This window comes from Mustela putorius, unplaced genomic scaffold (assembly GCF_011764305.1).
Source record: "Mustela putorius furo isolate JIRA1106 unplaced genomic scaffold, ASM1176430v1.1 tig00000127_pilon_pilon_pilon, whole genome shotgun sequence".
In the NCBI taxonomy this organism is placed as follows: Eukaryota; Metazoa; Chordata; class Mammalia; order Carnivora; family Mustelidae; genus Mustela; species Mustela putorius.
In genome coordinates this window covers 1,343,323-1,402,565 of record NW_025421288.1, presented here as the reverse complement: position 1 = coordinate 1,402,565, position 59,243 = coordinate 1,343,323, and the positions used below count along the sequence as shown (strand labels likewise).

Genomic DNA, 59,243 nt, shown 5'->3' with positions numbered 1-59,243 from the left:
TTCAGAATTGTCACATCCCCTCATAGTGAAGGATCAGAAATGCTTACTCTCAGCTGTCGCTGGGGCCGGATGGGTAGCAAACACCCACAGGAGCCCTCAGTGTTAATAAGACCATTCTGTTGTTGCTTTTTCTTTTTTTATTGTTGTTGCTGTCAAAACTCTTGTTTTTAAAGCAGTGTTAGATTCACTGCAAGGCCTAAGAAGGTACAGAGTCCTTATATAGTCCCTGCCCCCACACAGATATCACCCCCTGCCATTATCAGCATCTCCCACCAAAATGGCACATTTGTCACAACTGATCATTTAACCATGACACATCACCACCACCCAGAGGCCAGCGTTTACCCCAGGGATCACTCTTGGTGTGGTACATTCTGTGGAATTGGAAAAATGTTAGTGACATACATCCATCATTATAATATCACACAGAGTATTTTCGCTGCCGTAAAAGCAGGGTCATCTCAGATTCCCAAAACACAGAAAATAATAATTATTTTCACACAATGTCTAGTATTTCTTAAATTCTAAATAAAATGTCTTACATTGTTTTGTGTAAGAAAAAAAAAAAGAACACACTGAGAAATCTATGCGAGTTTTCATTGTGAGCAACATTAGATCACAGACACCACAAAAGCAGGTTGGTATTTCATAAACGTGAGTATTATAAATGGCCAATTCTAGAATTCATGAAGTGGGTTTTCTAAGTTTCTAAACAGAAAGAAAAGACACAATGTTAGATATTCCCTTTTCTCCTCCTTCTCTCCTCTCTCTCTCTTTTTACCTCCTTCCTATAGCTTGAAAAGGAAAAGTAATCATTTATAAAATATGATGGATCAAAAATATGATAAAATAGCTTCTGTGATTTTCAATTGCAATGGCTAAAACATTCACCATGACTTCCGAGGCCCTCAAACACTGTGCCACCATCTTCCTTATCACTTTTCCTCCCAGTGCCTCTGGGCATGTATACTCCAGCCACACCTGAAACTTGTTGTCCCCTGTAAATATGCCCACACCATTTCATTCACCAAATTTTCAATATTTCTTAGTGCTTAAATGATCTCCCTCTGAAACAACCTCCACTCTCCTTCGTTACACTGCGCAGAGTACCAGCTTCTGATACAGTCTCTTCAAAAAGCTTTCCGTGTTTTCCCAAACCACTTTCTTACTAAGGACCTTCCACTGGTAAAATGTATGTGTGTGTGTGTATTTGTGTAATGAATCATGCAGCCCTTAATTATAGCCTTATTTCTTTTTGCTTTCATATAATTGTTCATTTGACTTTATATCTCGTAAGACAAGTTGACACTGCTCTATTTTGTGCAATTGAGGCTAAGCTGACAGGCAGTTTAGCAGAGAGCAGTAAAAAAAAAAACAAAAACAAAAAACAAAAAAACAAGTATCAGATCTGTAGCTTTTGTGCTCCATGGCAACTCCATGGCAACTTATCCCTCTTATACACTCCACCCTCCAATGCCCTGCAAATCATCAGACTAAAACCATAAGGGTGGAGTCAGTATAAAGCCAGAAACCATAAATAGGTAAGGAAGAAAACCATTGGAATGTCAAGTACATGTCTTGACTATCAAATGGATGGAAAATTCAGGATATGTCAAAAAAAGAGACCATAATTTATATTTATATTTATATTTAAATATAAAGCCCCAGTGCAAGGCTAGGCAAAGAATCTTGCTAAGGAGTGCTTCTTCTTAGGACTTTGCTAGAGAGTTTGCTTCTCATTTGTCCTCTCCATATATCATTCTTTACTCCAAAACCAGAAAGAGAATATAATTCGTAGGTGACAATGGGTTTGGGCAGTCAACAGTATCATTGATATCAGAACAACCAAGATCATTGTATCATAGACTCATGGTATCAACAGTATCTCTGCATGCCAAATGCATGTGGTCAGTATACCTTCAACATTGCAAATAAGAAATCCACCAACAGAGGAGACTATACCTCTGGCCCTTCAATGGACTCAATTCAGTAAGAATCACTCCAGAGACAGTGCTACATCAAGCAGAGGCCACTGGAAGCTGGGAACCCTGACACATCATAATCTTCTCATCACTGAGAGAAATGTATTTCTGGAACTTCATGCTTTTCAGGAGACAGGACAAAATAATGGCAATGGCCAGAAATACCCAGTCCCTAATGAAAGGCAAGAAAAAAGACATACTTTAGTTGGGCTTGAAAACTTACCTTATTTCTTATTTCTTATAAAGAAAGAGATGAGGTCCAATAGAGAGCTCATAGTTTTTGCTCTTGAAATTCTGATTTATTTTGAAGATGAATCATGTGCAGTGTGTTTACAACATGTAAACTGTACCTCAAGTACATCTACTCAGCTTTCCACTGCAGGATCTTTGGGGAGAGAAGATACTTCACAGTAGCCAGTCTTTCCTAGAAGGCTTGAGGTAGACTTCTCTGAAGGGTCTGTAATATCAGCAGAAAGTTTGCTACTGCTACTTTTAGAACTTTATAGCATAAAAAGGAAATATCCCCACTATTCTATGATAGAAACATCTCTAAAGCCAGCTATATTACCCCAGAACAATTTCCTGGCAGAACACATGGATGAAACATTTCTTCTTCCTCCATCAGATAGTTATAGAGACTTCAGAGAGGTTCACAAATACCCAGTCTCTGGAGGGATAAGGACTCTGTCCCTCCGACCCAACCCTAAAGGATTTGCTCTATAAACTACTTAGCTCAAGCAGTGCAGAATCACAGCGAACCGTGGTGCCAAGGAATCCTGGACAAACCTGTCAACAGGTAGATTATGTCCTCAGAGTCCTTTTCTCCTCTTAGTCTCCCAAAGGGACTCTGCTCATTTCAGTTACCAACTGTTCCACTCACGTCCATGCTCTGAGGGAAAAGAACACCTTTAAAATCACTCTGAAGTATAGACTATTAAAAGGCCCCAAAGACCATGCTCTTTATGTTCAGTCTTTTCTAAATAAACACAAAGCTCTTAGCCCTAGTATGTTTCAATGAAGGGGACAACATTCAATTCTAGTTTCATGATTTATGTCTCTGTGACTTTAGGCAAGTTTCTTAACTTCTCTCAGCTTCCTATTCTAGAAAACATTGCTGTAGATATAATAATTATTATCCATCTTAATAGTACTATAAATATAAATTATTACAGTGGAAACTATATTCTAAAATATTCTGAAGTCATTAAGTCAGTAGTAAGGAAAGAAGGTAAAGAAAGTGGAAATGAAAATTCTTTTACATTTTATTCTATTTTAAAATGAAGTTGTTATAGTTTAAGTACAATAAAATGCACCTTATTTTTTTATTGAACAACTGTATAGATTACTCAGTGCCTGCCATGACTGGTTTATTCTCAAACCTTTCACCTGTTTCACCCATTATCCACTTTGATGCCCTGCACCAAGTCTTATCTCTCTTCTGATCAATGCTCTCCAGAGGTATCCCACTGTTGTTTTCATCAAAAATGAAGTCATTAAATGTAACCTACAAGGATCTGCATGATCTGGACTCACCAACCCCTCTCTGACCTCATCTAATATTCTTTGTGTTCCCATCTCACTGGATTCAAACCCTTCAACACATTTCTGCCATATATATCCACATGGGTGACATACTCCCCTTTTTCAACTATCTATTCAAATGTTATGTCCTCCATGAAGACTACTCTGACCATGTCTATAAAGCTGCAGACTGGAGAAAGAGTTAAGATGGTGGAGGAGTAGGGGGCCCTAATTTCATCTAGTCCCTGGAAATAAACTAGATAGCTACCAAATCATTCTGAACACCTGCAAAATCACCCAGACACCCGATAAAAGAACTGTTACAATTCTACAAATGAAAAAGTGACAGCGTTTTGCAGGGTAGGAGCTGCAGAGACATAAATCCAAGGCAATCTATGGGAAGATAACCCTGGGAAGAGGGAGCCTCAGGAAGCTGGGTGCTAGAAAATGGTAAAAGCAACAGAGCACAAAATTAAAACCTTTAGAATTTTTTCCTGAAAGGTGCTCAGGGGATGAAGTGTGGCAGAATTCCAGGTGGGACACTGTGGTCTCAGGATCACCAGGGTCACAAAAAGAATGGGGAAGCTTTACTGTTGCAAAGTTCCCAGGTAGTGGCAAACAATGAATCCAGGCACCAGCTTTCTGTTCAATGTTTCCATAAACTGCAAACTGCAGCACATTCTGGTGACCAGTCTCCTGTCAGGGGCCCAGCAAGTGGGAGAACCATGGAGAGATTTCCCCTCCCCCCTCCCTGGTAGCAACAGTACTGGTGCCTCCTGCAAGAGTCCATAATCTTTGGACACTAGAAATGGTGCTGTGTGCCTGAGATAGAAATTCTTGGTCACAGACTAGGTGCACACAGAATGTGGACTGAAACCAGGAAGACCAGAATTATTGAGTCCTCTTCTCTGAGGGCTATCTAAAGGGTGAAGAGCATGAATTTTCCTCTCCAGGGCAGGAGATCAGGCTGTGCCATTTTCATTCTCATCTTCCATAGCAGTGGGGAAAGCCTTCATGGAACAAAACCCACATAGAGCAATCTGGTGTCACTTAAACTGAGCCCAACCCCCTGGCAAAGTCGGTGCAATTCCACCCTGGACAAAGACACCTGAGACTCAGCATAACATGACCTCCCCCCAGAAGACCAGCAGGAATATCCAGCTAACATCAAGTTGATTGTTCAACAAGAACTGCAAAAAGCCAGTGCTAGGGGAAAATATATATTACATTTGTGGACTTTTCTCATGATTCTTTATTCTTTTGATTTTTTTTTTCCTTTTCAACTAATTTCTTGTTTTATCAGCACTTTTTAAAGTATTTTCCAATGTTCCTTTCCTTAGGTACATTTTATCATTTCCTTGTATTTAATTTTATTTTTGTATATATGTAAATTTTTCTTTCTAGACAATTTGGGGATATAGTTTCTTCTAACAAACAAACCAAAATATACCCAGGATCTAGTGTATTGCTTTGTTCTGTTCAACTATTTCATTCTATTTTTTTCTCTCTTTTCCTCCTCTTTCTGTTTTTCTCTCTCTCTCTTTCATTTCCAATTTGTCTCTTCTAATTAGTTTAGTGTACATTTTTTTCTGAGGTTATGCTATGTTATAGCATAGGTTATGTTAGTAACCTATGGTTATTTAGTATTTTAGTATCTAGGTTATGTTAGTATTTTGTTCTTTGATTCATCCATTCTTCTCTGGACAGAATGACAAAATGGAAGAACTCACCCAAGAGAACAAGAGGGAATAATGACACAGTAACCAGATCAGTATGGACATAAGTAGGATGTTGGAATTAGGGTTCAGAATAATGATTACAAATATACTAGCTGGGGGATTCCTGGGTGGCTCAGTCATTAAGTGTCTGCTTTTGGCTCAAGTCATGATCCTAGGGCCCTGGAATTGAGCCCCACATTGGGCTCCCTTCTCAGCAGGAAGCCTGCTTCTCCCTTTCCTACTCCCTCTTCTTGTATTCCCTCTCTCATTGTCTCTGTCTCTGTCAAATAAAAATAAAATCTTAAAAAAAAAGATATTAGCTGAGCTTAAAAAAAAAAAAGGATAGAAGACACTAGATTATCCCTTTATGGAGAAAAAAAGAACTAAAGTCTAGTCAGGTGAAAATAAAAAAAAAGTCTATTAATGAGATGCAATAAAAAATGGCATCTCTAGCTGCCAGTATAAATGAAGCAGAAGAGAGAATCAGTGATATAAAAGACAAAATGATAATAAGAAACTGAGAAAAAGAGGGATAAACAACTACTGAATCATAAGGGAAAATTTCTAGAGAAAAGTGATGCCATAAAGCAAAACAATATTAGAATAGTTGGGATCCCAGAAGAAGAGGAAAGTAAAAGAGGGGCACTAGGTATTTAAGAGCAATGTAAGAATGTTCCTATTATGGGGAAGGAAACAAACATTCAAGTCCAGAAGAGAAAGAGAACCCCCTCAAAATCAATAAAAATAGGTCAACACCTCGATATATAGAAGTAAAGTTTGCAAATTTCAGAGACAAATCAAAAGTCCTGAAATCAGCTCAGGACAGGAGTTCTTTACATGGGTAGAAACTTAATAGACTGGCAGCAGACCTATCCCCCTCAAAATCAATAAAAATAGGTCAACACCGCGATATATAGAAGTAAAGTTTGCAAATTTCAGAGACAAATCGAAAGTCCTGAAATCAGCTCAGGACAGGAGTTCTTTACATGGGTAGAAATTTAATAGACTGGCAGCAGACCTATCCACAGATACCTGGCAGGCCAGAAAGGACTGGCATGATATATTCAGGGTGCTAAATGAAAAACTATGCAACAAATAATATTTTATCCAACAAGGCTGTCATAGAAGGAGAAGAAAATAGAAGGAGAGATAAAGAGCTTTCAAGACAAACAGAAACTAAAAGAATTTGTGACACTAAACCAGCCCTTCAAGAAATATTAAAGGGGATCCTTTGTGTGAAGAAAGAGCCCAGAAGTAACATAGACTGGAAAGGAATAGAGACAATATACAGAAACAACAAGGGGCATGGAGCCTACTTAAGATTTTTCTCTATCTCTCCCTTTGCCCAACCCCACTACCTCTCTGAAAGGAAAAAAGAAGAAAAAACTTAAAAAAAAAAAAAAGTCAAGAAAGAATACAAAGATCAGGCATGCTATTAAGAATTTGATATTAAATAAGCATAAGGAAGGCCTCAATGAGGAGTGATTAGAACAATGTCATAAGTAGATGACACTATTGGACACACACCCATATATTAAGTAGGGGAAGTCTGCCTGATGTCCAAGAAATTGCAAGAAATGAAGCCAGTATGTCTGCAGCTAAGGGAACAAGTATGAAGTGCCAGAAGAAGCCAAAGGGGCAATAGAAGTTCAAATCATTGTAAGAATTTGCTCCTTTTCTCTGAGCAAAATTGAATTACTCAAGGATTTTAAGCAGATAAGTGAGCTGTGCTGAAAATAGACTTAACGGAGCAAGAGTGGAGGGAAGAATAATTCTGAGTTTGTGACTATGATTTAAGTGAATTAAGTGAGAGATTATGGCAGATCATAACAAGATAGAAGGAGACTTGGTGGTAAAAGTGATCATATTCTGATATATTTTGAAGGTAAACAAATGTTTTTCTAACAGTTTAGGAGTGCACTGACATATTATCAATTTTTCTGGACTTCCATGTTTTTGGCCTGGGAAGCTAGAAGGATGGAATTTTCTGGGGAAGGCCACAGGTGTTTGATTGCAACAACAATCAGTCACTGCTGGTCTCCCGGGCTGGGATGAGGCCAGTGGGGGTGCTCAGCCTGGTGGTGGTTCCTGAGGAGGGGTCCTGGAGACACCGGGAGTTTAGGACCTGTAAGGGAAATAAGGGGCCATCCATGCACCTCTTCCCCTGCAACAGCATGCCTACTACATGTTTAGTACTATTCACAGATGACCTGGGCCTTATTTCCCTGTGGACTCCACTGTTGCTGGGATTCTGGCAGACATGATTTTTACCATTGTGATACCTCTAACAGACTGATTGTACAGAATATGCTGGAACCATCTCACAGCTCTTACATCCTCTGTGCTTCAAGCCCTGCTCAGGGAGGAGTCTACCTACCCCCTTTCTCTGCCCTTCCCCCTCTGCTTGTGCTCACTCTCCACCTCTCTCCCACATAAATAAATAAAACCTTAAAAAAAAAAAAAGAAGAAAGAAAGAAGAAAGAAGAAAGAAAGAAAGAAAGAAAGAAAGAAAGAAAGAAAGAAAGAAAGAAAGAAAAAAGAAAGAAAGAAAAGAAGTTGGGGCACATGGATAGCTTAGTTAGTTAAGCATTTGCCTTTCATTCTGGTCATGAGTCCTGGGATTGAGCCCTGATTCAATCTCCCTGATCAGCAGGGAGCCTGCTTCTCCTTATCCCACTCCCCCTTTTTATGTGCTCTCTCTCCCTCAAATAAATAAATAAAATCTTTAAAAAAAAAAAAAGAAAGAAAAGAAAAGAAAGGGAAGAAAAGAAAAGAAAGGAAAAAGAAAAGAAAAGAAGTGGACTGATGAAGGCATGCTACAGTCATATGCAGATGTTGCCTATGTTGCCTATGTTGGACACACATGGAGTGATGAGAGGAAACTGTTGTCTGCTGCTCTTCGAAATTTAAAGAATCAACAATACACCACCTCTGAGCTCAAACTGATGTTCCTATGAACACCTCCTCCCAGGGAAGCTTTCCCAACATGACTGTCTCGTGAAGGAATTTCAACAGATTTGATAGCAAAACCCAGCAGTAATGAAATGTGAATTTTCACCATGAATGTAAATATGTAATTCACACAACACTAAAGAAAGGTAATTGCCCAGAGTGCCTGGGTGGCTCAGTCATTAAGCACCTGATTTCAGCTCAGATCATGATCCCAAGGTCCAGAATCGAGCCCCACATCAGGCTCCCTGCTCCACGGGAAGCCCATTTCTCCCTCTTCCACTCCCTCTTCTTGTGTTCCCTCCCTTGCTGTGTCTCCCTCTGTCAAATAAATAAATAAAGTCTTGAAAGAAAGAAAGAAAGACAGAAAGAAAGAAAGATAGATAGATAATTGCCCTGACACCTCAAAGCAACAAATAGTTGAAGTGGCTGAGTGGATACCACTTCATGAGCCCAGCCAAGGGTCACAGCTTGCACTAAACCACATCAGCCTAGTTTTCCTCAATTTGACCCAAAACAACTCAGTACAGTAACTCTGGAATTCATCATCTTTGCTGTCTTCTGAGTACACACACTACAGTATCAATTATGCCTTATAAGAAACTAAATGAAAATAATTAACATTTAAAAATTATCACTATTCTAGCATAACCACACTTCTTTATGTAAATGTGAAACAGCCTAGGCTCAGATGTTTCAGGAATCTTGTGTTTCGGGATTTTTTAAATTTTTTTATTTTTTTACCAAGACTGCTTAATTATGCCCCAAAAGATCTTCCAGTTGAAGTCATGTACAGTTTAAGTGGACTGAATACTATGTCTTTATTTTTAAAAAATATTTATTTGAGAGAGATATAGTGAGAGAGATCATGAGAGGGGAGAAGGTCCAAGAGAGAAGTACACTCTCCATGGACTTGGGAGCCCGATGCTGAATTTAATTCCGGGACTCCAGGATCATGTCCGGAGCTGAAGGCAGTCACCCAACTAACTATTCAGGTACCTGAATACTATGTGTTTTCAAACTGTTTTACAAGCCTATTCTGAAAATAAATTATTTAGTAAAGTTGCCTAGAAAGAATCAAAAAGAACATTTAACATGTATCAAAAAGAAAACTGTAATCTGACAGAAATACTTTAGACTAATCATCTCTACTAGATTAAAAAAAAAATTAGATTTTAAACAGATCCACCTGGAGGGACTATATGTCTAGTTTATATAACTGTCCTTTCGAACAGTGCCTAATTATAAATTTAAAAAATATCTAATATTAAGTTGTGAATTTATACACACACAGGTTTCCAGTATATTAAACTTATTTTTTAATTTCTTTTCATTATTCCAGAGTTCATTCTTTATGCACAATAACTTATTATTTTTTAATTTTTATTTTTTTAATTTCTTTTCAGTGTTCCAGAATTCATTGTTGATGCACCACACCCAGTGCTCCATGCATTATGTGCCCTCCATAATATCCACCACCTTTTGAAAGGGAAAAAAATCATTTATTAAATATAAAGATATCTTTAGATATATAAAGGAAAGTATCAAGCAAGTACTTGAGTGTACAAATATGCCATTCAAGGAGGAGGTCTGTAGTGTAAATGCAAATTAGTGAATCATCAGCATAGAGATAGTATTTAAAGTCACAAAAACCCTGGATTTTATTTTACTTTTAATCTAACTTAGGAAATGAAATTTTTCCTCTGAGCTTTAGATTCCTAAATACATGCACTTTCAGAGAAATCTCAGCCAAACATAACTTATAGAAAAAGAAAAACAAAACAAAACAAAACAAAAAACAAAACAAAAAAACTTCCTGATCACGAATGATCTTCCACAAATACGCACCTAATGGAAGTTCCTAAAACTAAAAATTGAAAAGCCTTCACTCCTTCATAATCTCACTTTCAAACTATTTCTCTTTTCTCCTCTTCCCATCTGTTTCTATAGCAATATCAAAATATAGCAATTAAGGGAAATAAGGGAAAGCTACATTTGTGGCAAATGTGGTAAGGCAAGTAGCTTATTGATGCCTTATGTTACCAACCAAGAAATTCCTGCCTCATCATCTACAGGATTTGTACTTTTCTAAGATTTATTTATTTATTTGAGAGAAAGAGAGAGAGCGCGCGAGAGAGATCATGAGAGTAGGGGGAAGGGCAGAAGGAGAAAATCTTCAAGGAGACTCCCCACTGAGCATGGAGCCCTGCGAGGGGCTAGCTCTCACAACCCATGACCTGAGCAGAAACCAAGAGTCAGATGCTTAACTAACTCAGTTATCTGGGTACCCCTATAGGATTTATACTTGGAGAGATTTTCCAGTACAGGAGATGAACTGTAAATAAATCTTCCAAACCTTCATTGTCAGAGTTTGAAATCTGACCTTTATTTTCAGGGAGGCATACTCAACCAAAGCCTCTTAGAATGGATTTAGATGGGTTCATCTGCCACACTTCAAGCTCTAGTTACCAGATTTGTAGGAAAGTAGTCTTGATTATATTTATTCTGAGACAGAACCATTGCCCTGCCCACTCACACAGGGGATGACTATGGTTGTCCCTACTCATTCATTAGCAGTACTTGAACTAGAATGTAAGTCTAATGACATACATGAAAAATATGAATCAAAACACTAAAGTGCTTATTCTAGCCACTAGTCAGTAGTTTTTTTTTCTCCAGAGAGGAAAATCTCTATAGGAAGCCAAATTACCATGCAAAGTTTGCTTAGTAAAGGTAGAATTCAAGAAACCATAACCTGAAACATTTCTCTCATCCCAGAAATGTACACGCCATGGATAAGCAATCTTATCAACTAGTCATGAAACAATCCCTTGTATATTCCTTTTTTGGATGAAATATTGTAACATTAGTTCTATTTTCTCTGTCAGCCATTGCTTTTCTAATATGTATGATCTTATCAAGGAAGCATTGGTTTTTATAATATAACTCTCAGAATTGGATAAATTTGTCCCCAATTCATCAACCAACAATTAGAGAAATGCCCATGGGCTTTTATGACAAATTAATATGACACTAAGAATATGAATAAATAATAGTAAACATGATGAACAAAGAAGAAAGATATTAAAATACATAGAAACTTTGGATCAACACAATGAATTTATTTGATATAGCTAGAATTATACTATTTGAATAGGTCATGAGTTATATCCTTGGACATGCTCAAGAGACCAAAAAACAAAAAATTTTTTTACAGATGTTACAAAGGGAAGATAACCACCAAATAGAGGCTTAATTAGTTGATATTTATAGTCCTGTGGGATCATCAACTTCTTGTACTCACTTGGAGATATTCATCATTGAGCCAGAAAGGATAAGATCCAGATCTAGTAGTGTCAAAACTGATTTGCCAACAAAGTAGGTCAGTCAAAATTAGGGACCAGTCTTTCAACCCAGGTCAGAACAATGGAAAAAAGAAACACAAACTAAATAATGTACAAAGTAGGGAGCTAAAGCGATAGATGCAATGAAAGCTGACTTGCAATCTGCTGTGCAGACAGCAGAAGAGTGAAGGGGACTTATCTCTCACAAATACTACTGTGTTTGATAGTGTGTCACTCTATGGTGCTAACTCAAAATGAAGTGGATCTGTGCTCTGTGGTCATTCTGCCTATGTCTACAAACATCCTACTGGGAGAAGATTCAGATGTCCATATTGGGATGATTTTTTTTTTTCTTTTCCATCAGTCCAATTTTATTTAAGTTACTACAGAGTTAGAAATTGGAGTCCTCTGTTTCGTTTTGTTTTGTTCGTTTGTTTTTCGATTTCAAGTCAGAGTTTGTTGCACCATAACTTCCTCATGGCATTTTTCACTTCTGCATTTCTCAGAGTGTAAATCAGAGGGTTGAGCAAGGGTGTCCCAATAGTGTAAAACACAGCCACCATCTTGTCCACTGGAAATGTAGTTACAGGACGATTATAAGTGAATATACATGGGACAAAGAATAAGATGACAACGATAATGTGGGAGGTGCAGGTAGAGAGGGCTTTTTTTCTTCCTTCTGCACTCTGGTTACTCAGAGAATGTAAGATAAAAATATAAGAGGTAAGCAGGACTATGAAACTTACCATGCAGATAGCCCCACTATTAAAAACTACAAGTAAATTAATTAAATGAGTGTCCATGCATGCAAGTTTCAACAAAGGTGTCATATCACAGAAATAATTATCGATAACATTGGGTCCACAGAATGGTAGTTTCAAAGCCAAGAAAATCTGTGCAGAAGAATGGATACAAGATACCACCCAGGCCAGATTCACCATTGTACCACAGACATGGTGGCTCATGATAGTTGTGTACCGCAGGGGTTTACAAATGGCCACATAGCGATCTAGGGACATGAGGACTAGCACCAAGATCTCCATGCACCCAAAGAAGTGAACTGAAAAAATCTGGGTCATGCACTCATTGTAGGAGATGACTTTCTTCTCAGATACAGAGTCTACTATCAACCTAGGAGCAGTGGTTGTTGAGAAACAGGCATCAGAAAAGGATAAGTAGAAAAGGAAGAAGTACATGGGACTCCCAAGTGTCCGGCTGTATTTTATGGTCATCATAATCAGTAAATTTGCCATCAGAGTTGCAAGGTATAGAAACAAGAAGACCACAAACACGACTTTCTCCTTCAGAACATTCTGGGTTAGCCCAAACAGAATGAACTCATTCACACTGTTATTCAACTCCATGGTTACAATGAAGGCAGAAACTGTTCATCTGCAGAGAAAATTGGGGAAATAGTGACCTGGCAATAGTGATGAAATTGGACTCAGAACTGCACTTTTACATTTCTAATTCCATCAACACATAAACAAATGGCTTTCAGTTTTTCATATATTGAAATCACTTGGGAAACTTGTTTTTTTGTTTTTGTTTTTCTTTATGTTTTAAAGCTGATGTCCATGCTTCACCCATGATCATTAACTGAAGGTCTTCTTATGTGGTCCAAGAATTTCAGGGGTAACAAAGTTCTCACGTAATTGTTTGCTCTGCCAAGTTCTGAGAACTAGTGACTTTGCTGTATGATCTTGATCAGATTACTTTAGTGTCTTGCAGTTTTTTCTTCATTTGACAATTAGACACCCTAATAGATACTTTATTAAGTATATACTTATGTGTATGATGTACATATAATGTATATACACCTCAATTACTGAAAAAGAATAACCCTTATAGTTTTAAAATCTATACACTTGGAGACTCTCTCTTAAAAGACACATTTCTTGATTTGGGCACAAGTTTGCATCTATTATTCCTGACCTCTTGAGTATCTTGTTTGGATTATGCTTTAAGAAGAAATTATTTCTTAAGTCAGCTTCAGGGTGGCCATAATTTTACCTTCTATTACTTCAATTTAGGAAATTAGCACAATTTATTTTTATTCTGTCCAAAATATTTCTGTACATTTAATATTGATGTCAAATAATCTAGAATTTATTTTAGTATGAGTTTCGAGAAATGCTTTCTGATAAATCAATAATCCTTCAATTAATCAATAACAAATCAAATCAGTTACTAATATATACTATATGCATACTTATATCTTCAATCTATATAATGGGGCATATAAATATGTCCTCACCCTCTTTACAACCAAGTCAGAAGGATAACACACCTTTAGATAAGATCATTAATTACATAAGAATTACTATAAAACTATATGTGATAATAGCAAGTGAAGTTCAGTTCCAAAAGAATTAAAGTACCTTGATTATCAATTGGCTGGTCAGTGACGTTTCAAAAATGATAAAGAAGTGAAGTATTAGCCTTAAGTATGCAAACTGGAGTTCCCAACACAGTTCTCTGAAATTCAAGTAAGCCATAAGTTTATTCTCATTTTCCCAAAATAAAATACAAATTTTAAGATTACTGAATTAAATTGCCCATTAACCCTTAATAAAATTACATACCTAAATAAAACTTAAAATCAATCTGTCATCTAGCTGAAATAATACTAGTGCAGTATGATGAACTAGAGATGTTATAACTATAGGCTGTGATTGGCAGTTCCAATGGTCTCTGGCATCATTAGAAAAGAAAAAAAAAAGAGACACCTGAGTGGCTCAGTGGGTTAAAGCCTCTGCCTTGGGCTCAGGTCATGATCCTAGGGTCCTGGGATCGAGCCCCGCATCGGGCTCTCTGCTCAGCGGGGAGCCTGCTTCCTCCTCTCTCTCTGCCTGCCTCTCTGCCTACTTGTGATCTTGGTCTGTCAAATGAATAAATAAAATCTTTGAAAAGAAAAAAAAAATGATTACATTGTTTTGAAACCTTAGATTCTTGGGGCACCTGGGTGACTCAGTTAGATAAGTTCCTGACTCTTAGTTTTGGCTTAGGTCCTGACCTCACAGGTCTTGGGATCAAGCCCCACCTCTCAGGCTCCATGCTTAGCAGAAATCTGCTCATATATTCTCTCCCCCTACCCCATCCCCCATTCATTCTCTCTCTCACTCTCTGTCTCTCTCTCTCAGAAACAATAAATAAATAAATAATAAAATCTTAACAAAAAAAATTTTTTTTTATTCCTAAAAAGTGTTGGAACTGATGATAGGGAGGGCTTGGCTGTGAAGAGAGGAGGAATTAGGTGAGAGAATCAGTAAAATATCATAGAGGGAGAAACATGCATAGCTTCAGGTTAACATAGAGAAGATCTCCATAGAAACTACACTCTTGCTAAATTAAAAGGTTGTAATAGAGAAATTTAGGGGTAGATAATGGACAATCATAAAAGCCAAGTGAAATAGCTTTATCTTGTTTTATTTTAAATAAGCAAAAAGAAGTGATACCTGGATGCCTCAGTGGGTTAAAGCCTCTGCCTTCAGTTCAGGTCATCATCCAGGATTCTGGGATCCAGCCCTGCATCAGGATTTTTGCTTGTCTCCCCCCACTCTCTCTCTGCTTGCCTCTCTGCCTACTTGTGATCTCTATCAAATAAATAAATAAAATCTCTTAAAAAAAGAAAAAAAAGACGATTTGGGGCATTAAGACAAGAAAGTAGCATTTATAAGATATGCACATTTTATGAGATCAACACAACCACTCATAGTTCTATCACTGAATTCAATCATCAGTTTTTCATAGTTCCAGACTGCCTTATCTCTCAGATTTGGGGGGACTTCACAGTACTAGAGCATGGTTCTTCTTTTCCTTAATCTTAATTTTTACTTTTTACCTGTTGAAATTTTACATTTCAAATTGTATTGGTACCAATAGCAAACCTATGCTTTTCCAGGTTCATAGGCATCTGCCTCTATCTCTACTATTAATAAGTGCTTTATTAAATACATACATATATTTAATATACAGATTTAATAAATATATATTATACACACAATTGGAGAAGGCAATCCTAGATTATATATGGTTCTTGTTCTGTAATTTTCAAACATCATTGAAACAATATTCCTTTTTTATTAGTTATTTTGAACTACACATTTTCTTGCAAGATAGGTGTGGCCCCTTGCTTTATGTACAGTAAATTCTGTATGCAGAGTTTCACCTGTGATCCAGAAAGTGTCAGTGAGTATAGTACAGTCAGGCTAAAATAGGAATGTGATGCTACTAGATAGCTTTTTCTCTCTCTAGCATTCACCCTCCACAGCATATAAAACATCAGATCCCTATCATCGTGCAGATTGCATGCAAGAGGAGGCAAATCCTGAAAGATCAGAAAAGGATGCCATCTGCCTTAACTTCCAGTTCTGTAAAAATCTGGTTCTGTAAACTGCATGGTGAGGAAAATGGAAAACTAGATATCCAAATGAATAATGGTGAAGAGGAAGATAAGGCAAGGAGAGCATATAGTCAGAGCAGGAGAGAGGAGAATGAGAGTGAGGAGACACCAGGAAGAGAAGGGTTAGGGGAGAAGACAGAAAAGACATACAAAAGAGGGAAGTGAGCAAAAATATTGGAGAGTGTCATTTGACCCAAATTTTCATTGGAGAGTTTGGCTTCTTTCTTCCTGACCCACCGCACAATCCTTCACCCCAAAGCCAGACAGAAGTTGCAGTTGTGAGTCATAAGCAGAGGATTAACAAGATCTTAAAAACCCAAATGCATAGAATGTGCACTCTTATCTTATACCCCAGTCCAGAAGCATCACCACTGACCTAAAACTTTTCAAATCAGGGGACTCCCCAAGATAGAAACTTTTCCCAAGATGGCCTCAATGCCATGCTGAAATTTCTTGCTCCACCCACACCACATTAAACAAAGATGATTTGAAAGTAGGAAAGCCCTGCACTGAGGCCAGGATAGGTCTGGGAAGCCTTAACTGCCTCAGCCCCTCATGGGTGGAAATGGTGTCCAGGAACTAATTTGTTAGAAGACACTCTGAGTATAGATTCAATCAGATCAGTCTTGACAAAGCAATGTGAAGAAATGATCTCAGGCAAATTGAAAAACTTACCTCTTTGCTTATGAGGAAATAGATGACTTCCAATAGAGTAAATATTTTCGTATCTTCAACTTCAATTTACTTAGACGGTGAATCATATGAAGCTTGAGTAAAACATGCAAACTGTACTTCACTGATATTTGTCAATGTTTTTATGAGGTGATGGGATATAGAGAGTTTATACAGAAAAGGGACTCTACCTGTGACCCTACATCACATTGTTCCTCCCCCAAAACACTAATTTAGACAGAAACAAGAAGGTTTAGATTGGAGTATGGGAGATGTTCATGAAAAAGAGAAATTTCTTAATTCAGTTTCTCAAATCTTTGTGAAGGAACCTTATCCCTGCACTCTGAGAGATAAATTCCTCTGAAGCCACCTCTTTTCCCAGAGTTGCTCTTTTGGAAATCACATGAGGTAACTGATTCCTTCCACAGCACTGCATATTTATGGCAACTCTCACCCAAGTTTACAAATGCCTAAGGCAGGCGTCCAGTCTCAGGAACTCCAGGAAAACCATTACTTCCAACCCAGTCCCAAAGGATGGCCAATGTGTTACCTCGTTCACATGGTCCATGGGCAAACACATGCTTTGGGGCCAATTAGTTAGCTTCAACTCACTGTGAACTGCAGGAGAGGAAAGTCTGTTTACTTCTCCATAAGCTTTGCTTAAGCCCATGTCTTCTAGAAGTGTGAAAGTTGTTGAAGCAAGTTAAAGGCTTAGATACATGAACTATCTTGGGTAAACAGACATGAGCCCTAGCCTCACCATTATCTCATTATCTCCTATGTGATGTTAAACAAGTTTCTCACCTTCTTTAATTTCCAATTTTCTCTTAGGAAAAGTCAACTGGTAACAAAAATTTCCCTTTCTTTCTTTCTATCTTTTTTCAATATATATTATATATATTTTATATATATATGTGTATATATATATATATATATATATATACACACATATTAGAGAGAGAGAGAGAGCATAGGAGTTGTGGGAGGGAGGGCAAAGGGAGAGAAAGAATTTCAAGCAGGCTCCACAACAAGTGAAGAACCCTACATAGGGTTCAGTCTCATGACCATGAGATCATAACCTGACCTGAAATCAAGAATCAGACACTCAAATGACTGAGCCACCCATGAGCCCCAAATATATTTAAATTTTTTAAAATTTTTATTTTTTATAAACATGTAATATATTTTTATCCCCAGGGGTACAGGTCTGTGAATCGCCAGGTTTAAATACTTCACAGCACTCACCATAGCACATACCCTCCCCGATGTCCATAACCCCACCCCCCTTCTCCCAACCCCCCACCCCCAGCAACCCTCAGTTTGTTTTGTGAGATTAAGAGTTACTTATGGTTTATCTCCCTCCCAATCCCATTTGTTTCATTTATTCTTCTCCTCCCCTCTTAACCCCCCATGTTGCATCACCACTTCCTTATATCAGGGAGATCATATGATAGTTGTCTTTCTCCACTTGACTTATTTCGCTAAGCATGATACCCTCTAATTCCATCCACATTGTGGCAAATAGCAAGTTGGAATACTATGCAGCCATCAAAAGAAATGAAATCTTGCCATTTAAATTTTTAATATTAATGTTCAAGTCTCTCTTTCCTAATCTTATCTATGTTTCTAAGTCAATGTAGAGAAGAAGACAGGAAAGAAGGAAAGGGTAGAATTTTTTAATACATGTCTTCTGTATTTTCTTTTTCTATTTATATATGCATGCCATCTGTATAAGGTAATGGATGGCTCAATAAGTTAAGTCTCTGACTCTTGATTTGGGCTCAAGTCGTATATACATATAATTATATTTTATATAAAAGCATATAAAATATAATTATATATATATATTATATAAAATTTTATATGTAGAAAGAGATATCATTGCCAAGATCTAATATCAGCAATAACTACATTCCTTTGCCAAACTTTACTTTGGTGTGTTAATGTTACAGATATACTTAAAGGTGCATATGGGAAGATACCTCATTTATGCACTTATTCAACAGTTATTCACCAAACTCCTACATAAGGATGTCCTAGACTATTCTGATACATAATGAACCAAAAAAAAAAGAAAAAAAAAATTCCCTGCCTCAACTAGAGCATACAGTCCATGAGAGGAAATGGACAAAAAAGTTAAAAATAAAATAAAATTATAGCAACATATCAGAAAGCAATAGCTTTTCTTGAAACATAAAAAAATTAAAATAAATAAGAGTAGATGAGAAATGGGGTCATGAAGTCCAAGGTATGAATTTTGCTTTTTCAGAACAAGTCATATGATATAGGAACTCCTACTGCTCAGTTTCTGAGAATTCTTGATCTTTTCCACCCTAGAGTCCTGACTGTGTCTTCATCGATCACAGAGATCAATATCTTACATGTAACTTTCTTTTCACTTGAAATAGTTTAAGTTTTTGTTTCTATTGTCTCAGATGTATTTGTCATTCCTCCACAAAGATTTACCAAAGCATGACTTGAGTGGCAAGAGTTTTGATGAGTAATTTCTTTTCATAATCTTTCATTGAAACTTACATATTCAGTAAACATAACCCTCAATACTTTTTAATTTACTATGAATACTGAATTACCAAATCAGAATTGGTAAGTGATCTAAGTGTGAAAATATTTTTCCTGGCACCATATTACTGGCTTTTTGTCTTTTCATTTTTCTTGTTCTCTTTCTTTTATTTTATTTTTTCAATATATAAGCTCCTATTAAAGAGGACAAAACACACAAAACTTTTGTCTCAAATATCTGACATTTATTCTTCAAAAATTTTTTTAAACTTCAATGTTTCATTTGCCACTACAAACCACCATCAGTCTATTCCATACTTTCTTTATGGCATTTTTCATTTCCCTATTCCTGAAAGTGTAAATCAAAGGATTGAGCAAAGGAGTTAGGATGGTGTAAAAGATAGCCACCATTTAGTCAAAGTTGAAAGCAGATGGAGGTCATACATACACAAATATTCAGGGGACAAAGAAGAAAACCATAATAGCAACATGAGATATGCAGGTGGAAAGAGTTTTCCACTGCCTTTCAGAACTATGGGTTCTCAGAGAGAGCAAGATGACAACATAGGAGAAAAGCAACAAAGAGAATGTTTTGATGCAGATAGACCCACTGTTGGCAACCACCAAAAGGCCAAAGATGTGTGTGTCAGTGCAGGGAAGCTCCAATAATGGGTACAAATCACACATGAAATGATGAATGACATTGGGACCACAGAAGGGCAGCTGGAAAGTAGAAAATTTGTACCATGAATACAGAAAAATCCCTGTTCAGCCTATACCTATCAGAATGCCACAGAGCCGCCAGTTCATGATGGTTGTGTAGTGTAGGGGCTTACAGATGGCCACATAGTGGTCATAGGCCATGGCTGTGAGAACAATTACCTCCACCGCAGCAAACAAGTGTTCGGAAAAGAGCTGGGTCAAGCAACCTCCAAAGGAGATGGTTTTCCTCTCATAGAGGGAGTCCACAATCATCTTGGGGACAATGACAATGGAGAAGCAGGCATCCAGGAAGGAGAAGAAAGTCAAGAAGAAGTACATGGGGAGCCGAGGAGTGCTGAGCTGCTACTGCTGCTGGTCACCACAATTAGCAAGTTGTCCCCGACAGTTGCAATGTATCCAAACAAAAATATAAATAATACTATTTTATGAACATTAGGATTCTGTGAAAGCCCCAGGAGGCTAAACTCAAGTTATAAAGCTTTGGTTTTGCATGATTTCCAAGGGAAAGCTTAAAGCTGCCAGAAGAAACATGTAGAGACTACAATTATGATAAAGCAAAATGTGTTTCAGACCAGTTTTAAAAGATATATTAGTCATTAAGAAGTTGGTGTGTCCACATGAAAAGTTATCTTCTGTGTTTCTAGCTTCACTAAGAACACAATATTCAAAATTTGTGGAAGGTGCTAGTGGGAGTTCAGGAAGAGTTGAGGAGGAGAAAAAGTATTATAAATACTTTCAAAATGCCAGATCTCCTGTAAGGGAGAAAGGAGGTATCCACCTATGGAGAAATAGTTTATCTCAATTACCAACTCTAGTTAGCAGTGGCTTCCTGGAGTGAACTGTTGAGAAAGATTCTAAGGAAAGAGGTATGACACTGGAGTTATCATGTCCACCCATGTGCACAGAATAGGAGCAGAGGGCATTTGCATGCTATCCCTGTTTGCCTGATCTGCAAACAGGAGAATAACATTCATGTTAAGAGTCACTTGAAAATTATGGCTACTCTCCAAATATTTCATTAAACTTCTGAAATGAACTTGGCCTTTAAGATGAGTTCATTCATTCTTTACAAAAGAGAAAGATACATGGGAAAGCTCCATACAAACACAGAACAAGTATCCATGTGTTTAATTTTTTATTTTATTATTTGAAAATAGGAACAGAAGTTTAGAAAAAATAACCTATATCAGAGTGTTGTCATGTTGACTAAGTTAAATAATACAAAAAAAAAAAAAATTGTTCTGGGACGAGTACCTAGGAAATGGTCCATGTTAGGTCTTGTCCTTATTACACTGGTAGGAAATTCGTGCATATAAAGATAAAGTTCAGAACAGATGGTAGGTCTTGGATGTTAACAGATGTTAACACCCAAGTCCTTCCCACATTGTCAACAGGAAAGACAAGAAATTTCCATTCTTTTCAAGAATGCGGAGCAGATTCACCTTTCAATTCTCCATCCACCTGTAGAGGTTCAGGCCTTCTGATTCTCTTGTTCACGTGAGGCCCTTCAATGAAGGACACAAAACAAATGAATGTAGAATCAGAAGATAATGCCCAATTACTTACAGACACAATCTATCAACAATTTGGCATTATTTTTAAGCACTGTGTACACACACAGAGTGAGCTGAAAATTTTAATCCATCATAAGGTAAAATATGTGTTCTTTCAAATCATGTTTTTAAAAATATACTAATTCTAAAATTGTAGTGAAAGTGCTTCACTCATGCAATCATTTGGAAAATACCTTTGCATTATTTCCAGAATGACAAACATGTTCGTGTTCCTTATAGTAGCAACTCCCATCCTAAAGGTTATTTGAAAAGTGAAATAGGGTGGTTACTTTTATAATGGAAGATGATGTCATGTAATTTATGATAGTGAAAATTTAGAAATATCTAATGTGGTGAATAGGAGAATAGGAGGATGCTTCTGCAATTCAGACTATGACAGATTGATAGCACCTGATGCTGACAGTGAAACACTAATTAATAGTGTGAGGACATGAATAGTGAAGCATTTTTATGACATATGAAAAGAGAAAAACAACAAATGTATAACTCTACCCATTTATACAGATGTGTTAATATAATCTTAAAACCAAGATGTGAACATACAAAAGTGATCGACTTTTATTTTCAGTAAGTAACTGGACAGAACGGTATGAAATTTAAAATTAAAAATCAAGTTTACTTTTTTTAAGATGATTTATTTATTCTCAAGAGAGAGTATGAGCAGGAGGGGCAGGAGGAGTGGGAGAGAGAATCGGAAGCAGACTCCATGCTGAATGCAAAGTCGAAGGCAGAGCATGATCTCAAGACACTAGATCAACCACCTGAGTTGAAAGCAACAGTCAGATGCTTAAGCCAATGGACCACCCAGACACCCCTAAAAGTCTTCAAATCCACAACACCATCATTTTCCATAAACTTAGCTATTCAGAAAAAAGGAGAGGGGGCTTGAGAATCATTTTATCAAGTGTCCAGTATAATTAATTTGTGTAGGTGGAACTAGCATGATAACATAACATAGCTTCTTAAACTAAAAATGTTAAACAATTATAATCTTTTCATAAATAGGTGTATCATGTCCCAGACACTCCCAAATATTCAAAGGTCTATCCTTTCTCAATAGCGGTACTCTTTAATACATATGACATATGAAAAGAGAAAAACAACAAATGTATAACTCTGGAGGTGCACCAGAGATTGCTCAGGGACCCTCGTGGCTGTAAACGGAGCTGTGAACCATTTCCTGGGCTGTGACCTGGGAAATTTCCCTCCCCATTCACCGCTTTGCCCACTATTTCCTTCCCATTCATTTTGGCACACAACTAATTCTAGCATCAATCATTCTGAAAATAATAGAAATTCCTGTTTTAACTTTTATATTTTTAAAATTATATGAGAATCCCAAGAATTCTGATTTTGGAACATTTAATGTCTTCATTAATCTCTCCAACCCTTTCTTCATGTGTTTCTAGATGCTTATTGCTTATTTCTGTTTTCCTCAACTTACTTCCTTTCCATTAGTTTATCTTCTAGATCACTGATTCTCTTTCTGTTTCATTTACCCAAGCTGTTAGGTATCCAGTTTAGAATGCAACTAATTCTTTTTTTTTTTTTGTAAAGATTTTGTTTATTTATTTGACAGAGTGAGATCACAAGTAGAATGAGAGGCAGGCAGAGAGATGGGGGGGAAGCAGGCACCCTGCTGAGCAGAGGGCACCCTGCTGAGCAGAGGGCACCCTGCTGAGCAGAGGGCACCCTGCTGAGCAGAGAGCCCCATACAGGGCTCGATCCCAGGACCCTGAGATCATGACCTGAGCCAAAGGCAGTGGCTTAACCCAGTGAGCCACCCACATGCCCTAGACTGCAACTCATTCATAGCATTTTTTAATCCGTTTGGATCTCATTTCTGCCCTTAGAGATTCTATTGTCACTAATACTTTATTCAAGTCTAGCTCTTGACTTTATTATTTCTCTCCTGAATTCTCTCTCTGACATCTTGCTTATATCCATATCCATTAGCTCTGTGGCAGAGACATTAAGGAAAACAAACATTAAGGAAAAAAGAAGCAAACAAGAAAAACTATATGAGGAATTACTAGCATGGTCACCATTGTAAGTAATATTCTGTAATCATATTTCAGGCTAAATTTAAGATTTTATGCACTTATTAGTACATATTAGCCACATATGAATGTCTTTTAAATATATATATATGTATATAGTTATTACTAATCAAAAAAATAGATTAAAACTCCATTCTTAATTATTCTCCCTAAAATCTACTGTATTTTTTACCATGATCATTATTTACTTTAGCAATAAAAAGATTTATTCTTTGTCTGTCTAACTAAGCGTATTCTATTTGCTACAATCGGGAAAATACATGCTTCTTAGTTCACCTTTCTCTTTTTTCAATATTTCTCTGCTGATTCCCATAAATGTTTTATACTCTTACTAGTTCTGGAATTGAAAGAAAAACTAAAATAAAAAACTTTCTCTCTTTCCACCTGTGTCTTCCCTAAGCGATGCCTGAGCTTTCCTTTTTCCCTATTGTCTTAGTGATTTAGTTCACTTTAAGAGAGACAAACGCCAACAACCAGCACCAAAGCAGTGCAAAGATTCAGCCATTTAAATATTCCTGAAATATTCTGAGACAGAAATCTAATGTTACTTTTGGCCTCAAATGAACTTAAAGAAGATTAAGTGGATATATTTAAAATCAGAAGCCTCTGCTTTGTGGCTTGAATAAGAAACTTGTTTACTCTTAAGGTCCTTTTCTGTCCCATTTTTTAGGCATTTGTTGTGGGACTATAGAATTATGTATTATATATAGTAACACTGTAAATAGTAAACAGCACTGAAATTGCCTTCTTGTACATCAGTATTCTTTACAGCTTCAAAGAAGCTCACCTTTTACCCAATATATCATGATAAAGACAGCATTAGAAGATTAATGATAAATGTGAATATAAGAAAGAATAAAAAATAGGATTACATGACTAGGACCAAAATAGGTACATGTTGCATTTCATCAGCATTTGGATTTAACTTGAAGATGAAAAACTAAATAAGTTCTAATTTCATTAGCTTTGATGTATTAGGTACTCCTAACCCTCTAAAAAATGTTTGCATTCTAACAGCTGCTATTTATTGAGCACATATGATTGTGTCAAGTGCTGTCCTGTGAACACCACATGAATTATTTTGTTTCCAAATCTTTTGAGATTTTTCATATATAATCTATATTAAAAATGAAGATTTAGAGTGAAAAAGCTATGTAGCTGGCCCAAGGGTACACAGCTAAGTGATAGACTCAAGCTTGCACTTAACTTGGTAGCTGGACAACACCATTTTTCTTAACTACTACCTCACACTTTAAAATCCTCTCTGAAAATGCAAAACGGTGCATTATAAATCTCACCATTTGTCAGTTTCTTGAAAATTCTGGTGATGGTAATCTCTTATACTGCACAGAGAAAAGCCCCTTCAATGTTTACCCAAAACATGAATTTTGTTCCTGACTTACTTGTACATGTCAGAGGGAGAGGAAGAGTAACTCTGGCTGACAAGGTAGAGAATGTTCCCTACTACTTATCAATCTTCAACATGATCTCCAGGAAAAAAGTAAAGAGGCAAAAGTTTCCTCTTTGATTTCCAACTTCAATTTTAAAAAGCTCCCCTGAAAGGTCATGACCCTATAGAACTGTTTCTCTGTTCTCATCAAGGTTTGGCTATTTCCCATCAGTATGATTTTTCAAGACACAGTTTCCCGTGCTTTAATTTGGTCAAGTATTTGCAAAACTATTATGTCTCCAATCAATTGAAGTTTTTTTTTTTCCTTTTTTATCTTTTTCCAAATTCTTCTGGGTTTCCATTTGAAGATGCTTTCCATTCCCTTTACAGTGAATAGAAAACTGTGCACTGGGATGGAATACAATATCTGTGCAGAATTAAGGCAAAGTCCCCATGTGCTTACCAAATACAAGAGCTGAGTCCTGGGATGAAGTACAACATGAATCCACAAGGACTTGTAATGTGTTGGGAGTAGAGTAGCAACAGGTGCTTATTAAAGATTAATGCATTCTACGAATAATGTGCAAAGAAGTATAGATTAAAGGAATTTTTCTCTTTTCTTTTTTTTTTTTTTCTTTAAGAGAAGGAATGGCAGGTCTGCTAACTCTGAATTTAGGTAACCCTGGGATTGAAGCTTGAGGGAAACGTAGACTTAGCTCAATGTCCCTTCAGAGAGGGTCCATACCCAGGGATCTCTTGTTCTACACACTTTTGTATCCTACCTATTTCTATGTCTATTCACATCTGACAAAAAGAAGCAGAATTGAAGTGATTGATCAGAAAAAAATGAACTTGCAGAAGCACCTTCACCTGTGGAATTTTGGGACAAGTGTTATTCACCTGTGATATTATTGGACAAGTATTATTATCTTTTCACTGACATTTTAGAGAGATTTCATGAACAGAAGAACCATCTGACCAGGAACTTATTCCTAGAGAAGATGATCTTCTAAACACATAACTCAACAGCAGGACTCCAGCAATTAATCCTGGAACTCTGGACCCTACTTCAAACCACACTTGACATCTTCTACTTTATTTTACACCCTATTTTCTTCATCACTAATTATTTGATTTTGTTAGAGGAAATGAGAGCTGTAACACTGAAATAATAGTGTGAAGGTGGGGGAGACAGATAATATAACAACATGTTATTTGTGCAAATATTAGGTGAAGTTTCAAAAAACAGCCTTACAAATCAAAAATGAGAGAGGACAGAGACAGAGACAGAGACAGGCACAAAGAAATGTATGAAATGGGGGTATCAAATAGAGGGAGATAAATAGCAATTTGCCTTTCTAGAATTGATCTAAGAAACCATTCTACCCTCAGATTTAAAATCCCTCCTTCATCATTTATTAATTTACAAAATCTATACCAAGTTTCCAAAGATAGATGGCTTAATCTCGGGCCATTTCTTCCACTCTTTAAAGCTCTTTTTTAACAGGCCTATAACAAAATGTTTACAAAGCAAAGCTTTATGGTATGGTCTGGTTTGTAGAAGATCCTGTCCCCTATCTCTATGTCCCTCACACTGGTTTTATTGCCAAGGATGTTCAAACATAGCTACATACACATACAAATTTTAGAATCAGTTTATCAGTTTTAATAAAAATACACTTTGTCATTCTGGTAGAGGAGTGTTATTAATTCATTATAGAAAATGGTGTCTCAAAATTAGGAATTACTGGAAAGAGCCAGCCAAATTTCCCAAAGGTCCACTGCCTAGGTAAATACCCAGGGTGAGATAGAGTAAATTATTGATGGAGTTCTAGAATTTCAGGGAAAGAGGAGGTACTTTTGTATTTGCTTATTGTCTGATTAGAACACAGAAAGATACTTCAGTCTTCTGACTGAGATTAAAGATAGAGTCCATACAATAAAAAATGAGGAAAGACTACTCAAACATAGGACACAGATGTCACTGGTGACCTCGAAAAGAGCATTTTCAGTGTTAGGTACTGACGTATCCCAGGAAAAGTTTAAAGAAGAATAGAAAGAATTCGGAAACAGGCATTTAAGAACCTCTTAAGTTAAGCTACAATGAGGAGGCAATGGAATGGAGTAGTGGCTGATAAAGGAAATAAGACCAAGGGAAGATTTCATTTTAAAAATAAAAGAAATGACAGACTGCTTCTTTGCTGAAGCAAATGATCCATTAGTGAGGAAAATATAGGTGAAATAAAAGATGCCTTTATGTAAGTGATAAGGAGGTGAGGCTCAGAACACAGATTGTAAAGAGGTTGGTTGCCTTTGGATAGGAGCAAGGTTAACGTGTTTATTGGAGAAGGTAGAAAGGTGATATATATTTGAACAGATGCTGGTAGATTGATAGTCATGACTCTGTGGAAATGTTCTTCCGATGGCTTAATTTTTTTTTTTTTTCTCAGTGAAATAAGAAGCAAGTTCATCTAATGTTTCTCCATTAATCTGATGCTTGCAAATGCTTTGTAAGAAGATATTCTTCTCCATGGGGCACCTGGGTGGCTCAGTGGGTTGAAACCTCTTCTCAGGTCGTAATCCCAGGATTGTGACCCCAGGGTCCTGGGATTGAGCCCCACATCAGGCTATCTGCTCAGCGGCGAGCCTGCTTTGCCTCACCCGTCTCTGCCTGCCTCTCTGCCTACTTGTGATCTCTATCTGTCAAATAAACAAATAAATATTTTTTAAAAATATATTCTTTTCCAAACTAAGGCACTATTTTGCTTTATTTTGCTCTGCCTTTGTATCATAGAATTGAATTGAATCATGTATTGAATTTTTCAGTACTAATATAGAGAAAATCATATGACTTATGAGCTAACATTAGTAAAAGCAAGTTCCTTTAAAAAGAGAGTAAGAATAAAATCTGTTTCAGATGTTACTGTTAAGAAGTCAGGCACTGAACTCTGAAATAATATGTTTAATGAGTAAAGATATGTAGTGTGAATTAATTTGGGGAACTGTACAAGAGATAAGAGAAGAAATTTGTATTCAAACTGACAGGAAGTAATTTCAACACAAATGATAAGAACAGGTCTTACCTATGTTATAGAAGATGGAGCTTTTGGACCTACTTTTGACTCTAGGAAAATTCTTAAATGGGGCACAAATATTTGAGGCTAAGACTATCATTAAGATCCTTCCAGTTCTATAATTCTATAATTAAAACAGAAACATTATAATCCTATTTTTTTACTAACAACAGTTATTTATGCTGCCATGGGCTTTTTCTTCTCTTTTGACATGAGTCAAGATGAGGACATGTAGAATGAATCCAGGAATGAAGAGGCAGAGAGTACGTAAGGGGAATGCCCAAGGAAAGACATCAGGAGACACTCGTTTAAAAAGATGGAAACTTTACCTTAAGGTGGTAAAAATTGAAAGAAAAAAAAAATGAGATGGAGGCAACCAAGCAATTGCTCTGGGAAAGAGAAGTTTAGCAGCAAGCAGAGTAAGAACAAACAAAAGCTCTGAACCAGGACTGGAATTATTGAAAACCAGAATTGAATTATTTATTTAAAAAAAAAAAAAAAGAAAAGAAAAAGAAAGAAAGAAAAAAAAAGAAAAGTAATAAAAAGAAAAAAGAAAAATGGGTGCCCAGAGTCTTATAAGAAAAGGGATGGAGCAATTGTACTAGAGAGGTAGGAAACAACTTCATTATAGTATCTTAATCTGATTTACACACTTAAAGGATGTCATTGGCTGCAGGGTGCCCAATGATTTGGAATGAATGGGACTGGCAGGATCTCATTGTCTTTGTAAAAAAGATCTGTCCTTAGCCTGTAAACCAATGACACCCAGTGTACCTCGTTTCACTAGTTTCCTTATGGCATTTTTTACCTCTGTGTTCCTCAGGGTGTAGATCAATGGATTTAACATGGGCGCAACAATGGTAAAGGACACAGCCATTGCCTTGTCTATGGGGTAAGTGGCCACAGGCCGCACATACAGGAAAATGCATGGCACAAAGAACAAGATGACCACAGTGAGGTGGGAGCCACAGGTGGAGAGGGCTTTGCGCCGCCCTTCAGAGCTACAAGACCTCAGGGAGCAGAGGATGACCACATAGGAGGTGATGAGGATAAGGAAGATGGTCACACACATCACCCCACTGTTGAGGATGACTAAGAGACCCAGGGTGTGGGTTGTCCATGCAGGCCAGTTTCAACAAGGGAAACAAATCACACATAAAGTGATCAATGACATTAGGACCACAGAAGGGTATTTGATACATGAAGAGAAGCTGTATGGCTGCGTGGAAAACTCCCCCCAACCCGGCCCCTCCCAGCAGCAGACAGCACACGCGAGAGCTCATGATGGTTGTATAGTGCAGGGGCTTACAGATGGCCACACAGCGGTCATAGGCCATCATGATGAGAAGGATGATCCCCACACCACCAAAGAAATGCTCTGCAAAGAGCTGAGTCAGGCAGCCTTCTAATGAGATGATAGTGCTCTTGGAGAGAGAGTCCACAATTAACTTGGGGGCAATGACAGAAGAGTAGGTGGCATCCATGAAGGACAAGGAAGTAAGGAAGAAATACATAGGTGATCTCAGACTCTGACTTGTGATCACAGTTACCACAATGAGTAGGTTTCCCAACACTGTGGACACATACATGATTAGAAACACAGCAGAGAGTATTTTCCGCAGCTCCGGGTTCTCTGTAATGCCCAAAAGAATGAACTCAGTCACGTTGTTTGGATTCTTCATTTACTATGGGCTGATATAAGCACACCACTCTGAGATAGAAAAGCTACAAAAGAATATTGCTTTTAATTAGTAATCACTATGTGCTTACACTCTGTCTCATACCCTCTTGACCTGCTTTTTTCTTCAGCCTCTAATATGGTAACCAGCTGCTAACAGTATAATCTCATAACGGGTCCATCTTAATTGATCCCAAATGATACAGTGAAAATACCGCTCAGTAGAAAACTTGCCTCTGGATACTTGGGCAAAGGCTGTCTGCCCTTTGGTGGGAACGCATGAGAGATCACTGCTTTAAATGGGAAAATAAAATAAGATCCTCTTAGGTTCCTCTAAAACCCAAAGACACGCTCTTCATATTAACCCTTTCATTAAACAAAGTGCACAGCTTCCGGGACACTGTTTACAGTGTACAATATGGGCTAACCCCAATCTATAGCCCAAGAACTTCAATAATGCTTTCGTAGCTCTAATAAAGTAGAAGGAACATAGTCTCAGAATCAGGAGAGCTGTTTTTTGTTTTTGTTTTTGTTTGTTTTTGTTTTGTTTTTCTTTGTTTGTTTGTTTTCAAATTATTCCTCTAACTCCTAGAATGTTTTGTGACATTGTTCACCACTCTGGGCCTCCATTTCCTCATCTGGAGAAGAGGCATTTATGGTAGATTACTGGTATGTTAGGGGTTCAACAAAGCCAGCTAAGCGACTCTGTCCCTCTCAAAGACAGCAGTTCAGAGCTACCTGCATGAAATGCTCCCACTTCCAAATAAGATGTTCTTTGAGCCATCTTAGGACTTAAGCTATTTTAAAGCATAATACACTAGAATAAATAGTAATGCTCATTGTCTTAAAATCTATAAATCCATCACAGTTCTTTTTTGGCCACTAATACATACCTCAGCCAGACATTCGAGACTTTGTCCATAGATATCAACCTCATTATTTTTGTATGCCTCCTCCCACAACCGTCAAGTCCATTACTTACTACCAGGACACACACCTTGTTCTGTCTAGTACAGTGAGAGGCCATGGATTCAGAGCAAGCAGACTTTGCACTCTGTCTCACTTACGATACTTACTGACTTAATATAATCTTCAATCCTTCAAAAATAAAACAGTGTAATAGTGGTTTAAGTTAGTAGGTATTGTGGAGTTATTATTTGTGGGTACCATGCTAAGAGCTTCACGATTTCCTCTTTTAAGTCCCACAAAAGACTTATGAGACGTGGAATGGTATTATCTTGATTCTGTGATGTGATAGATAATGCTTGGAGAGCCTGTGCACTTTGGGTGAGTCTTTGAGCAAATTCATAACACAAGCTACTAACCATCATCTTCTGCAGCCTCTCTAAGAAATATTCACCCTGCCTCGTAATACTTTCATGAGCATCAAAAGCAGTACGAGCATGAGAATATTTGGGAAACACAAACCAAATTTTCATAATTATTTTCTATTCCTCTAAACTCCTGACTTCCTCCTCCCTCTGCCTATGCCACCTGTTGTCAAGAAATCCATTCTTCTCTCCTGCCTTACTTCCTCCCCACCACCATCCTGGATATGTGTTCCAATAAACATATGGGGTGCATATCAGCAATAATTCAATTGTCTTCCTAGGCTTTTATTTTTATTTAATTGCTGGTTGTTTCTATATTCTTATATGGATGCTTAAGGATAGCTAATTTATTTTATTTTCACAAATTTCTAATGTTGTGCTGTGTATACATAGGTCATTTAATTTAATTTAATTTAATTTAAGTAAACCCACAAAACTGAATCATCCAAGGAAAGCAGCACTGAATCTTGGGTCCCAGGCAATGGTGGTACCAGTCCTGCCTTCAGAAATGAGAGATCACCATTGTCAGAGCCTGGCTGCTATTCCTCCAACACCCAGGCTCACATATCCACATATCCCATTTATTGACAGGCTTTAACCAAACCCCAAAGCAGAGCCACACCTTGGACTTCCAGTTCAGTGATGAATCACAGCCTTCAGATCATTCGGATATTATAAAAATGCCTCCTTTTTCCAGTGATCCTGTGAAATACCACTGCTAAAACAAACTGTTCACATAAAGTAAAGAATTACATTTGTTCAGTCTCTAATTATTACTTAGACAGTGCATATTTCCATTCTATAGCATGTCCTAGAGAGTGGGAAATACAGAAAGTACCCTATCGTAAAGATGGAAGCAGAATAAGAACTCCTGAAACAATAAGTGTACAATTATCAATGTGGTCCATAGATCCAAAGAAGATGAAATGAGCTAAGCCTTGACATGAGAATAGAACAAATTCTAAAAGTATGATGTAGAAAGTAAACAAGAAGGGGAACAGCATGAGCAAGGCATGAAGAAAGGGAAAACATAATGTTCATAGCCAAAATACGTGGACTTTGACAACACACAAGCCTGCATTTCACACAAAACTCCTGTCAGGAAATCCATTCTACATTTTTCTTCCAAGGATGTAATTAACTGGAAGTTACATATTCTCTTTAAATCTTAGTTGCTTTTTTCAGAATTGTTGTATTAAACATCATAAGCTCCTAGCGTTACAGTTTAGGTTTTGATATTTACATTTATAAACATTAAAATGTGACAAGATATTAACATAAACTATAGTTCAAATGTGTATTGAATGTTTTATTTGTGGTATCTCCTAAAACTAAGTCACATACACCCCTACTCATCCTCGTTAAATGTGCTTTGAGTAAGTAAACCTAGCTGTCTGCAGTTCAACTGGGAACAGATAGTAAGGCTACAATCATAAAGATCTATACAAAACTCCTGATTTTCCACACTACACTCACTTCTCACTTCTGAGAACACAGAATAGGCCAGATAATCTGTCTGTGCCTCAGTTTCATTTTCTAAAAAATGGGAAGGTAATGTAAGGATTAAGTGATTTTATAAATGTAAAAGTCTTAGATCAGTATCTCTCCATCTCTTTTCCTAGAATGAGGTTAAGGCTACTGACCACAAACTAGTTTTAAAACAGATCCTTTGCCTTGGCCTCATGTTTTTACATATGTTTTCTAGTAAATGCGTTTAGATTTTATTGTATGTATACATACGCTTATCCTAAATACTCACTTTAATTTTTATAAAATACAAGCGGGAGACCATATTCCCTTGGGAAATATTTTGTGTGGTAGATAGAGTGGTAGAAAATTTAAAGGGAAAGGACCACTCCCAACCATAAGCCCTATTGACCCTATACTGACAGTTTAGGGCATGCTCTTCAGATGTGCCTCTGGAAGTTTAGGTATATACTTTTTAAAGATTTTATTTATTTATTTGACAGACAGAGATCACAAGTAGGCAGAGAGGCAGGCAGAGAGAGAGGAAGGGAAGCAGGCTCCCCGCTGAACAGAGAGCCCAACGCAGGGCTTGATCCCAGGACCTGGGATCATGACCTGAGCCGATAGCAGAGGCTTTAACCCACTGAGCCACCCAAGAGCTCCAAGGAAGTTTAGGTATATTGAATGTGTGCAATCACTTATGTGTTTTACTCTATATACAAGCACATAAAATATAATAACATTCATGGAACTTCAATAGTTTGTATGGAGATTATTTATCAGCAGTTACAGATTTTCCCACACCTTTAATTTCTACAGATTCTTCTCCTTTATGGTTGTACCACGATTCATTAAACCGGTACATTTTTGCTTGACATTTAAGCTATTTCTAGTATTCTCTCTTACATACAATGATACAACGCACATCACTTCACAGAAATTCTTACTGAATTGTTTGAATATTTCTGCCCTAGAAAACTCCTAGAAATAGCAACATCAAATCTAAAATATGTATATGTTAAACTTCCATGGGTTGTGTAACTTTGCTCTCCCCAAATCCTAAAACATCCTTCATTCTCAATAGTGTTTTAAAGTGTAGTTTTCCCCACAGCCATACTCACACTAGATAGTATCGATCTTGATTACAGTAACCAAGTAATAAGATAAAAAATCATATCTCATGCATTTAATCATTTATTCATAGAATTTCATTGAGGACCTACACAATAAATATATTATTGGTTTCCAGATGAAGCTAAAGTAAACTGACTGCATGAATTTATGCAATGTAATATTGATGTCGAGAGAATCTATACACAGATATCCTGTCAAAATAATAATCAAATTATTTAGTATGTGCTATGTCCTAGACATTTTGCTAGTACTTGTTCCACATTTTCTCATTTAATTCTGTCTGGCTACATTTAGACATATATGATGGCTGAGCAAAAGCAGAATAATTAACTTGCTTAAGGGTATACAGTTCATAAGTGATAGAACTTGGATTTGAATCTAAGAAGCTGACATTACAGCTAATTCATGTTCCTAATTTTCTTGTAGTGCCTAATAATTTCTTCAGTAAAATCCTGGACTGGAAGAAGTGTTAGCATTGTGTTTCAGGATGCCCCTGGATGTCATTTTTACTGAGCAATCAATAGCTCTGTGTTTCTCAGAATATCTATATCCATATGCATCATTAATAAAATGTGCCTCTAATTAATGGCTTTAAAAAGATTGTTTTTGTCAGTAAGTCTTCTTAATTCATTTGTTTGTTTTTTTAACATACTGATTTTATTTTGTTTTTATCAGTGTTCCAAGGTTCATTGATTATGCACAACACCTGTTGCCTTCCTTGAGCGATGAGTGGAGCTGGAATTATTTTCAATAACACCTTTCTGGGTTGGAGATTCCTGTAACACTAAAGATACAAAACTTTATGTTCTCCTGGAATGTTTTGTGAGGAGGGGGCTGAATCACTGAACAACCTTTCCTGATTTCACGACCCCATCCCAGAGCAAATCATCACCATCACCTTCTGCACCAACAACAACACTCCCCTGTAGACAGAGATGCTCATAAATAAATGTGTGTGTTTATATGAAGAAAACTATTTTTAAATCTAATTCAACTTTACATTACAAATGAAAGCCAAACATTTGAAATATCATTAATTAAAATAGAAATAAAGGCACCTTTTTCAAAGTGATTAGTAGAAAAATCAAAGTTAAAGGAATGTGACACCAGAAGAAAGAAGAAATATATGTAATATATATCCATATACATATGTACACATGTGTGTGCATGGTATATACACACACACAAACAGAGTTGTACAAAAGAAAGAAAACATCAAAATCGCTCTAAAACCATCTTAGACATACCAGCTAGTTTTCAACTTCCTCTGCCTAAGAGCACATCCCTAAAATACAAACACACATTTATAGTTGTTAAGCTCATGACCTGCATTAGGCAGACACTTAAATTTTGATAGTTTGCAAAGAGCGATTAAAGTAAATCCAGCCCATAAGTGTTCATAGCTTAAGGCTTTCCATTCTGAAGTCACAGTTTGTGAGTATAGATAAAACAGATGAACTACTTTTTGTGTGTGGTGTAAGGAAATGGTCCAATTTCATTTTTCTGCATGTGGCTGTCCAATTTTCCCAGCACCATTTATTGAAGAGGCTGTCTTTTTTCCATTGGACATTCTTTCCTGCTTTGTCGAAGATTAGTTGACCATAGAGTTGAGGGTCTATTTCTGGGCTCTCTATTCTGTTCCATTGATCTATGTGTCAGTTTTTGTGCCAGTACCATGCTGTCTTGATGATGACAGATTTGTAATAGAGCTTGAAGTCCGGAATTGTGATGCCACCAACGTTGGCTTTCTTTTTCAATATCCCTTTGGCTATTCGAGGTCTTTTCTGGTTCCATATAAATTTTAGCATTATTTGTTCCATTTCTTTGAAAAAGATGGATGGTACTTTGATAGGAATTGCATTAAATGTGTAGATTGCTTTAGGTAGCATAGACATTTTCACAATATTTATTCTTCCAATCCAGGAGCATGGAACATTTTTCCATTTCTTTGTGTCTTCCTCAATTTCTTTCATGAGTACTTTATAGTTTTCTGAGTATAGATTCTGTGTCTCTTTGGTTAGGTTTATTCCTAGGTATCTTATGGTTTTGGATGCAGTTGTAAATGGGATTGACCCCTTAATATCTCTTTCTTCTGTCTTGCTGTTGGTGTAGAGAAATGCAACTGATTTCTGTGCATTGATTTTATATCCTGACACTTTACTGAATTCCTGTATAAGTTCTAGCAGTTTTGGAGTGGAGTCTTTTGGGTTTTCCACATATAGTATCATATCATCTGCGAAGAGTGATAATTTGACTTCTTCTTTGCCGATTTGGATGCCTTTAATTTCCTTTTGTTGTCTGATTGCTGAGGCTAGGACCTCTAGTACTATGTTGAATAGCAGTGGTGATAATGGACATCCCTGCCGTGTTCCTGACCTTAGCGGAAAAGCTTTCAGTTTTTCTCCATTGAGAATGATATTTGCGGTGGGTTTTTCGTAGATCGCTTTGATGATATTGAGGTATGTGCCCTCTATCCCTACACTTTGAAGAGTTTTGATCAGGAAGGGATGCTGTACTTTGTCAAATGCTTTTTCAGCATCTATTGAGGGGATCATATGGTTCTTGTTCTTTCTTTTATTGATGTGTTGTATCACATTGACTGATTTGCGGATGTTGAACCAACCTTGCAGCCCTGGAATAAATCCCACTTGGTCGTGGTGAATAATCTTTTTAATGTACTGTTGAATCCTATTGGCTAGTATTTTGTTGAGTATTTTCGCATCTGTGTTCATCAAGGATATTGGTCTATAGCTCTCTTTTTTGGTGCGATCCTTGTCTGGTTTTGGGATCAAGGTGATGCTGGCCTCATAAAATGAGTTTGGAAGTTTTCCTTCCTTTTCTATTTTTTGGAACAGTTTCAGGAGAATAGGAATTAGTTCTTCTTTAAATGTTTGGTAGAATTCCCCTGGGAAGCTGTCTGGCCCTGGGCTTTTGTTTGTTTGGAGATTTTTAATGACTGTTTCAATATCCTTACTGGTTATGGGTCTGTTCAGGCTTTCCATTTCTTCCTGGGTCAGTTGTGGTAGTTTATATGTTTCTAGGAATGCATCCATTTCTACCAGATTGTCAAATTTATTGGCGTAGAGTTGCTCATAGTATGTTCTTATAATAGTTTGTATTTCTTTGGTGTTAGTTGTGATCTCTCCTCTTTCATTCATGATTTTATTTATTTGGGTCCTTTCTCTTTTCTTTTAGATAAGTCGGGCCAGGGGTTTATCAATTTTATTAATTCTTTCAAAGAACCAGCTCCTAGTTTCCTTGATTTGTTCTATTGTTTTTTTGGTTTCTATTTCATTGATTTCTGCTCTGATCTTTATGATTTCTCTTCTCCTGCTGGGTTTAGGGTTTCTTTCTTGTTCTTTCTCCAGCTCCTTTAGGTGTAGGGTTAGGTTGTGTACCTGAGACCTTTCTTGTTTCTTGAGAAAGGCTTGTACCGCTATATATTTTCCTCTCAGGACTGCCTTTGTTGTGTCCCACAGATTTTGAACCATTGTATTTTCATTATCATTTGTTTCCATGATTTTTTTCAATTCTTCTTTAATTTCCCGTTTGACCCATTCATTCTTTAGAAGGATACAGTTTAGTCTCCATGTATTTGGGTTCTTGCCAAACTTCCTTTTGTGGTTGAGTTCTAGCTTTAGAGAATTGTGGTCTGAAAATATGCACGGAATGATCCCAATCTTTTGATACCGGTTGAGTCCTGATTTAGGACCGAGGATGTGATCTATTCTGGAGAATGTTCCATGTGCACTAGAGAAGAATGTGTATTCTGTTGCTTTGGGATGAAATATTCTAAATATATCTGTGATGTCCATCTGGTCCAGTGTGTCGTTTAAGGCCTTTATTTCCTTGCTGATCTTTTGCTTGGATGACCTGTCCATTTCAGTGAGGGGAGTGTTAAAGTCCCCTACTATTATTGTATTATTGTTGATGTGTTTCTTTGATTTTGTTATTAAGTGGTTTATATAGTTGGCTGCTCCCACGTTGGGGGCATAGATATTTAAAATTGTTAAATCTTCTTGTTGGACAGACCCTTTGAGTATGATATAGTGTCCTTCCTCATCTCTTATTATAGTCTTTGGCTTAAAATCTAATTGATCTGATATAAGGATTGCCACTCCTGCTTTCTTCTGATTTCCATTAGCATGGTAAATTCTTTTCCACCCCCTCACTTTAAATCTGGAGGTGTCTTCGGGCTTAAAATGAGTTTCTTGGAGGCAACATATAGATGGGTTTTGTTTTTTTATCCATTCTGATACCCTGTGTCTTTTGACAGGGGCATTTAGCCCATTCACATTCAGGGTAACTATTGAGAGATATGAATTTAGTGCCATTGTATTGCCTGTAAGGTTACTGTTACTGTATATGGTCTCTGTTCCTTTCTGATCTACCACTTGTAGGCTCTCTCTTTGCTTAGAGGACCCCTTTCAATATTTCCTGTAGAGCTGGTTTGGTATTTGCAAATTCTTTCAGTTGTTGTTTGTCCTGGAAGCTTTTAATCTCTCCTTCTATTTTCAATGATAGCCTAGCTGGATATAGTATTCCTGGCTGCATGTTTTTCTCGTTTAGTGCTCTGAAAATATCATGCCAGCTCTTTCTGGCCTGCCAGGTCTCTGTGGATAAGTCAGCTGCCAATCTAATATTTTTACCATTGTATGTTACAGACTTCTTTTCCTGGGCTGCTTTCAGGATTTTCTCTTTGTCATTGAGACTTGTAAATTTCACTATTAGGTGACGGGGTGTGGGCCTATTCTTATTGATTTTGAGGGGCGTTCTCTGAACCTCCTGAATTTTGATGCTCGTTCCCTTTGCCATATTGGGGAAATTCTCCCCAATAATTCTCTCCAGTATACCTTCTGCTCCCCTCTCTCTTTCTTCTTCTTCTGGAATCCCAATTATTCTAATGTTGTTTCGTCTTATGGTGTTCCTTAGCTCTCGAATTCTCCCCTCGTGGTCCAGTAGCTGTTTGTCCCTCTTTTGCTCAGCTTCTTTATTCTCTGTCATTTGGTCTTTATATCACTAATTCTTTCTTCTGCCTCATTTATCCTAGCAGTGAGAGCCTCCATTTTTGATTGTACCTCATTAATAGCTTTGTTGATTTCAACTTGGTTAGATTTTAGTTCTTTTATTTCTCCAGAAAGGGCTTTTATATCTCTCGAGAGGGTTTCTCTAATATCTTCCATGCCTTTTTCGAGCCCGGCTAGAACCTTGAGAATTGTCATTCTGAACTCTAGATCTGACATATTACCGATGTCTGTATTGATTAGGTCACTAGCCTTCGGTACTGCCTCTTGTTCTTTTTTTTTTGTGTTGAATTTTTCCCTCTTGTCATTTTGTCCAGATAAGAGTAAATGAAGGGGCAAGTAAAATACTAAAAGGGTGGCAACAACCCCAGGAAAATATGCTTTAACCAAATTAGAAGAGATCCAAAATCGTGAGTGGGGAGAAAGGGGATAAAAAGAGGTTCAAAAAGGAAGAAAGAAAAAAAAAAAAGAATAAAGAAAAAAAAAAGAAAAGAAAAGAATTTTTTAAAAAAGAAAACACCTAAGAAAAATGTAAAAATGAAAAAAATATATATATTAGATAAACTAGTAAAAAATCATTAAAAAAGAAAAAGGTAACAATTAAAAAAAATATTTACCCGAAGGCGAGAAGAAAAAAAAAAAACAAAAAATGAAAAAGAAAAAATTAAATTAACTGCAAGACTAAAAAAAATCACAGGAAAAAAGCCATGAGTTCCGTGCTTGGCTTTCTCCTCCTCTGGAATTCTGCTGCTCTCCTTGGTATTGAAACCGCACTCCTTGGTAGGTGAACTTGGTCTTGGCTGGGTTTCTTGTTGATCTTCTGGGGGAGGGGCCTGTTGTAGTGATTCTCAAGTGTCTTTGCCCCAGGCGGAATTACACTGCCCTTACCCGGGGCCGGGGTGAGTAATCCGCTCGGGTTTGCTTTCAGGAGCTTTTGTTCCCTGAGCGCTTTCCGTAGAGTTCCGGAGGACGGGAATACAAATGGCGGCCTCCTGGTCTCTGGCCCGGAGGAGCCAAGAGCCCAGGGCCCCACTCCTCAGTGCGCCCTCAGAGAACAGCACCCAGTTACTCCCGTCTCCCTGACCTCCGGCCGCGCTCCGAGCTCATCGAGCCTGCGACCGGTTCAAGGTAACACCGAGCTGTGAGCTTACTGTTGGCTCTGTCTCTGTAGCTGGCTTTCCCGTTCCAATACCCGCAAGCTCTGTGACACTCAGACACCACCGATCCTTCTGTGACCCTGCGGGACCTGAGGCCACGCTGACCCCGCGTGGGCTTCGCCCCGGTTTAGCCTCTGGAGCGATGTCCCTCAGCGGAACAGACTTTTAAAAGTCCTGATTTTGTGCGCGGTTGCTCCGCCGCTTGCCGGGAGCCGGCCCCTCCCCCCGGGGTCTATCTTCCCGTCGCTTTGGATTCACTTCTCCGCCGGTCCTACCTTTCAGAAAGTGGTTGTTTTTCTGTTTCCAGAATTGCTGTTCTTCTTCTCTTCGATCTGCCGATGGATTTTCAGGTGTTTGCAATCTTTAGATAAGCTATCTAGCTGATCTCTGGCAAGCTGAAGCAGTCTCAGCTTGCTACTTCTCCGCCATCTTTGAATACATACCCTAAATATATATTTTTTTAATTCCACAAATTGTCTTTCCTTTTGGTGCAGAAGCAGTCTGGATTTAGAACTTGAGATCCTGAACTTCAAGACCATGTCAGGATGGGGTGAGACCTTACCTGGCCTAATCCCGTCTGTGTCTTCCTTCTAGAAACCCTGAACTTCCATTTTACAAGTCTCACATACTTACTGGAGAGATAGACTATATGGGGAAAGAGAAGAAGCCAAAATATCCCAACTTTCTCACCATCCCTGCCAAGGCACAGCTCACATGAGTAAAGTCATCTTAAACACTACCGAAAACCCCTTATCAGCTAAATATCAGAGAAGAACCTCAGTCCATGCTACACGGAAAAGAAGAATTGTTCAATCAAATGCTCAATAAATTCATATCACTCAGATACAAACCTGTGTATAAAAAAGCCCTGTGTGTAGATAAATACAGGCTTGTGTATGATCACAAATATACACATATATAAGATATGTATTTCTATGGGTAGTCAAATACTCTCCCTTGGTTGTCAGATAAAGACCTCTGTATGTTCACATATACACACATATATGAAGTGGGATACAGACCTACAGATCATTGACTATGTACCTACATGTGATTATACAGAGCTACATGAGGTCAGATACAGATCTCTGTGGTTGGATACATACTTGTGTATTGTCGAGTGTAGGCTTATGAACATTTGTCTACAAACATATACCAATGCCTATGAAAAATGTGCTCTAACTCATGCCAGCAAAAGACTTGGAGCCCTTTCTAATTAGCTCATTGAAAATGTGAATCAAATGTAAATAAGACAAGCTTCTTCTTAAATAAGGAAACCAATAGGCAAGGTTTATACACTCTCTGGAAATGATTGCAATTTTTATTGAGACACTGATCTAGCCCTCACAATTTATGTCTCACTCTGGATGGGAAAACAAGATATGAAAACATGCCAGTTTCCCAAAAAATCAATGTGGAGTGTCATACAAAACTAAATATAGTTTTATGGGAGGATTTCAACATCACAAAATAATCCTAATGTTTCTCAGGAAAAATTAATATTTAGAAATTGCAAGAAACTTCAAAAGGCTGAATAATTAAAAGAGATTGTCCCTACCCGGTATAATACAGGTTAAAATCCTTGGCAACTGACATAGAATGTTAGTCATAGGGAAATACACCAAGAAAAAGGAAGAGGAGGAGGAGGCGAGGGAGAGACAGCAGAAGAGGAGAGGAAATGACCCCTTATCAAACATATTAATTGAATAAAATTTGACATGTTAAATAGAAAAATTTTAAATTATTACTGAAATTAATAACTTTGGCCGATTATTTTTCCTGTTGGGGAAAACAAGCTTAGATATATCCTCATCACAAACAAAAAAAAAAATCCTAGATCATTTAAAAAGAAAACTTTGGGGGGCACCTGGGTGGCCCAGTGGGTTAAAGCCTCTGCCTTCAGTTCAGGTCATGATCTCAGGGTCCTGGGATCGAGCCCCACATTGGGCTCTCTGCTCAGTGGGGAGCCTGCTTCCCCCTCTCTCTGCCTGCCTCTCTGTCTACTTGTGATTTCTGTCTGTCAAATAAATAAATAAAATCTTTAAAAAAAAAAAAGAAAACTTTGGGGGGAGTTATTTTTTAAAAAGATATTAAAATTTATAAGTTCACTGAATGACAGTAAATGACATTTTCCAAGTGATGTTCTAGAAGGAATCAAAGTAAAAGAAATTAAAGTAAAAGAATATTAAAAATATTTTAAAAATAAAAATAAAAGAATATTAAAAGATGACATCTTTATATAAAACACCCATAATTATAGTAAAACAACATATTGTAGCAAATATCAAAGAAGAAATATTTGTTGCAAATATATATAATGAAGAAAAACTCAAAATTCTCACTCCAGTAGTTCAAGAATTTGAGAATGCAATTAACTGACAAAGTTCATGGAATGGATTCTATGTGCCAGACATTGTGCAAATACAGATTACAAAGACAATTAAGTAACATTCTCTAGCTTAAAGTAATTTACAGACTGATGAACATAGACAATTGACCAGGATTTTGTCTCAATACTTGAAATAACTATAAATTTGGAAATTAATAAATGTCTATCTAAGTCCATTTGGGTTGCTATTAGAGAATACCATAGACTGGCTTTAGCATCATTTATTTTTCATAGTTCTGTGGTCTGGGAAGTCCAAGATCAAGACACTTGCAGATACTACCATCTGGTGAGAGCCTGCTTCCTAGTTCATAGATTACGATCTTTTTTCTGTTTCCTCATATGCCAAAAAAAAAAAAAAAAAAGCAAGTGAGGTCTGTGGTGTCTGTTTTTACTTATTTTTTAAAGATTTTACTTATTTGTTTGACAGAGAGATAGAGAGAGAATAAGCAAACAGAACAGCAGGTAGACAGAGAAGGAGGCTCCCCTGCTGAGCTGGGAGCTGATGTGGGGCTCAAACCCAGCCTGGGATCATGGCCTTGGAACCCAGTTGTTACACAGGTAACTTCTGTACAACTTTTATAGAGTTAATTGTTGTCAAATAAATGTAATTGACCTGGAAATCTTAAATTCATGTACATTGTTTTCCCTTTTTGAGTCTACTTAAATGTACGTTTTGAAGAATGAAATAATGCCTAGCAGTTTTTGGGGGGCTTGGGGGGGATTTCAAAAATATCGGTTATTTTAAATACACATGGCACTAAGAAAAAGACTCAGAATCCCCCTGAGCCATCCAGGCACCCCGGGTTATCTCTTTTTATCTTTTTTTTTTTTTAAGATTTCATTTATTTATTAATGAGAGACAAAGAAAGGGGCAGAGAGAGAAGAGAAGTGAGTTCCATGAAGGACTCAGTCCCAGGGCCCTGCAGTCAGGATCTGAGCTGAAGGCAGACCCTTAACAGACTGAACCACCCAGGCATTCCTGTGGTACCTCTTTTTAAAGAGACACTAGACCCATTCATGAGAGCTCTGCCTTCATAACCTAATCACCTCCCAAACTCTCCACCTCTAAATACCATGTACTATATAGGATTTAACTCCTGAATTTTAGGGGGAATACATATATTGAGTCTACAGCAACAACCAAAAGATGATGACTTCATTATACAACTTCTGATAAAATAAAATGTTTACTCTCATTTAATGAATAATGTCATGTTTGGGAAGACTTTGACATGACATAAAGTATCTCTAGGTAATACTAACTGGGATTAAAAACTGGGATACAGAGTTTTTCATACACTGACTTACCAGTGAAAGACTCCATTCCCCATAGCCTGCGTATCTCATGAATCCAGACTAAACAAGGGAGCCAAAGGCCGGAGTTTCATTTACTGCATGCTTCCTACACTTTTAGAGGCCAATAATATTTTCTTTCAAACCTCATTCAGAGAGAGAGATGCTTATGAAAGAGGTCTCCATTAAGGAAATCAATATATATAATGGCCTCTTTGTTGCCAAACAATCTGTATTCCATCCACAGCAGAGTTAAGAATGGCTTGCCGTGTTGTCAGAATCTTTCTTACCGATGATGTCATCCAAAATATCTGGTCAGGTTCCATATTGCATATTTGAAGGTCATGAGTTATGCATTATGGTAATTCCACATATGAAAGGAAGGGCCTAGATCCCTAAAAAATACTATGAATCACTATAAGAAAAGAAGAAATGGGGATACTAAAAAAATGACAGAGATATTATCAGATATTCTAAATGCTCAGGGAATGTTAATGGGCCAGCTCAGTGAAAATATAGCCCAAACAATGCTTCTCCACATGAGGAGATAATAGGATTTCCTACTCAGAAGAATAAGTGAATTTAACTTATTATATCTATGTCTTTCATTTAGGTTTTTTTCTTCACGTAACTTCTTTATGATTAATATGATAACTTGGAAGCAGCATTCCTTTTCAATCTTATGTGCTATGCAATGAACAAAATTATACAATTAAATATCTTACAAATAAAAAAATAAGACATATACCTCAAGTATTAATAGGAGTTGACTTTGTAAGGCAGGGGTGAACCAAGGGTTTATGTCCCATTTCTTAAAATGATTCTCAAAAATATGTAATGAGCACTATTAATTCTGAAATAGAACGATTGGGCAAAAGACAAGCAAGTGAAAATTGTCCAGTAATGAAAATAAAGGTACAGTATTAACTATAGAATAACTAATCACATAGAACCGAAACCCATCGTTTCAAGAAAAACGTCTTATGGCCAAAAGCTACAGAACTATTTTCCTACCAATTTTTGAAAATTTTTGAAATCTATTTTGATCATTGAAAAGTATACACCTTAAATGATTTCGTCATATACAAGTTCATTAAACCTGAGGAGAAATTCATTACAAATAAATAATCCTTTCCTTGATGGAACAACTCTTCATTGAAAAAAGGTGACAATTTCTCTTCAGCATCATTTTCTTCTTCTGGTCCACAGCTTTTTCATGGCATTTTTCATCTCTCCATTTCTCAGAGTATAGATCAGAGGGTTTAACATAGGGGTGATAACTGTGTAAAACACAGTCAAGAATTTATCAATGGGTAAGGTGAAAGGAGGTCTCACATACATAAAAATGCAAGGGACAAAGAAGAGGACCACCACGGTAATGTGAGAGCCACAAGTGGATAAGGCTTTGCGCCTCCCTTCCTGACTAAGAGTCTTCAGGGAGTGCAGAATGACCCCATAGGAAATGAGTAAGATTGTAAATATGCCCACACTGATTGTCCCATCATTGGCAACTACAGTGAGGGCAATAATGTAGGTGTCAGTGCAGGCAAGTTTTAATAAGGGATACATGTCACAGATGAAGTGGTCGATGACATTGGGACCACAGAAGGGAAGCTTGTAAACCGAGAGAAGTTTAACAATAGCATGCAGAAAACCTCCAACCCAGGCCAACAGCAGCAATAGAACACACATCCTTTGATTCATGATTGTCAAATAATGCAAAGGTTTGCAGATGGCCACATAGCGGTCATAGGCCATGACCACCAGGAGCAAAATCTCAGCACCACCAAATAAGTGCCCTATAAAGAGCTGGGACATGCAAGCTTGGAAGGAAATGGTTTTCTTCTCATAGAGTAAGTCTATAATCATATTTGGAGTAACTGTAGTAGAATAAACAGCATCCATAAAAGATAAGTAACCAAGGAAGAAGTACATAGGGGCATCGAGGGATGGACTGACCACCACAGTCACCACAATGAGTAGGTTGTCCACCATCGTCACAATGTAGATGATCAAGAACACAACAAATAGTATTTTCTGACCTTGGAGGTTCTGGGTGAGCCCCAAGAGGACAAACTCAGTCACATTGTTCCTGTTTTCCATATGTTCTTTTGTATCTCCTTATTTCACAGTTCAAGACAAAATTAGCTATAAATGTAATGATTACTCATGACTTCCTGAAAATCTAACACAATCTGTTTATTCATTTGCATAATAGGCATTATAGTTCCTTATATCACTGTACTTTCAGAAATTACAAGAATACAAGGTGGATGAAAACATTCTCCCTAACCTCACCAGTCTTGCTGACTTGGGCAGAGATAAGTCACTAAAGACGTTTTGGGGAAAGGACACAGTAATAAATAAATGGAGGAGCACAGTCAACTTTCTAACTGGAAGCTAGTAAAATTGTACATGTAGTGAATTTTTCATATAAAAATTTTTAAATATGTTGTTTTAATGAAAAACTACAGCACGATTTGTATCTACTTCCCAGCTAACACAAGAGATGACTTTCTAACTCATAAATGAAATTGATACATTTTATGATATCAAAACATCTCAAGGACTTTAAAAAGATACCATGACATCAATAGATAAAAGTAGATGGGGGAAAAGACTTGCATTTTAGAGGACATACACAGAGTTATTATCAAAATAGACACAGACCTCTAAGCAAATAAAATATAGAAGAAAAAGAAACCAATGGCAAATGGGTAAATCATATAAAGAAGCATTTATAGGAATAACCAACAGACATATGTTATGAGGGTGAAACTCATCGGTAAACAGAAACATGATAGCTGAAGTAAGAGCTTGATTATGAAAGTGTGACCTTGGATTCTTCAAGAGCCAAAAAGAGTATTACAGAACTGAGCTCATTCCCATATATTCTAATAACCATAAAGAATCCCTAATATAGCTGATTATCAGATTCACACTGCAGAACTTTTAAAAGACTAAATCCCAGCACCACCAAGATGTAAAACATAAAGTCTACTTTGGAATCTTACAACTAATTACAGTTCCTGGGTTACCTGCATGCTGAAACATCTTTCAGTTCAAGGTTGCAGTCCCTTCTCCCTTCTCTTTTGTGCACTGATACCATCTCTGCGCACCCAGATCAAGAAAACACATGCATCATCACAGCACCTTGAACTCTTTCCATGTGAACAATGTTTTCTATTTTTGCAGAAAGTCTTATTCATTTCAGTCTTTCAGAAAAAGGTTACCTCTTAAATTTCTCGGATTTTCAAATGGGTATGAAGGCCCTGTAATCTTAACAGGTCTGAACATTGGCTTGAACAAAGAGAACCAAAATTTTCATTATCAGCATAATTTGCTGTAATAACAAGTGTTAAACCAATCTCTTGAGGCCCCTCAAAAACACAAATACAAAAACAAACAAACAAAAAAACAGGAAAAAAAAAAACCTTTCGGAGAGAAAGTTGTGAATTGTTTAAATAAAGAATGTGTGGCTTATTTTTCATGGAAATATAAGCAAAATAGTGAAATAGTCTTTATGACTGTCACTTCTCAATAATTTATACTGGTCTGTCTGCACAAAGCATAGTTAATGTTTGGATTCCCTGAATGATGGAGAATAATTTCACCTAGACACTTCACTAAGTTCTGAGTCCATCATTTGATTCCTGAAAAAGCCAGTCATATGAGCATGGATCCAAATACTCTCTGAGGTCAAGATAAAGGTCTGTAAACACTTGATCTTCATTTCAACCACAACAAGTGCTATTGAGTCATTCCATTGGTGCATCTCCACAAGTCTTTCTTCCCTAATTAAATTCATTGGGACTTTCATCATAATTTTGAGGGTAGACCTGCATCTCCAGAGATGCCACCAGAATAATTACCATGTACAACAGGACTTGAAGGAACATGTCCTCTGGGGACTGGAGAGGAAGGATGTAGAATCCACAAAGAACAACTTAAGATTGAATCACCAAAAGAGAAATGTACAGTGTGGACAGAAATAAAATATGTAAAACCTTTCTTTTTTCTAGCATGACTTTCAAAATAGGCAAAGCTATTTCAATTAAGTTTAAGCTATGTCCTTGCAAATGGACACCTAGAACTGACTTCCAGAACATCATGAGAGCAAATTTGATACAACCCCTTCAAATATTATCTCAAATGAAGTAAAGGAAGTTTCTTCCCCAAAGGGAAGTATCTTGAGTTTGTCACATAGAGGCACACAGGCAAGTAGATTGAACCTCTGTTAGTATGGGAGTAGAGAAGGTGAAAACGCTGTGCAAAGGTTCCACTTACCTCAGAATGCTGACAGACACCACTTAGCTAAAAAAACAAAAACAAAAACAAAACAAAACAACAACAAAAAAACAAGTTGCAATGCATTTCAAAGAACTTAAATCATACAGAACATATATAATAGAATCCAAGCCAAATATAACAGTGTTTCCCAATTATTTAAAGGAGTGTGTAGAATGGAATTAATAGCTTTAATGGTAAGTATTAGGAAATGAGAGATATTATAAGAAATGAATTAATATTTCATCTCAAGAGGTTGAAAACAGGAAAGCAAAATAAACTGAGAGGACACTGTAGAAAGGAAGTAGTAAATAAAAGAAAGAAATCATTGAAATTGAATTTTATTGAAAAAGAGAGAAAATACATAAAGCTAGGATTGGCTCTTCAAAAGATTTACAAAATTAATGTTCCTAGCAAAATGGGTGAAGAAAAACTAAAAGAAAGAACAACGGATCAGAATCAAGAATGAAGATGGTGTCATCAATGTATTCCACATACCTGAAAAAGATAATAAAAGAATATCACCAATGAATTTATGAGAGTATATTTGCTTGTTTTCTGTTAAGAAAGATGTAGATTTCTGAAGAGACACAAAAAAATAATTAAAACCTGAAATTAGCTATACTTTTAAGTAAATAAACCATTTGATGCCTTTCTTCTCTCTAAACAAAATTCTACTCCCATATAACACTATCAGTGATACTATATAAGAATTAATCAAAATGTAGGACCATACATAAATGGCTCAGGGCTGAGGGGAACTTAAAATACTTCCTGACTCATTTTGTGCACCCAGCATAACCCTTAAACCGGAATGAAAAAAGAGCATCACGGGAACAATAATCAGACCAATCTCTCATGTTATCAGAGACATAAAATTCTAAACACATTATTTTCTCTTGGATGTTTTCCTTGGGGATTGTTTTTTTATTCTTACTGTTATGGTTTATTCGGCAGGTTTGAAACAGTGCTCAGTTTAGGGACAATTGTGTCCCATTATTGACCCAAGATCTTTTTTATACCTTAGCCAGTGTCCTGCCTTGTGAGCCAGAACCTGCCCAGGTTGTCCAGCTGAAAGTCAGGCCACTGTGACTGACCCAGGGAGCACTGGGCAATCCTCCCTAATGCAGCCAGGTAAATCACCACCCAGCCCCAAGCAGTTTCCTCAAATGCACCTGCACACACTGATCCCTACTCTGATAAACAATCTAGGAGAATCCTTGCAGCTCTCCAGCATTGATCCTTTCCTTTTCCATCTCTCTCATTGTCTCTTACATAGTCTCACTAATATCCCATGCTTTCTCTCAAGTTCCCTATCATATTCTCTCTTATTCTCTCCCATTTCTCCCTCCTTTTTTCTCCCTCCCCTTTCCTCTCTCTCTCAATCCCCCTCCCCTCCTATTCCCCCCTTTTCTTTCCTCTAACTCTCCCTTTTTTCCCCTTCACTCTCACTTCCTCCCTCTCCTTCCCACTCACTCTTTTCCATTCTCTGTCTCTGTCTCTGTCTCTCTCTCTGTTCATCTCTCTCTCGCACTCTGCCTTGGTAGCTCTATCCTCTCCAGAATGTCACCCTCTGAATTCTAGCTCCCTGGTGCCTTGTTGTAGGACTCTCAGTTCCTTGTCCTCAACTCAAAGGGTATGCAGGATTTCCTGTCTGTGCCATAGTATGAAAACTTTTAAATGCAAAGCTGGGGCAACCCTAGGACTCAACTTTTTTTTTTTTTTTTTCATCTCTCAGTGATCACTCCTTCTCGTTCTGATGTCCCATTTCTCCCTCTAGTCTTGAAAACCGGTATTTTGTTATTTTCCAGCTTGTTTGATGTTTTAGGCAGAAGGGTAAATTTAGACCCTGTTGCCCCTTATTATGCTGAATGAACCTTCCCAGTACAAAGATAATTATATATTTTTAAATTTACCTATATCAAATGAAATTAGGTCATGAAAAAAAAAATACCTGGTTGTATTTATAAGTTCTTCAACATAGTTAATTAATTCTATCTCACTTTCTAAAAATATGGTAATTCATAGTGTCTGCTAGATAATATTTAATAAACCCATGCGTCCCTGGATCAGACTAGTAGAAAAGCAAAGAATATCCAGACAATTGGGCCGCTTTTCAAGGTTTTTTGGGTTCTAAACAGCCAGATCCTCATTGTGGCTCAATGCACTCATCCAGAGAGATAATGCTTGACTTAGGAGAAGCACTTATCTTTGGAAGTCACATGCTCCAGGCACTCCCTACATGCATGTCCATCAGGAGCAAAGCCTTTTCTATTTACAAGATACTCCCAATAGCACTGGCTGGAGTATTACAGCTTCCCATTCATTCCTTCCTTTCTTATTCCATCCTGGCATTGATAACAATCACAATAAAACTGAAAGCAGAGCTTGGCTTGGGACCTTTCACTACTGAACTGTCTGGTGACCAGGCCCTCTCCTTTCTCCTACTGAGGTGTCTGAAGCAATCTTATTTGCTGCTTCAGGGTTTGCTGGCCAAACCAGACAAAATGTATTGTTATATTATGAGCATAGATGGATTTTTCCTAATATATAATAAAAGTGTAAGTCTTAAATCCAAAATCAGTATCATGCTGAATAAAAAATCCTAAACCACCTTACTTATTTGAGGGTGATTTTAAAAGCAGAATTTTCCTCTTTATGTGATGCTTTAAGTCATAATAGAAATACAAACTACAGTGATAATAATAATATTCAAGGCTACCTCTGACCCTTGCCACCCACCCCCAAGACAGGTAGTGAAAAAGAGGCATGAATCCTAGACCAAAAAGCAGAATCAGGGGCACCATAATGTCTCAGTTGGTAGGGTGTTTGACTCTTGATTTCATCTCAGATAATGATCTCAAGATCATGGGGTCAAGCATTGTCTCAAGTTCTGTGCTCAGTGTGGGATCTGCTTGGGATTCTCTCTCTCCCCCTCTCCTTCTGCCCCTCCCCACTCTTGCCATAATAAATATATTAATAAATAAAAATCTTTAAGTCAAAAAATCAAAATTATAAGGTGAATTCTTGCAACTGTCAGTATCACGTGACTGCTTTCACGGTGGTAGGTGAGGTAGAGGGTCATTATGAATTCTCACAGGACTCCTGTCTTTTCTCTGGCCAACATCTCTGCCAGATTTTCTAACACTTACAAGGTGCATGGTAAACACAACTGCCCATCCCGTTATTTTACTGTGCTCAGGAGTATATTTGACTTTTGGGGGCCAAATGTCAGTTGAAACTAGAGAAAGATAAAACCTTGGCTGTCCAAATTTGAAAATCCCTTGACCCTTTACAAACTCCTCTTTCTGATTTTGGAATAATCAGGGGTGCATAAGTTTGAAATTATGCCAAATTTACTGCTTTTAAATTTTTTAAATTATATATAAATATAACTACAAGCACATTAAAAAAAAAAAGAAAGAAAGAAAAAGAAAAAAAGTATCACCAGATACTAATTACTCAATTTATGCCAATAATGTAAAAACCTGAATGAAATGGTAAGGAAACCTAATTTACCTGAACTAACAATGGCATAGAAAGAAATAACAATGGATTGATGTCTGTGAGAGAAATCTGTAAAGTGGTTAAAAAACTAACCATCTGTGGTGTTTCTAGGAAGAATTCGCTGTGGCTAAGTTTGAAGAGGTTGCTGCCTGTGTTCCCCTCAAGGACTTTGATGGATTCCAGTCTCACATTGACGTCTTCCATCCATTTTGAGTCTATTTTTGTATGTGGTGTAAGGAAATGGTCCAGTTTCATTCTTCTGCATGTGACTGTCCAATTTTCTCAACACCATTTGTTGAAGAGACAGTCGTTTTTCATTGGACATTCTTTCCTGCGTTGTTGAAGATTAGTTGACCATAGATTTGAGGGTCCATTTCTGGGCTCTCTATTCTATTCCATTGATCTATGTGTCTGTTTTTTGTGCCACTACCGTACTGTGTTGATGATTACAGCTTTATAATACAGCTTGAAGTCTGGAATTTTGATGCCACCAATGTTGACTTTCTTTTGCAACATTCCTCTGGCTATTCAGGGTCTTTTCTGGTTCCATATAAATTTTAGGATTATTTGTTCCCTTTCTATGAAAAAAAAAATGATGGCATTTACATAGGGATTGCATTAAATGTGTAGATTGCTTTAGGTAGCATAGACATCTTCCCAATATTTGTTCTTCCAATCCATGAGCATGGAATATTTTTCCATTTCTTTGTGTCTTCCTCAATTTCTTTTATGACTATTTTATACTTTTCTGAGTACAGACTCTTTGCCTCTTTGGTTAGATTTTTCCTAGGTATCTTACGTTTTGGGTGCAATTGTAAATGGGATCAACTTCTTATTTCTCTTTCTTCTGTCCTACTGTTGGTGTATAGAAACAAAACTAATTTCTGTGTATTAATTTTATATCCTAACAGTTTACTGAATTCTTGTATGAGGTCTGGCAGTTTTGGAGTGGAGCCCTTTGGGTGTACCCCATAAAGTATCATATCATCTGCAAAAAGTAAGAATTTGACTTCTTTTTTGCTGACTTGGATCCCTTTTATCTCTTTTTGTTGTCTGATTGCTGAAGCTAAGACTCCTAATAGTATCTTGAATAGCAGTGGTGATAGTGGAAAGCCCTGCCATGTTCCTGACCTTAGGGGAAACACTCTCCATTTTTCTCCATTGAGAATGATATTTGTGGTATGTTTTTCATAGACAGCTTTGATGATACTGAGGTATGTACCCTCTATCCCTATACTGTGAAGAGGTTTGATTAAGAAAGGATGCTGCACTTTGTCAAATGCTTTTTCAGCATCTATTAAGAGTATCATATGGTTCTTCTTCTTTCTTTTATTAATGGATTGCATCACATTGATTGATTTGCAGATGCTGAACTAAAGGCAAGTGTAGTAAGGGCAAAATTGAACTATTGGGACTTCATCAAGATCAAAAGCTTTTGCACAGCAAAGGAAACAGTCAATAAAACTCAAAGACAACTGAAAGAATGGGAGAAGATATTTGCAAATGACATATCAGATAAAGGGCTACTATACAAACTCTATAATGAATTTGTCAAACTCAACACCCAAAGAACAAATAATCTAATTAAGAAATGGGCAGAAGATATAAAAAGTCATTTGCTCAAAGAAGACATCCAAATGGCCAACAGACACATGAAAAACATCTCAACATCACTTGGCATCAGGGAAATACAAATCAAAACCACAGTGAGATACCACCTCACCATTCAAGTTGGCTGAAATTAACAAGTCAGGAAATGACAGCTGTTGGTGAGGATGTAGAGAAAGGAGAGCCCTCCTATAATGTTGGTGGGAATGCAAGCTGGTGCAGCCACTCTGGAAAACAGCTGAAAACAATCTCAAAACGTTGAAAATAGAGCTACCCTACTACCCAGCAATCACATTACTGGGTATTTACCCTAAAGATACAAATGTAGTGGGGCGCCTGGGTGGCTCAGTGGGTTAAAGCCTCTGCCTTCAGCTCAGGTCAAGATCTCAGGGTCCTGGGATCAGGCCCCACATCAGGCTCTCTGCTCAGCGATGAGCCTGCTTTCTCCTCTATCTCTCTGCCTGCCTCTCTGCCTACTTGTGATCTCTGTCAAATGAATAGATAAATCTTTGGGGGAAAAAAAAAGATACAAATGTAGTGATCTGAAGCGCATGTGCACCCAAATGTTAACAGTGGCAATGCCCACAATAGCCAAGCTATGGAAAGAACCTAGATGTCCATCAACAGATGAATGAATAAAGAAGATGTGGTATATATATATATATATATATATATATACAATGGAACACTATGCAGACATCAGAAAAAAATGAAATCTTGCCTTTCAATGATGTGGATTGAACTAGAGAATACGCTAAGTGAAATAAGTCAATCAGAGAAAGACAATTATCATATGATCTCTCTGATATGAGGAATTTCAGAAGCAGGGCGAGGGTTCATGGTGGTAGGGAGGGAAAAATGAAACAAGATAAGATCAAGAGGGAGACAAACCAAAAGAGACTCAATCTCAGGAAATAAACTGAGGGTTTCTGGGATGGGGAAGTGGATAGAATGGTCGGGTTATGGATGTTGGGAAGGGCATTGCTATGGTGAGTGCTATGAACTGTGTAAGACTGATGAAAGACCTGGACCCCTGAAGCAGATAATACATTACATGTTAATAAATAAATAATTAAAATCAGATAAGAAAAACTAACCATCAAGGAAACACCAACCTGAAATGCCTTTGTGGGAGAATTTCACCCAAAATGCTGCTGTACAGATGTGAGTAACACAGGCTTAAGTCTGGGGATTGATTTTTCATTGACACTCTCTCAGGGTGGCGACCATGGGAAAGCTACTTAATCTCCACGAACCTCCACTGTACAACCATAAACTGGGTCCAACTATAGTATCAACCTCATAGTGTCTATGAGGAACAAAAGAATAAACATACATAATGTGTTAACAAAAATTCCAAAAAAATAAAATAAACAATAAATGCTAGTGTAATTTTAGTCACAAATTTTCAAATAAAATATCACCCCAATGCTACTTAAACTAATTAAGAAAATGCATTATTTTTAAAAAAACAGATTCCTAATTCTCTCCATAAAACATTTATTCAATTATTTACATTGTCAGGTCTAACATAACTGCTAAGGATCTAGCAATGAATGTACATTTTAGTGGGACATTAGGTAATGAAACAAAATTTCAAAAGTGAATTGGACAGCATATTAGCTGGTCAAAGTGCTACCTTAGGTGTAAAAGAAAACACTAAATCTAACAGAGAGATGAGAAATGGCTGGGGGTAGGGGTTGTTAAAGGGTGGTTTCATAAGTCTCCACTTACAAACTGATACCAAAACCTAGGGAGTTTTGCACAAAACCAGAGCCCATAGGTTATTTTAATTTATGAATATCAAAGCATAAATTCTACAATAATCCCATGCAATAAAATCCTCCAATGTAGATAATCTCATCAATATATTTAAGAAAATAGAGGGGGGACAAGTATGGCTGGGGAGTTGGAGGAGGCGCCTTTTCAGCCGGTACCCCAAAGTGAGCTGATTACCTACCAAAGAACTCTGATCACCCATGAAATCAGCCTGATATCAGAATTATACACGTCTGGATCTCTACAGTGGCAGAAGGCTCCAGTGGGCAGGTAAAATGGAGAGGGAAGGCAGACTGATATTGGAAGATAAACAAAAGGGGGAGGGAGCCACCAGAGGCGACTGGTTGGAAAGTAATACCCCAATACTAGTGAGAGTGCCCTGCATCTGGGGACCAGCATTAACTTGGAGACTGGTTGAAAGCACTCCAAAAGAGCAAAGGATTGCAGGGGGGACGGGGGGGGGGGGGGGATTGTGGGAATCGGGGCAGCTAGGGACAGGGGCTTAAGTCCCTGGTCCCAGGACAGCCTCCCTGGTGCTGAGGCAGAGAGAGTGCAGCAGAGAAACCAGCTCTTGGTCCCTAAGCCTCCAGTGCGCCTGAGAATGCATGGGTTCTAGTTCCTGTGAGGGGATGGGAGCCATGCCAGTTGGCAAGAAGCGCGAGTCCTACCACAAAGCTTGAGATACAGGCGCACATCCCTCATGCTCCCCTGAGTTACAAAGGCCTGGCTGCCGCTCTTTGGCCCAGGCCATTGTTTCAAAGCCTTTGCTGAGCGCCCCAAACACTCCCCTGACAGAGGTGCGCAAAAGCCCAATCTGGTGCTTATGGACCAGCGCCCCATTCTCAGTGCCCAAAACGCACACCACCTTTGAAAGAGGTGCGCACAAGCCGGGCACTCCCAGCCCAGGCCAGCAGCAAAATCTCAGTGTGCGATTGCTGCTTGGAACTTCACTGACAGTCAGGAGCTCCAGGATAGCTGCCACTACCTTAGCTTTGGGTACAAGCAAAAGATCCTGCGCCCCCAGGGTCTGCAACTTGGAACCTGCTCTGCCAGAGGCCAAGGGGGAACTTATTTAGGCTCTGCAGCCAGACTGAGGCTGGAGATCTCTGAGAGGGAGATCAGGGTGCGGTTTGTTTTCCTCTAAAACTACAAAAACCATCAAAGGCAGTCAAGGTGTGAGGAAAAAAAAAAAGTGAACAAGCATAAAAACCTCCAGAGAACAAAAGCCTGAAAAAAAAAAAAAAAAAGTTTCCTCAGAGCCCACCCCCTTGAGGGGGGCAGGAGGACTTAACTCAGGAAACATCATTGACTGACAACCCACGTGGCAGGCCCCTCCCCCAGAAAACAAACCAAGAAAGAAAAAAAAAATAAGGACTACAAGAGAACAACCACTACTTCATAGGAAAACTTGTATTGTTCACTCGTTCCCACTATTCCAGTTCTTTTTTTTTTTTTTTACACATAGGTAATTTTTTAAAACTATTTACCATCACAGCACGTTGTACAGTACATCAAATCCATAATACCTTTCTAACCTGAACTTTTTGATACATACACCTATGTTTTTCTCTTGCATTTTTATGTTTTGAATTCCTTTTTTTAAATTTTAGTTTAGTTTAGTCTAGTTTATTCCTTTTTATTTTTATCCTCTAATATTCATATAAAGTTAAACTTCAAAGTAATCTCCTTTCCCCAATCAATACTACCCCTAGAGGTAAACCACTTTTTAATCCCCTTTATCTAAGGAAATTTGAGTCCTTTAACAAAGATATCAAGATAAATCCAGGAAGAATCAAAACAACCTTCCTTGCACACACTGAGAATTTATAAGAACTCTCCCATCTTCTCCCACCAGTGTTTCTGTGTTTTTTGTGTTTGGCCTGATACCATATAAATTTTTCACTTGTGGTTCTTTTTGACGAGGTTCTTTCTTTATTTGGATATATAGATTTTTTTTTTTTCTTGTCGTATACATGTATCAGTCTTTTTATCTCTTTTTGTTTGTCTACTTCATAAATCTTACCTTGGGGCCAATTTGGGCTGAACCTTCTTTTTCATCTTCCCTTTCTTTTTTTTTTTTTTATTTATTTATTTGTCAGAGAGAGAGAGAGAGAGCAAGCACAGGCAGAGTGTCAGGCAGAGTCAGAGGGAGAGGCAGGCTCCCTGTGGAGCAAGGAACCCAATGTGGGACTCGATCCCAGGACGCTGGGATCATGACCTGAGCCAAAGGCAGCTGCTTAACCAACTCAGCCACCCAGGCGTCCCACATCTTCCCTTTCCTTCTGGTCTCTCTCTTTCTGCTCTCTCTTTTTTTTTTCTTCTTTTCTTTCCTTTTTTTTTTTCCTTTTCTTTTGTCTCTCGTTTGGGTGGGGAATCCTGATTGTCAGAAGTGTACCAGGGTGCACCTTGACTGCACCACAGTTGATACATCCAGCTACATCTGTTCAGTCATCTCCCACCAAAATGACTAGGAGGAGGAATGCCCAACAGAAGAAAAATACAGAGGATGGACCTTCTGCAAGAGAGCTAACAGCTATCAACATAGACAATATGTTGGAAAGAGAATTCAGGCTAACAATTATCCAGGCAATAGCTAGGTTGGAGAAAGCCATGGATGACCAAAGAGAATTCACGAGGGCCGAACTGAAAGCAACCAGAGGGGATGTTCACAATGTTAGGGTGGAGCTTAAAGCTACCAGGGAGGAGGTTCACAATGCTCTCAATGTTCCAATCTAATCTAAACTCTCTCAAAGCTAGGGTAACTGAGACAGAAGATAGATTTAGTGATCTGGAAGACAAACTGATAGAGAGAAAGGATCAGGAGGAAGCCTGGAACAAACAGCTTAGAAACCACGAAAACAGAATCAGGGAAATAAATGATGCCATGAAGCGTTTCAACGTCAGAATTCTTGGAATCCCTGAAGGGGAGGAGAAAGAAAGAAGTCTAGAAGATATAGTGGAACAAGTCCTTCATGAAAATTTTCCCAATCTCGTAAATGGAACCAGCGTTGATGTACTAGAGGCTGAACGATCTCCACCCAAGATTATACATTCCAAAAAAACATCACGACACTTGATATTCAAATTGAGCAATTATAATTGTAGGTATAATTTCTTGAAAGCTGCCAGGGCAAAGAGGCTCCTTACTAACAGAGGCAAGCCCATCAGAATAACGTCAGACCTGTCCACAGAGACTGGCAAGCCAGAAGAGCCTGGCAAAATATATTCAGGGCACTAAAGGAGAAGAACATGCAGCCAAGAATACTTTATCCAGCAAGACTGACATTCAAAATGGATGGAGAGATAAAAAATTTTCAAGACCGGCAAGGCTTAAAAGACTCTGCAACCACCAAGCCGACACTGCAGGAAATAATAAGGGAGGTTCTATACAAGAGGAAAAATCCCAAGAATAACATTGAACAGAAATATAGAGACAGTCTACAGAAAGAAAGACTTCAAAGCTAACTCGACGTCAATAAAAACGTGTCTATCAATACTCAAACTCAATGTGAATGGCCTAAATGCACCCACAAAATGACACAGGGTTGCAGATTGGATAAAACAACAGGACCCATCCATATGTTGTCTACAAAAGACCCATTTTGAACCTAAAGATACAACCAGACTGAAAGTGAAGGGATGGAGAAGCATCTTTCATGCCAATGGGCCTCAAAAGAAGGCTGGGGTAGTGATTCTCATATCAGATAAATTAGACTTCAAACTAAAAACTGTAGTCAGAGATACAGACAGACACTACATAATCCTTAAAGGGACTATCCACCAAGATGATCTAACAATTGTTAATATCTATGCTCCCAATATGGGAGCAGCCAATTACTTAAGAAAACCGTTAATCAAGATAAAGAGTCATATTGATATGAATACACTAATCGTAGGAGATCATAACACGCCTCTCTCAGAATTAGACAGATCATTGAAGCAGAAAATCAATAAAGAAACAAGAGCAGTGAATGACACTTTGGACCAGATGGACCTCATAAATATATACAGAACATTCCACCCTAAAACAACAGAATACTCATTCTTCTCAAGTGCACAGGGAACCTTCTCCAGAATAGACCACATACTGTGTCACAAATCAGGACTCAACCCATACCAAAAGAAAGACTGAGATTATTCCCTGCATATTCTCAGATCACAATGCTTTGAAACTGGAGCTCAATCACAAGAAAAGGTTCAGAAGGAACTCAAACACCTGGAAGCTGAATACCACCTTGCTTAAGAATGCTTGGATCAACCAGGAGATCAAAGAAGAACTGAAACAATTCATGGAAACCAAAGAGAATGAAGACACTTCGGTCCAAAACCTATGAGATACAGCAAAGGCAGTCCTAAGGGGAAAATACATAGCCATCCATGCCTCCCTCAAAAAAAATTGAAAAATCCAGAACACAGCAGCTGTCTCTACACCTTAAAGAACTGGAGAATCAACAACAAATCAAACCAACTCCACACATAAGAAGGGAAATCATCAAGATTAGAGCTAGATCAATGAGGTAGAAACCAGAGATACAGTAGAACGTATCAATGTAAGCTGGTTTTTTGAAAGAATCAATAAGATCAATAAACCATTGGCCAAACTAATCCTAAAGAAAAGAGAGAAAGCCCAAATTTATAAAATTATGAATGAAAAGGG

General features: G+C 37.6%; 2 protein-coding genes and 2 pseudogenes across 2 annotated transcripts; all 4 read right to left on the bottom strand.

Moving 5' to 3' along the window:
- Positions 1 to 11,963: 11,963 nt before the first annotated feature.
- On the bottom strand, positions 11,964 to 12,878 carry LOC101687818 (olfactory receptor 4C11-like). Its single transcript, XM_004781637.1, has one exon. The coding sequence runs from the start codon at positions 12,876 to 12,878 to the stop codon at positions 11,964 to 11,966; it is 915 nt and encodes a 304-aa protein (XP_004781694.1).
- A 6,512-nt stretch (positions 12,879 to 19,390) lies between these two features.
- On the bottom strand, positions 19,391 to 20,326 carry LOC101688097 (annotated as a pseudogene).
- Positions 20,327 to 28,647: 8,321 nt separating this feature from the next.
- Positions 28,648 to 29,614, bottom strand: LOC101692631 (annotated as a pseudogene).
- A 14,976-nt stretch (positions 29,615 to 44,590) lies between these two features.
- LOC123388353 (olfactory receptor 4A15-like) lies at positions 44,591 to 45,508 on the bottom strand. The gene has a single exon (XM_045067935.1). The coding sequence runs from the start codon at positions 45,506 to 45,508 to the stop codon at positions 44,591 to 44,593; it is 918 nt and encodes a 305-aa protein (XP_044923870.1).
- Positions 45,509 to 59,243: the final 13,735 nt, after the last annotated feature.

Excerpts from the sequence above, each read along its gene's own strand:
- LOC101687818 (XM_004781637.1), bottom strand. The coding sequence starts at position 12,878 with ATGGAGTTGAATAACAGTGTGAATGAGTTCATTCTGTTTGGGCTAACC.
- LOC123388353 (XM_045067935.1), bottom strand. The coding sequence starts at position 45,508 with ATGGAAAACAGGAACAATGTGACTGAGTTTGTCCTCTTGGGGCTCACC.